The sequence below is a fragment of the Melospiza georgiana genome, chromosome 7 (assembly GCF_028018845.1).
Source record: "Melospiza georgiana isolate bMelGeo1 chromosome 7, bMelGeo1.pri, whole genome shotgun sequence".
Lineage (NCBI taxonomy): Eukaryota > Metazoa > Chordata > Aves > Passeriformes > Passerellidae > Melospiza > Melospiza georgiana.
This window is the reverse complement of record NC_080436.1, coordinates 28,436,946-28,508,625: the sequence shown is the minus strand read 5'-3', so window position 1 is coordinate 28,508,625 and position 71,680 is coordinate 28,436,946. Positions and strand designations below refer to the sequence as shown.

The 71,680-nt window shown below is 45.6% G+C and overlaps 1 protein-coding gene across 3 annotated transcripts; it reads right to left on the bottom strand.

The window, feature by feature from the left end:
• Positions 1–19,947: 19,947 nt before the first annotated feature.
• MRAS (muscle RAS oncogene homolog) lies at positions 19,948–57,310 on the bottom strand. Of its 3 annotated transcripts, XM_058027774.1 has the most exons (7): positions 57,243–57,310; positions 56,830–57,009; positions 36,221–36,434; positions 28,454–28,607; positions 25,253–25,352; positions 23,880–23,959; positions 19,948–20,879 (listed from the first exon to the last, which is right to left on the bottom strand). In XM_058027774.1, the coding sequence occupies exons 3-7, from the start codon at positions 36,411–36,413 to the stop codon at positions 20,780–20,782; spliced, it is 627 nt and encodes a 208-aa protein (XP_057883757.1). In that variant the 5' UTR covers positions 36,414–36,434; positions 56,830–57,009; positions 57,243–57,310; the 3' UTR covers positions 19,948–20,779. The 3 variants fall into 3 exon arrangements, with proteins under 3 accessions (XP_057883757.1, XP_057883756.1, XP_057883758.1); XM_058027773.1 differs by lacking the exon at positions 57,243–57,310 and having other exon boundaries at positions 56,830–57,223; XM_058027775.1 differs by lacking the exon at positions 57,243–57,310 and having other exon boundaries at positions 36,221–36,431; positions 56,830–57,223.
• Positions 57,311–71,680: the final 14,370 nt, after the last annotated feature.

Genomic DNA, 71,680 nt, shown 5'->3' with positions numbered 1-71,680 from the left:
AACAAAATAAAGTGAAATAAAATAAAATAATCACTAAAGTGGCACAAAGGGGCAGTTAATAGCCCTCCTGTATTTTAAACTCTGGAAATATGGAAGACAACTGATTTAGACCTCTGTTGTTCTGTCCCCATTAGCTGCAAATATCAGCAAAACTGATGAAGACAGCAGTGGGAAAGCAGCTTTGTGTGTATCAGTAATTGGTTCTGAATTGCTTGACAATTCCAATAGCTTTCAGCTGACTTGGACAAAGGGCCAAGTTATGGACACTACAGCAACAATGAAGTGAGATAAGGCAGTATGAAAAGGTGACAAATATATTATAAACCTTCTGAATGAAGAAAATCCTACCTTCATTTTCACAACCTTTTTCAGATATCAAGCAGGTGCCCACAGCAGGGGAGAGGGGTCTGAGAAGCCCTGGTAGCACTCAGGAATGCCTTCCAGGAGCCTCGGACAGGATTTCAGAGAGAGTTTGCCTAAAAGCAGCTGGCACATTGCTTGCTTTTGGGCTTTGAGGCCGGGTAGAGGCTAATGAGGCAATGGAAACACAGGTCCATCACCACTGAAATGAGTCTTCTACAAGAAGCAAACCCACTGAGAGTTTGTGTCCATGCTCCTGCACTGTCCTCTGCAATATTCCATCTCTTTGTTGCTGCTCCCTGGAGCATCCCAAAGAGCACATCCTGTTCCTCACACCTCTCTGTGATATTTTCTCCATGTTTTTCTCTCCCTTTTCTCATTTGTTTTTTTCTTTCACTCCATGATACAACTTCTAAGCCAACTTCCCAGCTGCCTCCTTGCCCTCCATAATGTATTTTTCCTCTTGCCATGTCAAAAGGCATTATGGGATTTGGCTGAGCTGAAGCTACACAGTGCTAGCTGGCAATCAGCCATCAGCAAGCAGAGGGATGGCCCTTAGTTTTCCCTCATTTATTGAGGCATTAATAACTTTATCTTCTCTCCAGCCACAGATTTCTACATTGAACTGGTAGAAACTTCTCTTGGAAGCCTCCATTTGTCTGCCTAATGTGTTTATATGGACAAGAAATTCAGATTATCACAGGCAGACAGAGGGACTGCAAGGATACAATTGTCTTAGGAAGCTATGTTAAAAAGCTAGAATGTTATATTTATGTATGACTGGAAAAAATACAGAAATCTATAATAAATTAAAGTAGACTTTTACTAGCTTCAAAAGAAAGATTTCTGGGGAGCTGACAGGTTGCAAATAGCTTTATATGCATTGTCTGATGTCTGGCAGGTGCCCCTAGAGAAACAAAGTCCATATTTCTACATGCTCTGTTCACTCTTTGGGAAACACTTCTTCCTCAGACTGACATTTTGGTTACATTCATTCCCTGAGGCATTTCACAGGAAAACACAGGAACGTATTTGATTGTTCAGGAGGTGCTGAACTTTACATAGATGAAACTTGGAAACACAAAGAGCTCACACCTGGGAGCTCCAACTGCTCTGAAAGAAGCAACACTGCTGGGCTCAATTATTTAGAAATGTAAATTTGGGATGGCAGTAATACCAAAACAGGGAGAGAAGATAGCACTGCTGGATTACACTAACCTTGGCTGCAAAGTGTACTGGAGCTTCACAGTAAAGTGCTAAAAATGAAGGTTAGAGATGACTTTTGTGACAAAAGCCTGCATGAGGAAGGCCACCCTTCTTTGGCTCTATGAAGCCAAACTCCGAGAGTGCCATTGGGAAAACGTCCTAATGAATGTGAAATGCAAATGTTATAGGAAACCCAGGGCATTTCCAAGGTCCCAGTCCCAACAATGACAATGAAAGAATCAGTCACACATTTTGAATCATGCCTTGGTTTAACTGGTTGAGCTGGAGCAGAGTGTGAGGGAAGTGCAGATGCAGATACTTGACTTCTTGTTAGCCCTGCAGAGGCATGGGTCTGAAGGAGAGAGGATCCAAATAACAACATTTCACAGGTGAGAAAATGTGCCCAGTCAGCCTCTACCCCATGCTTGGCATTGCCAAACTACAGAAGAGCACCAGGCAAACAATGTCTTGTGCTGCCAACAGAAAAGACAAATACACTGTGCCCTGTGAAATGCAGTCATGGGAGAGCTACAGCGACACAAGGAGCCAAAATCCCAAACCTGCCATCCTGGAGCAGCCCCAGAGATGTTTCTGTTGTGGGTGCAGTGGGGAGTGGCCCCAAGGGGGCTCAGTGCTGCTGATGAGAGGCAGCTCTTTGGTCAGAGGAAGGTGGAGCTCCCAGGGGAGATGCACCCTGCAGTCCCCAGAGGAGAAGGAGCAGCTGGACAAGCTGGCCAGCTTTGTCCAGAAGATGGGCCATGACCCAGGAAAGGTGCTGGATCATCATCACCCTGCACTTGCTTAAATGATCACTTGGGTTTCACCTGCTTCAGGCAAAGCTGCAGCCTGAAAAAGGCACAGCCTGCTGGCCAGCATGAAAGGTTTTATTTGAGCCCAGTTTGTCCCAGTGAGCAGCAAATGCTGAGCCTTTGGCCCCGTCACCTGCATTTAACCTCAGACCTGGAGGGAATGGGAAGGCATAACACAGCACCATGAATTTACAGAAACTGGGGACAGAGGAGGGAGTCTCAAATGTAAAATCAAGATATGGCAAGTCTGTGTAAAAGACACATTTCTCACTTGCACACGCACACACACAGAGACACACACATCCATATGGTCCCTCTCATTGCATCTTCCAATACATTCTCCTCCCCAGTAAAATCTCACCACCCTTCTCCCCAGCCAGAGAGTGCAAATGGGTTTGTGAACCTTTGTACATCATTTACAGCTGCTGTAAATCTGGAGCAATGTACACTATCAGATGTGCAGGTTTCATTTATAAAGCAGGATTTATGGTTTCACCTCTTAGATCTGCAGATGGGTTTTATTGTGATTTATACCTGTGTCATGAAGGACCATATAAAAGAATTACCTGATATTATCGAGGGACCTATTCTTTTTGGCCCTTATCTTTCTTCTGAGAGCAGAGACTACTTAATCACTGTTAGCTATATACTGAGTACAGTGTCCTTTGTGAATTATCCATATCCCTGTTTCTAGTATTATTAGCTTGTGATGTTAGGACTAACCCAATGAAATAGTCACAACAGATGCTGAATTGCAGCTATATATACAATTTATAAATGGCTCTTTGGTGACTGTGTCGGTAAATTTAATTACAGTCTTTTTAAAAAAGACATTACATCAACATTAACTGAATGCCAGCCTCCAACTGAGGTATGAAAAAGGCTCTTTGAGTCCTCTGAGTAAAATATTTAGGTTTCTAATATTATTGTCAGAGGCTACGCCTCAATAGCATAAATCATAGGGAAGATTTCCCATTTCTGAGAAAGGTGGAGGCCAGATTTCTGAAAGCATTCAGCCATCTAAGCATCACTGACTTTTAAGGGCATTGTAACACTCCAGGGGATCTTGCCTGAAGAAGGAGAGTGACACCTAGTAGAGTTTCACAACATCCCATTTATTAGGCTCCCATGGTTTTTACCAGGCCTGGACACCAAGGGTATCTCGTCCAAATGCCACTTAGGTTTTCCCATATTGCTTCCAGTGCTAACACACCCCCAGAAATCACACTGATAACTTGTTTTTCTTTGAAAGCTACTAATTCAGAGATGTTATGGTGTCTTACACTCACTAGAATCACCTTTGATGGCCTGGGTCTAACAGCATTAAAAGGATAACCTATGCCCCTTAGGTGGGTTTAAAACATCTGCAGCAATTGCCAGGAGATGCTGCAGTATTTCAACAGATCTGTTTACTCTCAGTTATGCTAACAGTCAGGTGAAGACCCAAAACATGAAACTCCAGCACTGTATCCTATTCTCTAAGTGCTCCTTGGCCATATAGGCCTGATAGTCCTTTTGTCTACTTTTGATCCAGGAGAGATGGGAAATTTCTCCACTCAAAAACTCCTGTAAGCCTGGAGCAAGGCACTGTCTTGATGAGAGGTCTTTGAATCTCCTCTGAATCCTGCTTCTTGCCGATCCCAGCATTAGGAAACCACACAAAATGTGGCATTGCTGCTGCCTTTCTAGCAACTGCAGCTATGTGTTGTAAGAGAAGGGCCCAGGTGTGTCTGTGGCCCCAGCTGCACAAACAGCTCCTGACAGGGACTGGGCTTGTGCCCAGTCTTGGTCTCAAGCACCACAGACCTCCCATAAGGGCAAATCTCACATCTAATCACACATTCATCTAGATGAGAGGATAATTGGAGCAATAGCCCTCTTCTCCCTTCCATTTCTACCTCAGCACTAAGAAATGCTCCCTGGGAAGAGGCTGGGACAGTCAAAGGAGCAATCCCTCAGAAAGCACCAGGCTCTGAGGTGCCACTGATGAAACTCCTCCATGTGCTCTCTGTTGGCCCTGACTGGTGAGAGCAGCAGCTCTTTGCTGTGCTGCCCCATTTCAGGGAAAGCTTTCAAGTGATTTCAAGGAGCATTTTCCTCCCTTTGTCCCCCAGGATGTTTGTGAGAGCAGTGAGATAAAGATTGTAGGGAGCACCTTCTTATCCCAGGCTCCCTAAAGCTTTTTGCCTTGCTGGGAAAGAACTTACCAGGCATTCATCCCTGCTCTTGCCTTGCCTGCCATGATGGTGGCTTCTTCTTCACCCATGCAGGAAAAGCCCCAGATTTCTGGAAACAAAGTTGGGAATTTGGATCAATCTAATCTCTACAAGAGATTGTAGAGAGGATGTCAGTGTCTGATGGAATGGTTCATTTAAATGAACTCAGCTTCAGGAAATGACTCTCATGATTTGAGTCCTGAGGACTTTTTAACATCCACGTGAAAGTATGCGATGTGCCAAGACTTTGATCTCAAGAGCTGGCACAGAACCCACAGATGGTGAAACATCAGGCACTGGGCTTTCCTTGCTGTGGCCCATGAGTGGATGCCGCCTCTAGGAAGCGCTTGTAGGAGCTCAAGGTGGTCTAAGCTGCTCCCCTTTGTCTGAGGTATTCTTAGTGCAAGCCTACCAGGCTGAGCTGTGCAAGGAACTGGGGAAAGAAATGCTAAATTTCTGGATCCCAAAGAGCTGCTGATTCACATGACATTCCTGAACAGCTCAGCCTGGATGGGGTGGGAGCACTTTTGAGACCCAGAGATCAAAATGACTGTAAACATCTGGAGAGCTTTAAACCTTTGCAGTTCATACACACTGAAAGTCTGGCAAGGGCTGCATTCAGCATCACAGTATTAGATTTAGGCATCCCACTTCAGCTTTAAATCCTTAAGTAGCTCTAATTCCTAACACTCAAATTTCCTGCAAGAATTTTCTTATTCTGTGTGCAACTTCCCACTGACTGTTCCGTTTACTTTCAGGTTGACAGCCTAAAGCACCCCAGTTTAGATACTTAGCTGCTAAGTAATATCTATTTTTCATCAAAGCAAGTAGAAAACTTAAATAAGGTATATGATTCTTACCAAAAATTCAGCTTCCAGCAGTTATTGTTGCATCCATTTAAAAAAAAAAGTGTAGTCAAAAGTCTTTTAAAAGTGCAGAAACTAATTTCTTCTTCAGATTCAAACAGCAATTTTAGAACTACATGACCCATGTTTTGTGCTTTCTATTATATCTCCCTATTTTTTCTCACACACAAAAATTTAAAAGCCAAAGTCTTAGCCCCAGAGGAGCATTCCACATAGCACAAGCACATGAAAACAAGAGACGGTGATGCTTGGTGTTTTGTAGCTTCCTAAATGGGCCTAGAAACATTTACAGCCTTAGCTAATCACATTACATTTGCTTAATTAATGGGAAGAGCCTATGCTCTCAAGCTGACAGGCTTTGATAGATGAATACAGCTGCCCTGGCTTTCAGCAGCATGTGTGACTGCTTAATGGGAAGAGGGTGGGGGGCAGCGGGGGGGGCAAAGCGATGCAATAACTGCTCTGTGTGCAAACTATTGGTGCTCACTCTGCACCTGAGATGGAGAGGTAGCTCCAGTCCCCGTTTGGGTTAGCTGTACCTGAGACCCCCATCCCTGCCTGAGGAGGCAGCCCATTCCCTGGCACAGCCTAGACCCACCAGCATGTCCTGGGTCACCAATCCTGAGGCTGCTCCTACCCAATTTGCTGTTTCAGGCAGCTTGGGACAACCTTACTGTGAGAAAGAGATTTCTGTAAATGACAGCTGGAGGGTGGGGAGAACATCAGTGATTTCCTAAGCAGAGAAAGAGAAATCGTGCTCTAGGTGGCACAGGAAATCACCTGCCTTTTCCAGAACTTCTCCTGTATTAAATCAGAAAACCAGCCTTGTCTCCTGAATTATCTACCCCATTCCTTTCCAAGTGACTCCTCGTGTGCTTGCGTTGCAGTACATGAGCCTGAAACACATGATTTAAGCAGCTGCCAGGCCAACTGCTCAGATGATAATTGAGCCAGTTGTACACAGTTTTGTACATTATACCCCATTGCATCCAACTCTTACTCACCCTGTTGCCAACTGCTTCTTGTCTATTTTCTCCAGGAAACAGACTTTATCAGTGTAATTTGCAGAAAACCCTCCCAGTCCCAGCTGGAAAGTAACATTCTCTCCCATCTCCCTTCCACCGCTTTCTTCAGGGCGCTAAGTTGCTCAGCAGGGCCAATTAGGAATTCAAACCAGGTAGAAAGTGAATATAGAGTAGTGATAAGAGTCAGTGGCATGATTGATGATGCTTATACATATGCTTCTGGCTTGAAAAGCAGTGTCTGGGTTGATTCCAGGAGTTGGGTCTAATTTCAAAAGGATTTTCTTACAGAAAAAAAAAAAAAAAAGGGTTAGCAGCACATGCTACAGAAAGCAACTTCCACAGATTATTCCATTCCTAAAATATCAACCAATTACTAAGAGCAAAGCATGAGAGAACTAACAAGAGCTTTTACTCATACTGATCCTCCTGCACATTTACAGAAATAGGGCTGAGACTGTTTTTTCCTGTGGGTTTCCCAGCATTCAGAGTTGAAGTGGTCTAAGGTTTTAAATTTACTTTGTTACATATGTTAGGAATAAAGGCTTAAAATTTTAAAAACCTGAATAGCTATTAATCACAGTAAAAAAGCAAACACCGAATTTCCCACTGGATTTAAATGAATCTGTGCAATTTTTGGAGACAACAAGAGATTTTTGTACATCAGCCTCTGATTTTTACTGACATTTGCTTGCAGTGCCTGTGGGTCTGTGTTTGTGCACAGCTTTGACATAGTTAAACCAAAAAAACCCTCATTCCCTGCCTGTCCTTCCTCATCAGTCAATGGCTCTTCAGTAGTGTCCTGGCACATCCCCTTCTGCCAGCCATGGCAGGAAGGGAACAGAAATCCTATGGAAAGATGTTGACCCAGATTTACCCTGGAAGCTGCCAAGCCCAGCAGCAACAGAAAATAAATGCTGGGCGAACGTCGAGGAAGTGTGGGGACCTGCCAGCTCCTCAGTGGCACAGGCAGTGAGCTAGTGGGTATCTGGGAATGTGCCAGGCAGGCTGCTGGGCATCCGGACATCCTGGGAAAGGCAGAGGGACGCTGTGTTCCATGAGCAGCAAGCCCAGGGCATTGGGATGCATCAGCCTCCTTCTGTATGTGCAGAGGCTATTGAGAGCAATCTAGCTTGGGATGCTTTGAAGCATGGTTCTGGACCCAAAGGAGTGGTTAGGGCTGTACAGGCTGTGGAGCACTGGGAGAGCCCCAGAGGGCCAGTGCACAGGCATTGGAAAAGTGGTTAAAGACGGACAACGGAGCTGGAGGTCTCCACTGCTACCTGGTGCTGTGGTGTGTATTTGCACAACCCAAGCTGAGGCATTTTGGATTATGGTCTCCAGAGCCCCTGTACATTCCCTGGAGAATGAATGGCAGACTTTCCTGCAGCATGATCTGCGGCAGAGCCTGCGTTACAAGGGAGAGGAGCTCATCTCACCCAGCAACTGCAGAGGGAGCTGTGCTAGTTTAGACTCTTCCTTTGCACCCCTAAGCCAAACACAGAGTTAAATGCTGTGACCAGCATTTCTGTCCAAGAGGGAAAAGCCATAGTGTTGATGTGTTTAAGCAGATATCTGGATGGGACAGGACATCCTTTGTCCTAGATATAAGACCTGTAACCCTCACTAGACTGTATCCTTGTGCTGCAACAAGGACCACTTCCCTCTGGGTCACACCAGGCAGGACTGCTGTTCCTGACCTTGTTCTAGCTCTTGCCAGAAGGGTAAAACATGGTTTTCATATAGTCAGGTGTCTGAATCATCCTGGAATCTGACTGGCACTTATTACCCTCATTCTGTGTGTGCTGCAACTGGTCCATGGCTCAGATGTGGGAGTTTCACCCTGCTGAGAAATGTTAACCACTGTAAGACATCCCACCTCTCTAAAGGTATTTGCTCCTTTGGTGACCTCTACTTCTTTGCCTTTTAAATGGGACTATCCTTAGCATCAGTAGACCTCTTCAAGTAGGTTTAGAGTTTTCAGGGTGCTGCCTGTTCTTTTATTTTGTAGTCACTGAGCCACAGTCAGATGGATAATCACCAATGCTTCGTTTAAGGCATTGTTGCATGTGGCAATTCATTAACAAGCCCCAGGGAAAAAGAATGAGGTTTTTATTTTAAAAGCTCTAATCTCTGGGACATGCACAATATTCTCTCCCAACCCAGATTTGTCACAGTTGCTGCTATGAAGTGCCATTCTCTGCTGTAAGCCATCTTCAATGTATTGTCATTATAATTCACTACAGATTTTTTTTCTTCAAGTGACACTCAAGGAGGATTGGAGGATGACAGCACATGGCAGAGTAAATATAGTTAGGGAAACATAGGAAGAGCTGACTTTTCCCAGAGAGGCTGTGGCTGTCAGGCAGGAGTTTCTTTTTTGTGTCTGAAATAGGATTAAGCCAAAAGGCTCATGGGTTTACTGCCGTTCGTGCTCTGGTTCTTTGTAAAAACAAGTAAAACTCTGTCTATTTTCAATACACTAGATTAAGATCTGAGCTCACATTTTGCAGGGTTTGGGCATCAGAGTAAGTCCCTGGCAGGGCCCAGTGTGCACAAATGGATTTGAGAGGCTGGGGAGAGCTGCCCTGGGCTTTCTGGTGTGGTTATCAATGCCTACTTTGGCCCTTTCCAGGCTGCTGCATTGTATGAAGAGGAGTCGTCTCCAAATATGGTTTTGGGGTTTAAACAATCTCCCTCTGCCACTTACATTTCAGGCAAGAAGCATTAAGTTCTTCTGTGTAATTACTGCCTGCCCTCCATGTGAAAGGCCCCTCTAACTCATCCAGCTGACTGAGACCCCTCCTGCCTTCAGAAGAAGCCGCTGCTCTGGTGCCACCTCACAGGCACAGCCCTGAGCAGAACTGCAGTTTAGATACAACATTCAAAAGGCTTCAGCAAGGAAGAAACATTAAATGCCAGTAAGTCAAGCAAATGGAGAATCTGGCAAAACTACAACAGAATACTCCAAAGTACTCCAGAAATGTGATGCAATGAAGAAAGGCTCTTATACTCACCATGATGGATAACATGGATAGAAGATGGAAAGGTAACAGCTGAAGGAGTAAAAGCAACAGTAAGAGAAAGGCTGACCAGGAGAAGGAAAGTATGAAAGGAAAATGATCTGAGTGCTGATTTGTGGAGGCTCTTCTCTGCTTGAAAGTATTCTGCAGCAGCAATGCCAAGCAGTAATGCATGCATTGGTGAGCACTCTGGATTATGTTATAATGGCCTTCCCTAAATCTCTTAAGGGTAGCTGAGTGTATATTTAACTGTAAAGATTTTATGAGGATAGCAGGTTGGGTGGACTATAGCCCCTGTGCAAACCAAGCTTCTTGCTGTAGTCAGCAGATACTACTTGTCCTGACACTGCTGTGGTCTTAGAGATTAAATACATCTTTGTTCAGTTTTGGATGGCACAAATACAGAAAACTCTTGTTATAGGCTCCTCTGCATGTCACTGTCATATGTGTGTGGTCTGGTATTGCTGAGCCAGTGAAGACAGGCTCCCTGAGTGAGCAGGGCACTGTGCACAGCAAACAGAAAGGTGATTCTCGAAGCAAAAGAAATAACAAGATTCAGAGTACAGGCAACTAATAATAGCAAAACCCTCTTCTGTTTAAGAAAACTCACACCCATAAATAGACAAATGATAAATTTACCTGCATAAGTGTCTGTCTGGTTTTCAGGAAGATGTTGCCAGATGAAGACAGTAATAAATCTTGTAGCAGAATTAAATGTTTTATGGAGAGGTCATTTCTTAATTGAAATTGTCCAGAAAGAAGAATGGCCATGAGTTAAGGTGTAATTGCAGGGCCACATGCCTTTTGTATGAATAAAGAAGCTGGTCACAGCTTTTCTGTCAAAATGATTACTGACTTGAAAATTATTGGTGAAGTTGGCATTTTTTTGTGGAGTGTGTCTCCTAATACATAAGCATTCTCCATTTCTGTGGCTAGAAGCCTAAACCAGTCTTAGACACTTATTTCCCTTATGATGTCTAACTGAATCATATCTGATTTATATTTTGTGTTGCTAGTTGAAAAGTCAATATTTTTTCTGCATTTCTCTCCATTGCTCTTGCCTGCCCACTGCTTATGAAGGGAGAAGCTGAGAAATAAAGGAGCTACAGAATGGAGCCTCCCAGTACCTCTGAATGGACAATGTGCTTTAGCAGTGACTGAGGGCTCCTTTGAAACCAACAATAAAAGCATCTTTTCTGTCGAGGAGTACAAGGCTCACAGAGGCAAGAGACTTTAATGACACCATTATCTTTCAGGCAATTAGGACTCACTGGCACAATCCAGCACTGGTAGAGGCACTGTTTTGATTGCACTGCAATGGCTCAGTGAAATGTAGACTGCTGAGACTTAGCAACACCATAAATCGCTTTTAATCTCAAACCACCATGGATCAAAATGTACTAACACAGGCATAATCAGAATTCACAGGCATATTTTCTCTTTTAAAAACATATGTCTGGGAAGAGAGGCCTCCCCTCCTCCTGTCAGCTCCCCACACACACGGGCTGTGTGATGCTGATCCTCACGCTCCTCTCCCGACATGTTCGCCGCAGAGACGGGTCTGAGCCTGCCAGCTGTGGGCATATTTGTTGTCCCTTGTGGATTATATTTTAATGACATACCCTAAGCCTCTTAAACTTGAACAAATGTGCATTTAACTGTCTGTGCATTTGTGCCAGTTTATAAGGTAGAGGGTCAGCCAGCTTATCCCCCAGCTTCTCTGTGAGGGTGCTGTCCAAGAATTTTAATGGAGCTTTCAAAAGCCTCCCGTTATGCAAGGTGCCTTAATGGAGAGTCCTCCTGCCTCTGAAAGTTCTTTCTTGTTGCTAGACACAATGAAAGGCAAGCCATAATCTCTGTGGAGAGTGCCCAGATTTTTTCCTGTCGCTGTGTGTAGCTGGGATGCAAAGCACAGCTTGCTCCGCTCCCCTGCCACAACCAGGGGGATTCATTTCATTAGTTTGGAAAGCTATTTTAGAGCAAAGGGAGGTTATGTAGGTCATCAATTCATCCCTGCTGCCTTGAAAAAAGAATTCATTATGAAATTTCACTTTAATTAATGCAATGCACCAGCTTGTAATAGTATTTCATCAGGACATCTGGTAAAAGCACATTAGCTACAGTTTAATGTTAAGACATAATTGAACAGAACTCCTCTTGGAGCTTGGCTTTTGCAATATGTTTTACTTCTGCTTCTCCTGCAAGCTGCCAAATAAAGGAATTGTGGGGCTCCCTCATCAGAGGGTGATGGATCCTGACCCAAAGCCTGTTTGACATAACAGAAAGGCTCCAGTTAACATTTGCAGACTCTGAAATGTGTCCCTGAGGAACAGACCCAGCATCCATCCTGTATTTACATTCCAGATACTGCTGGTACCTCCACCGATCTATAATCCCAAATTATATAAAGTAACAGCCTTGGTATTTTGTTCCAGTTCTGTTTGAAAGGCTGTGATCAAATGGGCTTTATAAACCATTTTCTATTGGCTTAACTTAGAACCTTTTCCTGTTCTAATTATATGTCTGCATAATTGTTTGTTTTAATACTTATTTGATTATCTGCTCAAATTAGTGTCAGTGCAGCAGCTTTCCAAATGCCGCATTAAATATTCACATCCAAATGGGATTTCTTTCTGCCCTTTGTTTTGAAGGGATCTGGACTATAAATGTGAACTCTCAAAAGATTACAGTTATTTAGTAAGTACTAGGTCATGATTATTTAAATCTAACTAACAGGCTAAAGAGTACTTGGAAGATTATTATATTTTGAAAAAGTTTGTGAAGTGTTTGAAATCTGTTTGATTTGAGGCTGCTGTCTGCACTTCTCCTTTTCTTTTTTTGGGTAAGTGTTTGAATAGCCAATAACAGTAATAAAAAACATCCGCCACCAGCACAAGTGCACACACTGTAGTTTCTCTGTTACACTCTCTCCTTTCAGCAATTTTTAACCATTGTGTCTGGGACAGTTTTACTCCCAGGCCTCACTGACAAGGGACACAAAGACTAAGATGTTAGGGAAGCTTTCTTTGTCTGCTGTTTAGTTGCTCTTTGGGTTATTTTCTGCACCAATAGGCAAGAGAGGGAGGCAGAACTGATCTGGAAAAGCTTAATGTGCCCTTACTGAAGACCCCAGTGCATTCCCAGTGGTGCTGAGCACTCCTGCTGCCAGCACCTGCACTGCACACCCTTGAAGGGATCCTGGGCTGCATTGACTTCCCTGCTCATGCCAGATGCCACCCATGTGCGTGTCTTTGCTGCTGAACATTTTTCCAAGGGCAGGTGACTGACAGAGCCTGGGCTGGGACAAGGCCAGTCCACCTGGCAGGTAAGGTCATCTCTCATCACAGATGCTCTCCTGAGGTTTAATCTATATATAAGCCACCACTTAATTCTGATACCACCTGAAAACATAGACAAATTGTTCCTGCCCTCAGCTGGTCAATGCAGATAATTCATTTCTTGTAAAGCCAAATTGCCCCAAAGAGATGCTAAGATCCTCTTAATGATAGAGGCACGCAGCAGACACAGGCCCAGGCCCACACAATCAAATTCAAGGCACTTACCTCTCTCCAGGGAGCAGCAGCAGCTCTGTCCCACCTTTTCAGAGCTTGTGGTAAAAGGCTTTTGCAGACAAGAGGCTGCTGGGCAGCAACAAAATGTTGTGCTGTGCCCAGACTGACTTTCCAGTGATTTTTCAGTGCTACAAGTTCCACAATAGGCACAGTAAGGGGAAATCCAACTTGGAGTATTGGTAGACCTGACTAAGCCTGCAGTTCGGTATTAGTTGGCAATAAAACATAAACAAATAGGCAGCAGCCTGGAGCATTGGTCAGGCTGGTGCTAACTCCTGTCTCAAGAAGCAGAGGTAGTTTTTCCACACAGACATCAGTGCCATTATTTACATGGCCAGGTCTGGTGGCCCTCTGGTTTCTGGGAGGGACAGTCACTGGCATTAGATAGTGCCATTTCTTTGTTGTTGTCTTAGGACAACATTACCACAGGACCTGTCATTTTAAAATTAAGCACTAGCCTCCAACCCTTGGAAACCTAAACCAGCAACTTATCTGTGGGCTCACACAGCTTCCACGTGGTGCTCACAGGTTTGATTTCCTCAGGCAGCCTGTCCCTGATCCAGTCACTGGTATTGAGGGCTCCATGGGACAAGCAGGAGTCAAACTTTTGTTCTCTAAGAAAAACAAAAGCAGTCATAAAAATAAGTCCAAAGGCATTTTACAGAGGGTATTTTTTTTCCCTAAATAAAGTAGAACTTGTGACCTTTTCCATTCTTCGTTTATCTCTATGATGTGATAAGATGAATCCTAAATTAGGAAGGAAATAGATTGCTTAGGGGGAAAAATCATTTGAAAATACTGAGAAAATGCCACTTATGATAGCAGCCTATATCTAGTAGGTATTTACAGATTTTATCAGGGGCTGAAGCTCTTGAGATAGCTAGCCTTAGACTTCTTCTTTTTGCACTTAATATTTATCTTCAGCTAAGTCCATGTTAATTATAGTTTCACAGCTTGAAGCAAACTGGTCACAAGTCCCAGCAGTATTTGAAGTTTGGGCATCTCACTAGCCCCTTGTCTACATTTCAGATGTCTCTGCTCTTGTTTCTTCAGCCTATGGAACAGGATCTGCTGCTTCTAAGAGTCCTGACTGCAAGAGGTTGGATTGTTTCTTGAATGCTTTAAGATCCTGAAGTGAAAAATCATTAGTTCTCTACTTTCATTAGTTCTACTTCTCTATTCTCTATTCTTTTATCATAGCAGGTGTCACATGAATTTTCCCAGAACAATTTTTATGTGCTAAAGTAAAACCAACAAAAACCTAGCTGAGTGCCACCTTTGCCTTTAAGTGTTTTATGCTGGTGATGTGACTGCTTTGCTTTCCCTGTCTCCTGCTGTACCTCCCCTTCCCCACAAAGCACCTTCTGCCAAAGGCTGCGCAGACACCCCCAGCACCACTCCTACCCTGCTGCCCAAAGGGTGCTGGGGGAGACAAAGAGACTTCACCAAGCCAAGCAAGGAAACCATGGGAACAAATCTTTGTGACCAGCTCTGTGGGAAACTCCATGCCAGAAACCAGCACCAGCTTTTATGAAAGTTTGGAGACTGGGATGAGACGAGGCAAGGCAGGAAGCTCCCAGGGGAGGGTGAGTAGCACCCTGTCCCCAGCTCACATCTTTGTGCTTTGTTCGACCTCAACAATTGTGTGAGCAAAGCCCGGAGCATCAGCCTTAACTTTGAATTTCCTGCTTGCTGTCAGCTCCATCCCAGAGACTGTTGTTTGAAACACAGCTCTTATTATGGAGCTGGCAGAAAAGAGCTCCCTGCTTTGTGGGGACATGGGCTGTTGAGCTGCAGAGAGGCATGCCCAGTATCTGCCTGGGTCTGGGCTGGCTGGGCCTAACTTGTGCAGTGAGAGGAGCTGCTGTCACAGCAGCCACAGGATAACCACCTCTGTGTGTGGCAGCCCAGGAGCAGCTCGTGACTCGTTCAGCTGGGCTGACTTCTCAGCAGAGATTGTCTTAATCACAAGCTGTACAATGTCTCTTGCCCAGATTTGCAGAGGATTTGGCTTTACAGAACAGGGTCCTGTTTCACAAAGCTCCTTCCTTCACCTCTTACTCCTGCTCTCTTATTGACCAAATCCTGGATGTTGCCTGAGTCCCTCTCTTGGGCTCCTGGATCTGACCAAATACCCAGTGTGAGCTCTCAGACAATGCTGTACATGTTCTGGTCTGCATGAGAGGGACCGGGGAGGAGGGATGGAAACCAGAGGAGGAGTAATGTTTGTGGCAAGTCAGACTGCTGTGTTTGGCTTGGCATGATGCTGCTGATCCCCCAGGATTTGGCAAAGGGATCCCCGAATTCAAAAGAATTAAAAAGCTGTCCCAGAACTGCCAGGATTAGGGGATTTTGGCTGTCTCTCCACACTCAGCACTGCTGAACATCCCCCTCCTGTCATTAGCAGTAACCCCTGCACTCAGCCACCTGGCAGGTCCCACTGCTGGGTGTGAGCCTTCCTTCCCTGGTCCCCCCCTTTGGCACAGCAGGGACACAGTGCCTACATGTTCCTCCTGCCTCAGGAAGTCTTGACCTGCCTGACCTGTGGCCACTCATAAGTGACTTCTTGGAGCTGGAGAGAAGCAGCAGTGATTTACCACAGTGGTGGGAAACCCCCTCAGACCAGAGCCTACCTCTGTGCTGTAACTCCTCCTGCCTCCCCATCATGGGATCCAGCACATGCAGGCATCTCTCTCCCTGCTCTCCTGCTGCAAGCAAGTCCTGTGTCATCCCAGAAACCATCTATGAGATCATCTATGAAATATTTCTTTCCCTTGCATGCAAGAGAAAAGGAAGCAAAAGGCCTGCATAATATTGATGGAATCCCTGATAGCCAAATATTGAATTATTTACAGCCTAATTGTGCAACTGATACTCATGAGATTGCCTAGGCTGCAAAATGCAATTCATACATTTCAAAAAATTGGTGACTTCTACTTCAGACTTTGTCCAGATGCATCATCACCTAAAACACAGGTGACATCACTTTGCAGGAGAAGTACTAGGGTGTCCACAGACTCCTGAAATATCCACTGACTCAAAGCACCTTCTGGCTGCCCAAGGTACACATGTGGAGCCATTTGAGATGCTCAGGTGAATCCTTGCCTGGCTGGTGGCTGCTGCTCCAGAAGGGCCCAGATTTCCCATAGGTCTTGTGTTACAGCTGAAACTCACAGGTAAATGCCCTGGATAGCCCAGGCACCTTCAGATGGCATTAAATACATAAATACAGAACACTCAATTGAGCCTGTGTGACTGCTGGAGACCTCCCAGCACAGGGAGCAGTGACCAAGAACAGCAACACTTCCCATACCACAGCATCCTTCCTCTCCTTTGCACTGTGACTGCTGTGCACTGTAATTCAGTCCTTAATAAATGCACTGAAGCTCCTCCTTCCTGCTCAGCCTGCAGCAGATAGAGAAGGCTGGCCACTGACCCCAGCTCACAGAAAGCAGATTTCCAGACAGCTCTTCTGTCCATTCCAAGGTACACAGGTTGATGTGGCAGTTGTCACAGGCCTTGGCTATTTCCCTAATGCCAAACTTCTCTCAAGCCCTCTCTCCCTCATTAATAAACATCTGAACTCTGACATCTGGAGTAGACCATAAATTGTGTCTCTTACAGTATTTTCTGTGTTCCCCATTATATTCTACTCTTAGCAGAGCTTTGAGGGGAATCACCTTCTTCTCAAGCACTTCAGCAGCATTTAAGGAGCATCCCTTGAAATCACTGGAGCTGAACAAGCCTCTGGGCAGTCCATTTTGGGCCTGAGGATGGAAACAAGCTAAAACAAAAAAATCTGACCCAGCATTACAATGCTGTCCTCTCTGTGCCCAATAATGCTTATTTCCTCTCCAGATGAGACATACCATGTATGTCTAAATCCCTCAGCCTGTCCTAATTTGCAAATTCTAGTACAGCTGTAGGTTAAAAGAGCCAGCCAAAATTAATTATTGCAGATTAAGGAACTGAGCAACAAATGGCAATAGCCTCTTGTTAAACTGAAACATCTGATCCAAACCAAGCAATTTCAGCCCCTTGTTAAATACTTGCTTCTCTTGTTCACCATCTCCAGTGTTTTGCAGCTGAGCACCATCATCTGAACATTGTTGATTTATATGTACCCAGGCTATCACAGAGCAGCTTTGCCAGTGACAGCCCTGGCCTTGGCTGAGGCAGCCAAGACAGCAGGTTTGTAGGTGGCCACCACCTGCAGGCCTCCTCAGCTGTGGGGTGGTGGTGTTTGGATTTGCTGTCATCAGGCTTTTGTGTCATTTAGAGTTGGCAGGCAGAGAGGGACAATTAAACTCTGCCCATGCCAAAGGAATATGTATTTATTTCAACCAGGTACTTCTCCTTTTCTTCCTTCCCAACTCTCTTTTGAGAGACATGAGGTCAACAGACAAACAGGGACTTGGCTTGTACAATAAATGTCCTGCACCTCAGAAATTGGTAAGAAAACAAAGCCAGTGGCTGCTTTATAGGCAGGACCAGAGAGAGGAAACAGCAACATGATTTACCTGATGGCAGTGGTACAGATGCTATGGGATCCCGGGTCAGGGAGGTGATGACACCTTTGCAAAGCCAAAACTTAGGTGGCTTAATACTTTTGGTTTGTTGTTCTACAATTATTCGGTGTCTAAAATAGAAAAAGGTGGTTATTCAGTTATTAAATACCAATGAATCTGTAAGGTTTTACCCCCTTTTTATTTTGTATGAAACTGTGTGTTGAAAGCAAGGTCAGGTCTAACATCAGATGATGTTTGGTCACTTGGACCATCAGCTCTTTGGCAATGAGCCCCACGTGTGCCCTTACAGGATCCACCTCCAGACTGCCCCTGACCACAACAAAAATGTCCCTATCCACTGGATGCTCCATTGGAAAATATAAGTCACCCACAGCACAGTTGTTGTGTCACCAACTGGTGTCTCCCTACCAGGTCTGTAGGTGCTGTGCTCTCCCTTTCCCAATAGCCCTGAATATGACAGGGTGGGTTAGGTGGCAGAAGGCTTTGTATACCTTGCTATTTTCAGCACCCTGGAATTGTCAGAGATACAATCCTTGCTGGAAAACACTCCTTGCTACAAACAAGTTGATGAATGTACAATAAAACAGCCATGCTTTCCCCACTGGCCACTACTCCATTTTCTGTTGTTAATCTGCTCCTTTCCCCTCCTCCTCCTCTCCATTATTCTGCAATAGCTGTTGGTTGCTAAAGAAATTGAACAAACAATTAAGAAGCTTTAGAAAAAGCAGATAATTTCTCACATGCAGTGCTGAGTACACAGCAGATGTGACTCAAGAGACACACATGCTGTTTTCAGGCAAGCATTCCCAAGGGTTTAGATAAAAATAATAAGGATGGGGTGTTTCAGCAGAAATCAAGTTATTTTTAAGTGGAAGGGCACTAGGGGGCATTAAAAGAGTTCCTGAAATTGTCATCATCTTCTTCTATGTGGGATCCCATAGCATTAGTAGTGTATAATTAAAACTATTAAGCCAGCAGTCAGGCTAGACAGGGATTCTGGTGGGGAAGTGGTTACAGGGGTGATGGTGAAATGGGGTGGTTGCAAAGATCATCAGACAATTTCTGATTTACTGGAGGTTTTCAAAGCAGAACAAATGAAATGCCTACAGGGAGATCTTCTTCCAGAAGGCAGAGGCAAGGCTCAAGGACCAGAATTTGAAGTGGATGGCTTCAGTTGCTGCAGTTCTGTTCAGCCAGCACTGGGAGAAATGCTGCCATGGTCGGGAGCCACATCTCAGCTGACACAGCACGTTGCTGCTTTACTGAAGTGTATGGCCCACATCCAACCTAAGAGTCTGTGAGAGACACTTCCTTCCAATATCCCTCTGCTTAATCCATCCCCAGAATCTGTCACCACACCAAAGGGGACAGAGGCAGCATTACCCCAAGCAGCTTGCTGAGCCAGCCACAGGCCTTTGCCGTCTTCTGGCTGTGATGAAGACCGGACAAATTAAGGACATGTTTCCATTATCCTCATTCACCTGAAAAATAATCAGCAGCCAACTCACTTCTAAAAAGTGGCCTGGCAAAAGGTGAAGAAATGAAATCTGGTGGCAAATAGACAAGCATGGACAACTAAGTTTGTGATGATCATCATCTTGGATGGGTATCTTCAATATCCAATACCAGGATTTTCTGTGCTCAGACACATAAATCTCAGGCATTCATACTCTGCCAATATTTTAAATCATGCCCACAAAGCATATTTGAATAGGATTCAAGCTGATGAAAAGCAAGTTGCTACTTTTAAACAGATTTGGTGACCACGTGAATGGAGCCAATGGATTCAATCCAGCACATGACATACCATTAAAGACAAATTTGCTACTGCAGCTCTTACTGCCAGGAAAGGTGTGAAAGAACACGTGGCCCCTCCAGGATGTGCACAGCCATATTTCTGGTGCTACAGATGGCAGTCTGAATGCTTGCAGGGTTTTTGCCTTGTCTTTTCATAAGGCAAATGTAGTCCTTGCTGTTTTCAGGGAGACATTTTAGATACAGTCAGCTTATGAAGAGACCCATCCCACTTGAATCATTTTAAAAACACCTCTTCCTTTCAAGTCACCAACTTGGCAAAGGAGGGAGAAGAAGAAACATTGAGCCAAACTCCATAAACACATTTTGTTTCCTGTGTGTGTGAGATGAGCCTGGGAAAAGCAAAACAATTAATCTACCCACGAGTGGCTTTGCAGGGAAAGGTTAAGGAATAATAGAGTGATTTAGATCACACCACTTTACATGCATTTATGAGGGAGAAATTCAACACCCAAATAACAAATTCAGTTCAGATTTTCCTTCCTTTCTCCCTTCCCCTCCACCCCCCTCCCCCAAAAATGAAATACCCTTCCATTTGTAAATTACTTTAATTTAAATACTTTCAGGTTAACAAAATGCCTTAAGTTTGACATGTCCAAAGTTACAAAACAGAAACAAAACCTCTTGACAAAGGGTAAGAAAAAAAAATATATAATCCAAGCCCAAACCTCCTTTCCTAAACTGGAGTTTATGGTCTGTGAGCTGGCAACCCTCCAGAGTCTGACACAATGTCTGGAGCACCCAGAGCAGCTGGAATTAATTTTCTTCCTCCAAATCTATGCACTTTCATATGAAGCTGTGTTTTGGCACTGCTGCCCAAGAGAGAGTCCAGTGCAAAAAATCTAAGCCTGGCCGTTGTTTCTTTGCAACCCAACACTTGCTGAGCAAACAACAAAAAGGAAGAAGAGGACAAAAAAAATTAAGAGAAAGAAAAACCCTTTCCCTTCCCCCACATACACAGACAACTGTACCAAACAGGGGGGCTATTCAATGCTGTTCAGAAATGGGTCACAAAGAGAAATGTTTGCAGATAAAACCAACACTTTTTTTTAACTTCTACCTTGTTTTTTTTGTTTTGTTTTTATAAACATCATGGAGCCCCTGGAAGGTGCTGGGGATGTTTGAGAGTTGAGGTCCTGCTGATCCCTTCTGCCTCCCATTGGCACAGCTCCCACGCTGGCCCCGGCGTGCAGCCCCTCTCCAGGGTCCGGCCCCTCTGAGCGCCCGCTCCGGGTCTGAGCTGCCACAGGGAGCCCACGGGGCCCTGAGGGCATCAGCATCGGGCTGCAGCTCCTCACCCGGGCTGCTGGGGGGTCAGGAGGGGAGGAGGGAGGCATCCAAGGCACTCCCAGGGTGTCCTGTCACAAAATCACACACTGGAGTTTGTGGGAGCCCGTGGCTCTGTCCCCTCGCCATTTGGTCTTTTTCTTCTTCTTCTGGCTTTTCTCTGGGATCTGTTGCCTGTTTTGGGAGACAGAGAAGGAAGCAGGCAGGTGAGACATAAAGCTGGGCTGGATCCAGAGCCCTGGGCAGCCTGTAGAGCAGCATCTTGGTCTGCATGTGCATATTTGCATACATGTCTCCATATACCCTTCCAGCACTGCATGGCTTTTCATGCCACACTGCTGGGCCTGGCCTGTATTCTTCAGGAAGGAGGAAAGAAGCCATTAAGGGTAATGGCAGGGATGCATGTCCTGCCAGGGCACTACGCCTCCAGCTGCCCATGGTGAACTGCTGCCTCCTCCCCTGCCACGGGGGCTGCTCTGGGAAACAGGGATGCTCCAAGAGATGTAATGTCATCCATTACACTGCTGACACTCCATAGGGAAGAGGATGAGAGAGATACAGAGAGCACAGAGAAATACACTCTTCTGCCTTTCAGCTGGCATTGCCCTTAGCCAGCTGCACTGATGCAGACTTGGTGATGGAGGGGAGCTAAAACATAATAAACCACGAACTGCGTTTGCTGCTGAAGGGGCTCTGGCTTCCTCTGATGTTGTGAAGAGCACTGGTGCACAGAGAATGAGCTGACCCCAGACAGATGTCCCTGGCTGTTTGAAGTCACAGCCACCAGGAACACACAGCTGAGAGCCCTCCTGCAGCGTGCCCTGGAGCTGTGAGCAGCCTCTGAAGCATTCTGTTCATGGCTTCTCCCTGTCCAGGAAGGTGAGGCACTGCCCAAATGCCTGTTTGCAGCTGCACCCAGCTGCCCAGCTACTCTGCCAGCCCAGCAGTGCAAATCCAACCAAGGCTCTGTAACTCAAACACCTGACAGGCAGCTTGTAGATGTAGATTTTAGTGAAAGATAAAACATACAGACCCCAGCAGCTTCCATAGATTCAAACCTGAGAGTCTGAACAGTTCAAAAGCAGCCTCTTTGTCATGTAATATACCAGGCATTAAAGCAAGTAATCCAGACCAGGATGAGACATCACTGGGGCATAAATCACTATGATTTTAGCTGGTGTTTCTCTTACAGCCTCAGCTTCCAAATTCTTGCAACCACCTGAAAAACTCAGCCTTGACTAGTAAGACTTCTTCTCAGTGAATATGAAGGCTGGAGGTATGAAAACCATAAAACTTTAAAGCTCAAAACTACAAAGATGCAATTCAGAAAATTCTTTAAATCTGGATAAACACTAAGTGACCACAAGCTGTTCATACTCTTCTGGATCTGTTTTAGAGATCCAGAAACCACACCCTGGGCCTGCTCAAGGCTTCTGCTGTGACAGTTTCTGTGTGTGCACGGCTGCAGCATAAAAGGGGCATCAGGAAATTTAAAACATCTCTTGAATGGACTCAATCACCCCACTCCTTTCTGGATTACTTCCAGACAACAGGTTCTTGCATGAAGCTAAATAAACTGGGAATCAGCCAAGTGCAAGGAGCACCAACAGTGCAATGCTGAACAAGCATCCTCACCCTGGGAGCTCACAAGGGATCCGAGGAAGCCCTTCATTTGCAAAGCACTCTGTCAATGATAGTTATCAGGGAGCTGAAATTTACGTTTTATTTGAAAAAGCTTACTTGAAAACCAGAAAAACAATACTTGATGGGTGATGCGACCCTTGACTGTGGACAGTTTGTAATGTCCAAAAACCTAGCAAAGCTGTTTGTGGCCAATGTCCAGCCAGATCACACAGCATCTTCCTGCTCTCTGACTTAACCCGAGTTCCAGCTCTTGTGAACATTGCTGGTGCCCTTGACATCACAGGCTGGCAAGGACTGACATTAGCTACTCAGGAAACTGAGGTGTACCACTTATTTTTGAGGTTATGGAGTGCATTTTCAGGGCTTGAAATTAGTAATGCCTCATTACAATACTCCTTTCAGCCTGCTTGGAGCTGTGTTACGTGGAGAAAGCAAACAAAGCCTTTCCATCTTATTTTGGCTGCTTTCCTTTCCTGCAGAGCAGAGTAGATGGTGGTAAGAGCTTGCTGCAACACAAAAGTCATATCCAGCCAGCTAATACTGAGTTAGAGAACAGTTGGGAAAGAGCTTGGGACACTTCCAACTCAGTTCTCCAAAGACTTTCTGCCCTCTGCTTTTGAGACGTGTGGGAAGAGTGGGCAGTACCATCTGGTTTTGATGGAGGCTGGCTTGAGGCTCTGCTAGGATATTCACAAGTACAGATATGCTGTGAATAAATGCCTTGTGGTTTAATTGCCGGGCGAGGCACTTTGACTGCGCGGCAGGGAGGAGCACGATTTCAGCTCAGCGCCCTCCCAAAACATGAAAAATGAGGGCCCAGAAAATCTGGCAGACAACTAGTGCCAGAAAAACAAATCCTCTCAGAGAGAACTGAGGTTATCAGCGAGATGCTGGGATGTGTGTGCAGCTCTTTTCCTGCAGGGGAGCCGGGCTCTGGGAAGGCAGTCCCTCCCTGCTGGCAGCCGGAGCAGGGTTTCGCCCGGAGAGCGCATTTGCCAAAACGAGCAAAGGCAGCTCATGCCAGAACTGGGAACAAACCTCTGCAGTCTGAGGAAACCTGGGGCTTAGCCATTAGGTCATGCAGTTTCTCATACAAAATGGCTTAATTTTTTCCATCTAGTGAGCAGAAAATGTTAGAAGTCACCTACAGCATTAGAATTTTGTAGAATTTTTTGCCGGTCCTTTTTAACTTCTGGCAAGGCAAGACCCTGAGAGGACAAAACTATGAAAACCCAAATTACTGGTCCAGAGCTTTCAATGCCAGCCTTTTAGAGCTGATCATTGTAGTAGGTTTTGCACTGTTCATTGAACAAAAAATTTTCATTTCAGCTACTTCTTACTGGGCATGGTACTGATGTCCTGCATAGGTAGCTAAGTGCTAGTAACAGACCTAAGCAGATACAGGACAAGGAAGTTAATAAACACCAGAAATATCCCACCCCCAAGAAAACCTGGCTCCCGACTCTCTGAGCCATGACTCCTGCACGTCCCATCCATGGGCAGTAAGGAAGGGAGGAGTTTGCAGCTTACCTTATAACCCTCACAAGATCATGGAAGGCCTTGTCCACATTCAGAGGTGGGTCCTTGGCACTGGTTTCTATATAAGGAATCTGGAGGAGAGAAGTGTATCATGAAAGAGATCAGTGAGAATACCAGTTTCAAAATGAAAAGCCTGAAGGCTGAAGAAACGGGCTGCTAATACCACGGAAACACAGGTAAACAAAATGTTGCCATGACACTGCTATCAACACCCTCACACTTGCAGCAAGGTCAGCGACTGCTTACAAAAGGTCTGGAATAAGCACCAGGCTAAACAGCTGCTATTGAGGTCTGGGTTTGGGGGAGAATAATCCCAGACTTTATGTTGTCAGATGTTCTCTCCCCCTGAGCTGTGCTCACAGACATGAAAATAGCCGAAGATTGTTGAAAGACCAGCACTTGCCAAAAATTCTTGCTTGCCACATTTTATTGGGACTACTGCATGAATATTTCATGACTACAATTCCCCTTCAGTGTAAAATGATCTTCCCCTTCAAAGTCTGACAGCCAGATGGGGCCTCCTAGAGTGCTTGTCCAGCACACCGGCAGATTTATAAAACTGCCTCTGATAAGGTATTTTCATGCATGGCCTTTTCCAAGGCGTGTGTATACAGATGGATACAACATGCTGTGCTGCAGTTTAGGTGTCCTGGCTCTGACAGAAACCAGATTCCGTGGGGAGGGGGAGTGAACCTGCCCTGCCAAACTCCCCTCGAGATTTGCTTAGAAACCACCACACACTTGTCCTTTAGGCACAGCAAGCTGCCAAGAGGTCTCAGGCTTGCTTGCCTTTAACCTTTCCTTCAGTTCCACCTCCTAAGGGAGTTGCTGTCTCCCTCTGGGTGTTCAGGGCTGCTGGCATTTCGAGGTGATTAGTGGAGCAGCATGTGATCTGCACCCATCTAAGACCAATTTCTCGGGCTAAACTAACAGCATGAATAATGCAGAGCTGAGATGGTGGGCCAGATTTATATAGGCTTAACAACCCTGTTAACTTCATTATCTTTAACAAGCTCAGGCACCTGGATATACCTTCTAATGCCTGACTCTGCCTTTTCACTCCAGGGAAGTGAACTTTCTTCTCTCATCCTGAACACTTCTCAGCACTTTCAGACACCTTGTACAGAAGTCTCAGTGATGGCCACAGCTCTCCTAGAGCCTGGTGCACAGCAGAGGTTCTGGTTTCAGTGATGAATTGGCCCTACTGGAAGGAAACTGCAGAACTGCTACTTTGTAGTAGTCAAAGATGTATTTACAAATGTTTCATTGTAAGCTTTAATGCAGCTCCTAATGAGCACAGCTTTCGATTCTGAATGCCTGTAATAGGACTTTCAATAAGCCATTAAATAATCCTGCAAACTTACGTTATGTTTTGTTGCCATTTCTCTCCCCTGTTCTCTTGTAATTTTCCGTAAGTGCATTAGATCAACTTTGTTTGCCACCAAAATCATTGGAAAAGACTCCCTGGAAAAAATCAAAACCACCACCCAATTATTACCACACTACAACAAAAATCACTTTTTGATGCTGACATAACCTAACATATTCAGCTACAGACATACCACATATGTGTAAAGAAATAAAAAGAAAACCCCCAGGCTGTGCTATACATATGCTCATACTGTAAAAATTTACTTGACAAGTTGCATGCATGCACACATTCCTTGTTATTTGTAGGGACTTCAGGAACTTATTGTCACAATTTCTGCAATGCCTGATGATAACTAAGCCTGAAGATCCAACTAGGTGAGGAAAGATCTAGAGAATTAGCCAGAAAATCAACTGAGACATAAAGACAGATCTTGGACAGGAGACTGGGACTCTTTTGTATTAGTTAAGGCATCTCAGTAACTGCATATCTTGGCAAGATACTGAGGGATGATGGAAGAATTGGAGTAATTTCATTCCTGGTCATCTACTGAGAGCAACTGTGGGGGAAGAAAGATGGACTCTAGGAGCTGGTGCTTATAGGGGCATCAAATGGTGAAGCAAATGAGTGGGAGCAGAGATGTCCATCAGCTGTTACCCCAAGACAAACTGGGCTTGGCAGTGGTAGCTGGAAGGAACCAAAGAGATTTGTTAAGCTTCCAGTGCTATTACCTACCATCTTCTGTTTCTAATCCCAGAAAAAAATACCAGACCCATCTCCCTCTGTAATAATACTCAATATTTCCTTAACTACCAGGCATGTAAGTGCCTGCCTTCAGCCACCACCTGAGAAGAGATCCATTTATCCACAGCATGTCCTGTGCAAGGCTCTCCTCCTCTCCCCCAGCAGAAAGCCCCACTGTTCCAGTGATAAACAGAACCAAGGTTGGGAGCCATGGGAGGTGTTGGCAGTGCCACACTCTCTCCTCTGGCTTCATGAAGCAGAAAAATCAGCTGCTGCAGGGCCTCTTGGCCACTGCTGGGAGGGAGGAGGTCTCTTCTGATCACTGACACTTACTGCAGTATTGTTGTCCTATATTTAAGTCCTCCTAAATGATCCCAGTGTTCTCTGCTGTAACAGAGCTGATTTTACTGGGGTAAGGAGCAGCTGGCCATACTCATTTCTGTATAAAACACTTCCCTGGTAACTCTGGATTTTTAAACAGCGTTTCTGGGTCATTTTTCATCGAGATGATAAGAGCTCCATCTTCCTTCTGGCATGTTGCCCCATTGCTCTGGCTGGAAAAATACCGTACTGCACTCTGCATTTTAAATGAGTCTTAGAGTTATTCATTCTGATAATGTGACTGTGATTTAATGTTAATACCTGAGCATTGATATATCTTGACTCTGATCCTTCTGGAGCAAAATATTTGCTTGTCTGGATTATTTGATTGCTTTTTGGCTTGCGGCACATTGATTAGAAAGGGATTACTTTTGGATGGTATCTCATTTTCCTTGTTTACATCAGGCATAAAACTCTATGGGGACTTTGTTCCTATTGCAAGCTCTACAACTGCTAGTTGGACAAAGCTGCTACAGTTGGAAATTTTACTATAATGAAAGTTGCGGAAAGAAAATGGGAGGAAGGCTTTGAACAGCCCTGCTAACACAGCAGCCTGCAATTCTTTTGGATCTTAAGTTGCCAAAACCGCTTGCCAGACTGAAAACCAGGGTGATGCTCCGCTCCCAGCTCCTGGTGGGTTTAGCAGGAGGATTTTTTACTCACGTTGCTCCCACTGCTGTGATTTTCTGCCCCAGCTCAGGTTTGGGTGAAGCATTAATATGCTCCTCACGCTCGGAGTGGCGCTGAGCGGGGAGCACAAACAACCTCGCCAGCCCGTTTCACTTCCTGCCTCACACGCTGCTGCAGCACTGCACAGCGTGTATGGAGGGCAAAAGTTTCAGTCCAGAGCAAACAGTGAACACCACATCTTCTTTTCACCAAGTTAAATTAGATAAAATCAGCATCAGATTGGGGCAGGTTACAGGAAATTCTGTCCCGTCTCCTTCAGCTTTTAGAAACAGATTTACTTTGCCCCAAGCTAAGCCAGCAGTGCTGAGGCTGCTGTGATCTGAGAGGCTGACTGAGGGACTGACATTCTTCTTCATTTCAATGAAATCAAAGGGTGGTTTTTCCTTTACTTTTCACTCTTGTGGGTTACACTTTGGATGCTTTACTGGAAGAGCTGTCAGCTGTGAACCTCACATGATAGGAGTCCACCCTTCCTGTGGGGAAGTTATTCAGAGCTGTGAAAGGAAGCCAGCAACGAGGCCCAAACCCTCTGGTGACTTTTCTTGATGACTTCCATAATTAAAAGTCATTATGAACGGAAGAACTAAGTGATTCAAAGCTGCAGACATATAAGGGCTCAATTCACACCCCACCCAGTGAGAATGGATCCATTGCCTCTCGAACCAGGATGGGAAGAGGGAGTTATCTTGTAGATAAAGCAGCAGCTTCCCCTCACTGTGCCAGGACACATTTATTTACCATGATTAAATTCCCAGTGGTACCTTCTCCCCTGCACATGCAAGGAGGAGAGAGGTGACCTCTCCCCAGGCACAGACAGATGTTTTATTCTGTGAAATTGTTCACTGCAGAGCACAGTGCATTAACTACATTACATCCCTGGTAAGAAATACAGTTCCTTCCAGCATGAACTTTTTCCCCTTGAAGACACTTGCTCACACCCCCAAATAATGCAGGGCCTTTGAAGGTGTGTTTGGCACAAGCCAGGGACAGGAAGATGGTACCAGGACACGCAAAATAATTAGGGCTGAAATGCTTGCTGACTCCCTGCTGGTGATCCCAAAGTGCCTGCACTGTGCACAGACCAATCTTCCTCCTCTTCAGAGCTGAGCTGGTTACCTTCAAAGGTATCTGATCTCTCTTTATCACACTGCTCTGGCAGAAATTTTTCCCTTCCAGACATCTTTTCACTCCATTGTAACACCACTGACCCTTTCCACACTGAAAGTGCTTCATGCTTATCAGAAGTAAACCACTTCTTATTCACCACACTGAGGTCCACAAATGCCACCTAAGGATTTGTCTCAGGATATGCAGAAGGCAGAAGCTGGGGTCAGATGTGCAGCCATGCCCCCAGGATGGTGGGGACCCCCATGGCACCCACCTGTCCTTGACTCTGAGGATCAGCTGGTGGAACCGGTCCACGTGCTCAAAGCTGGCCTTGTCTGTCACCGAGTAGACGATGAGGAAACCGTCTCCAGTCCTCATGTACTGCTCCCGCATTGCACTGAACTCCTCCTGGCCTGCAGTATCCAGAACTAGGACAGAAAAGACAAAGGTTTTTAATTATTGTGGGGGACCTGTAGCTGCTGGCACCACTATGTGTCCTGTGGCCTTTCTGCCTCTGCTGGGCTTCCTCAAAGACTGCAAAGATGTGATGAAATCAAGTTGGATTGACAAGGGGGCTTCTGTCCCAGACCTCACTCATCCTTGTATGCCTAAGTTGGGAGCAGGGGAAGAGGACACTGTGGATTTAATTTCCCTTTTCCAGTACCAAATACAGATCACTGAATCTGGAGAGTTGCTCCTCTGGCAAGATATGGCTCAAAGTATTTCACAGCCCTCTCAACTTTTCCCTCTCCCAGAAAAGAAAACCCAAGACTGGAAGGTTAGCTAAAAGCCAGCTGAAATGTCAGGGATAACCTACAAAATGCATGATGAAGCAGGGCTGTGAGACCCAAAGTAATAGGTACAAGCATTTTCCTTTTCTCAATACCTGGATATTGTTTCTAGACCATTTTATCTTTTCAGAGTGAGCCTTGGGGAACTCTCCTTAAATATTTAGTCTCAAATGATGTGCTGATACTAAGGAGGTAACTTACACAGATGGAAAAGCTTTAAGTACCTGGCACATCCAATACAGTGATCACATTTCTGTGAATAAATCAATGCTCAAATCCCCTAAAACACCTCAGTTGTGACAGCCACTCAGATGCTGTTCCCCACTAGATTAAACTTGATGGAATCATAACTCACTGGTTCTCCATGGATCTGTCTTGCAGGGGGTCCCATCACTTGTGGAACAAGCAATCCCAGCCTTCTGGGTAAACACCACATACACACATCAGTGCTAGTTCCTGAGCCCCAGCTTTGTGCACAGCCAGGATTTTGTCTGGCAGGAGGAGGGTACCAGAGGAGTTCATCAGTTTAGGCTATGCCAGTACCAACATGGGGTGCACTCAGAGTGCATCAGCTGCTCAGAAGTACTAATCCTAATACATCATTGCACCCCAGAGGCAAACATGGGACCTTCATGATGACTGAGAGCATTTTCACATCCCAGTCAACTGGGCTGGGTGGGAAAACTGTTTTGCCTCTGCTGTACAGCTGTGGTGTAAACATCTAAACATCTGCTGCCCACAAGCGATGGGGAAAGCCCAGGGTAGCCGTGGATGGAGACAGTGGCAAGAGCATACTGCTGACAGAGCAGCAGGGCTTGATACAGGTTTGTCTGGTCTGAACCAATCCACAGACCCAGCAAGGTGTTCCCTGTAGGGGAAGTGCTCAGGCTGCCCCAGTTTCCAGATGGGACCATGATAAAGACCACTTTGCTGCATCAGCACAGGTGGACACGCTGCATGTCACAGCACACCTCAGGAGCCAGCCACACACCTCCACTGCATGTCTGGAGGAGAGACAACTACACTGGAAGACCTGGAGACCTTCCTTGGTGCTAGCAGGCCCTTTAAAGCCTTCAGCCTCATTTGTTCTCCTGCTTTAACTGGTGTTGAATGTCTGCTTTCATGAACTCTTAAGATAAAAAGAGCTTCCAGGCTCTTGCAGAGACCCTGAGATTTAGGCTTATTTGCCAAGATTGCTGGAAAGTCACCTGAGTCTCTTCATAGCCTTTTATCCTGCTCCTCCCCTCTAAATCTAGGAAACAAGGGTCTCAGCTCAAAGGCACTTCAGCTATTCTTAAGGACTGTACAAAAAAAAAAAAAAAAAAAAGAAAAAAAAAAGGAAATAGAAAACCCAAAGAGATTGCATGTGCTGGTAAATTTCTATGCCCTGGACAGAATTGCTACCATGGAATAAGACCAGGGCTCTGGAGCTGGGACAGAAGAGGAAATTAATCTCTCCTACCTGCCCAACCTGTACAGAGAGGCTGGGCTGCCCTCATCTGACTCCTGCAGCAGCTAGACACGGTGTCAGGGCAGGGCTGAGCACACAAACCCAACTTGTGGGAGAGTGGGAGAGCTCCCTGCCGAGAGCTGAGCCCTCCTGCCCTCCCTCCCCCTGAGACAGGGCAGGTGCCCCAGCACAAGCTGTGGGCAGGAAGGTGGAGATGGATGTGCTGTATCCTGCATGGTAATTTGCTTAGGGACTTCCCCTTGCTCTGGCACATTTGCAAACTTCTCATGAAACACATAAGAAGCATCCAGCTGTGCCTTTGCACCCATCAACCCATCCCCAGCTGCTGCCCCTCCCAAGCTCTGCACCCCTGGGAGAGGGGGCAAGCCCTGGTGGGGGCTGTGGGGATACCCCAGTGCATGGGGCTCTCCTACCTTGCCTGGACCTTGGCCATCACACTAAACACAGGCAGAGCTGCTGTGTCAGCAGCTGCTATTTAAAGGGAATTCACTTGCAGCATTGATAAAAAGGTGAGCAAGTCCAGGCAGCATTTAAAATGGCAATCTGAAAGTGTAAGTAAAAGACACAGAGCAGTGAAGGTTAAGGTTATTAATACAAAGTTAAGCATTGTGTAGATGGCCACACAAAGTCCTTGTCTTAACTTTTGTCTTAACTTTAAATGTGCTCTTCATTAAGGCAAACCCCCAGCCTAACACTTCTGTGCTTTGTGAATTGTAAACAACAGAGGAGAGGGATCTGGATCCTTTGTAGGCAGGGAAGGACCCCATCCTGAAAAGCATCAGCACCAAAAAAGGGCCAGATGTAAGTGGCTTTGCTTGTGGTGTCTTGTGGCATAAAAGCTTCAAGACAACTGCTACCAGTAGAAATGGGAAAGAGCAAGGAGAAACTTGGGAAGGGGTAGCTCAGAAGGTGATTTTCTTCCCAAAGGGATGAGAAGATTTAGCATATTAGCCAGCATTCACCTTCTTTTAAAATTGCTGTTTCTACAGACAGGATGGCAGAAGACAGAAAGAACTACGAGTAGAGAACTGTGAGCTGGTACACTTTGAACCACCAGTTGCCCCACTGGCAGCACATAAATGCCAGCATGGAAACAAGGACCAAAGCACAAGTGGGTTTCTCCTACCTCATTCTTCCAAGAACTGAAATCAGACTCATAGGCTGTACATAGTCAGGGACTTCCAACAGAAAACTTAGTGAATTTCTCACAAATTTGACCAAAGAAGCAAGGAGGAACAATTATGAAAACATTTGGGTAAGCTGAAGTAGAGAGAAGCCAAGGATGATGTATGATGTAGGAACAGACATCCAAAGAGGGCAAAGCCATTTAGAGCTATCATGAGACCAGCTGGAGACTAAACTAAGAGCAATTAGGCTGTGAGAGCCCAGCAGGGAGGTCTCCTGCTCTGCAGGTAAGAGGTTGCTGAGTGAAGAGATGGTCTTTCGACTTTCCAGTGGATGTGACCCCCAGCTGCTGTGATGAACTCCTTGCTAATTGAATCCTGCCCCTTTAGAGCTCTCCATACCATTTTTCTGTGAATCCTGATGGGTTATGCAAGAGTGCAGCTGCCTAGAGAGCACTTCTGAGCAGGTACAGGAGCCCAGGAATATACAGGAATTTGTGGTCCAAAATAGAAGCCCTTGGTGCTTCAAGGTGTACATGTGGCAATGTCTCTGCAGCTGACAGTGCTCCAAGTGGCCATCCAGAGACAAAGGCTTGGTGAACCTAAACCAAGGGTGGAGACACACTGTGAACTCTAAGCCAGCAATGGCATGGCTTTTTCTGGAGCCTAGGCTGGATGCAGTTCAAACACAGCATTCCCAGCCTTCGAGGAGCTCAGATCTGGTTGTGCAGACGAGCTCTTCTCTTTCCATATCTAGGCAAAATGTCCCCCTACATCTTTACCTTGCCAGGCAGCTGGGTGTATAGGTCACCTCAAGAGAGTTTCTCCACTGTCCATGGGAGAGGGGAGGGGATAAAGATGAACTGACAAGCATGTCAACCCATTTTCTGTCCTTCAGCCTTTGGGTTTCACTGTCCTGCAGCTTGGTACCTAAGCTCATGGGAAAATGTAGCTTGAATTGCCAAGTCAAACTAACAAGCCTCAGGCTGAGGAAAGCCACCTCCACGGTCTCTGTCTGCCATCAGCAGCACCATGGGAGAGGACACTCCTATCAGCCACTGCCTTCAGCTGAGGAACTGGCATTCTGGGCACTGCATGGATGGGGTACTGGGGTCACAGCTCCTATTCTGTGTCCCCACACCCCAAGTCAACTTGAAAAGGTATGAGGTGCCCTTGCCATGTGCAAAGCAAGGCAGATGCTTCACTTGTCACTCTGATGCTTCTGCTCCTTCTCAGACACAGCCATGCTGCCCCTGGCATGACAGCTTTCCTCAGCAAAAAAACACATGATAGGAAAACACTGGGGCTTTTATGAGCCCTTCTTCTGTGCCCTAGCTAAATACACAGATGTTATAACATGGAAAACCCAAGTACTTGAATTCTTGCCCTTCCTTTAAGCAAAAAGAAGACAGGCTTCCACATCAATAAACAGAAAAAAGATGCATGCCCTTAAAGAAGCCCTTTCTCTAACAAAGGGCAAGTATTCAAAGCCTTGTGTTTTCCATGTTGCAACATCAAAATTTTCCTGGCAGGAAAAAAATCCAACCCAAGACAAAAACCCCTCTTTCATTGTTGCAAAATCCCAGCAATTAAAGGAGGGCAAATACTGGATACACAAATAAAATAATGGAAGTACAAATTTAACTTGAATTTTAATGCTCTCAGTGATGCTACTCTAAATTAACAAAAAAAAAAAAAAAAGAAGAAAGCAAGCCACAAACCAACCCTTCCGCCTGCAAATCTGAAGTGACCTTTGATCTCCCTCTGGCCTCGTGGCTGAGTTGATCTCAAGTTTCCCAGAAGAAAAGCAGGGACTTCCAACAGAAAACTTCCTGTGTGCCCAGGGATGACCAGCAGCAAAAACCCTCCACAAAAAGGGATGCAAGGGATAGACAGGTGGGAAGGGCAGACAGAGTGTGGGGGAAGGAATGGAGCCTGGTGTGAGTGCACAGGGGTGCACACCAGGCTGTGCAGGTCCAGCCCAGCACAAGGGCACCCCAGGACTGGGAGGAGGTCTTGGGAAGAGAACTGGAAGGGAAACTGAACCTCAGGAGCAGAGAGACAACTTCTAGGCTGTGAGAGTTTCATCAAAATCGTACCAGGGAAAGGAAAGGGAAGAGAAGGGAGACCACAGCTTCCTTTCACCAACACAATTCTTGTTTGGCTTGTACCAATTGGCACAGCCCTACTGACAGCTAAGAGTTCAGCCTAATTCCCAACCAGAGCAAGCCATGTGCCTGTGGTCATCTCTTCATCTCCCTTTGCTTGCCACCTTTTTATCTCTGTATGATGTATGAGCCATAAGGAATTCTGAACCATAGGGAACTTTTTGCCATATTAAGGTATTCCACTTTTGGCTTCATGCCCAGATTAATAATTCCAGACTGGCATTTGGCAGCCACACCAAAAGAAATCTTCTGCTACTTGCTAAATTAGCCTGCACACAGAAAGGAGTGTGCAAAATTAATCACAGCAATGCAACTGGAGCAAGAGCTAATCAAAGCAGATTAACCCTGGCCCCACTTAATTCTGACCTCATGTCTCTACAGCACCTATGTGCATTTCACTGAACACAGCACTGTGCTGATTTCAGCACAACCAGCAGGGAATAAACCAAGATGACATATGCAGAGAAAATTGGAGGTTGGTCCTAAAGCCTCATTAGAGTGGCAGCAACCAAAAAATGGGCTAGCCACAAATTGCCTGTGCATCTTTGATTCAGGTTAAGTGCCCTCTTCCACTCTACAACACTTCCAAACACTGCATTGATGGTCTTCTAAAGCTGGCATAAGGTCAACAACAAAGTGGGTTTGTGTAGTGTGGAACATGAACACAACAAACACAGGCCCCACAATCTTCTGGGAGGCAGGGAACTATCACAGACAACTGTTGGTGAGAAAAATAGAGACATGCCCAAGCCAAAGAACAAACAGGTAAAGGAAGATTTTGAATGTAGCTTTTGCTCCAAGATTTAAAACAGAACCCTATTCCATTTAAGTCTACTTTCAAAGAGAGATTTCAGCTAAAGAAAAAAGTGCAAGTCAAACATTACATCATGCAGGCAGTTAGTGCTCTTGAATAAATGTGGGTGAAGGTCTTCATGGAGGGAAGCCAAATGCTTTATGCAAGCTGGCTAGCAGAAGGGTTTTTTTACAACATAATGCTGGTGCAGTTACAAAATGCTTGAGATGCTTTACACAGAACTGCTCAGGCAACAGCCTGGAAAAGGATGGGCTGTTTCCCTTTTTTTTTTTAAAGTTGTTGGATGTCTATGTATTTCTTTTTTTTTTTTAATAATAACTGTTTCTGAAAATTTCAAAATTTATAGAGCCCTTCATACTATATTCTTATTTAGTTGTTCATGTTCCAAAACTAGTTCCTATTTTGGGGGTGGGCAGCTGCTTCTGCCCACCAAGCACTGCATGAAACCTCAGCTTGTAAAGGCTTTGGTCATGAAGAACAACTGGAAAGTCTAGGATTTTTCATGATGCATCCTGACCCTACCTATCATGTTTGTCCCTAATTTTATCCCATAAGTGATTCATGCAGCCACAGCAGAGCAGCTGTCCCAGGATATGGTGACCTTGGAGAATGGCCCAGATCCAAAGCCTGTGACAGAGAGCTGAGGCAAATGACACAAGTGTTAGTCAGTCCTGGTGCCCTGTTTCTTTTGGGCAGATGGAGAAGGGTCACATCCTTTTTTCAGACAAGAATATTGTCTTTCTTCCAAAATTGTGATTGTTCAAAATCTCAAGTGGTAGGAAAGAGAAGCAGCTGCAGTTTCACTTCTCTGGCTGTGAAGCATCTGTGGGCACACAAGCCCTGGAAGTCAGGGATTCCCAAAATGCCATTCAAGGTCACAGCTGAATTCTGTTCAGCCCAAGTACAGCCATTAAGCCCATCCGAGCAAAAGAAATGCTTTCATTAAAACAAAGGGTTAAGTTTCTGCTCCTTGGAAAACAGTTTCTTTCATCACTCCCACTCAGATCAGGTTCAGTTAGGTTTTTTGTTGAAGTTCTGTTTGTTTGTTTTGTATAAACAACAATTCCAAGTATTCAGTAAAAGATGCCTTTTCTACTTTTCAATAATTTGCAAAACCAAGGCTGTTTCAGCTAACATCAACAGGTACAGCAGCTGGTGTATGTAGGCTGTTACCCTACCCACATTGAAATGGGACAGGTAATTAAACACGAAAACATCATCCTGAATGACTGAGTTTAAGAGCTGTAAAAATTCTTCACTGTCAGTAGACAACAGTTTTGATTAAATATTCCTTCTGGTTATAACCACTCACTCAGTTACCCACTCACAGTTATTTCCCAGGGGATAAGTTCAGCCTCAATGAAGTACCATTAGCAATAGCCACCTGGCAGGGCTGTAATTCACTGGCTGCAGAAGCCTACTCCAAATGTCAATGAGGATCTGTAGGTTTTCACAGGCCTGCAAGAAACACTTCTGTGCAGAACTGGAACCAAAGCAACTGGAAGCAGAAGCTTTGCTGGAGACCAGCTGCAGACCATGCACTGCAGCTCCAGATCCTGCCAGCCCCAGCAGAGCAGGTGGGACAGAGACACAACATGCTGTGGGAGACTGAGGTCTATTTGCAATTGTGCTCAGCTAGAAGGGAAAGGGGATAATGAGAGCAGCTTGCTTACCATCAAGAATTGCCCACTGCCCATCTATTTCCGTGTGCTTCAGGTAGGAGTCTTCAATAGTTGGGTCGTAGTCTGGCACAAAAATCTTCTGGAAAAACTGAATAGTGAGAGCACTCTTGCCCACACCACCATCTCCAACAACCACCAGCTTGTACGTGGGCAGGTTTTCGCTGGGAACGGCGCTTGTAGCCATGCTGCCAGTGTGCTGCACCTGCTGGAGAGAGAGATCATCTCCAGTCACTCAGCAGCAATATGCACTAGGCAGCTTTTACCTGCTGCCTAAGAAGTGAGAACGAAGGCAGCTCGGCATCCAAAATCCTTCTGGAAAGGAGCAGCAGCACCAACCCTTCCCAACAGCTCTACAGCAACTCACACCCAGCGCTTACAAGTGCAGACATCTCCACCACTGTGCCTTGTTTGTCTGCAGGCATTGCTAATTGTCACCAAATGCACATGCAACACCTATGCCATTGAATACCTTTCCTACAGGGGTGGGTCGTGCACAGCAAGGACAAAAATCACCCTGGCTCAGTGCACTTATCAAGCTCCTAACAGTCTCCTGTTGCCAGTGACCAAATCCCATTGATGAGTCAGAGTTGAGCTATTCCTCACTGCTTAACCCAAGGTATAGCAAACATTAAATGGTATGTTACATCCTAGGGCCAGATCTGCAGGCAGAGCTGCTGGTGATGGATGAAACTGGAGGTAAAGGTCCAAGCCTGGTTCTGCCAGCAGACAAAAATGCACTTAGCTGCTTTCTTCTCTCTCACTTTCAAGTTTGAGAAATAAAACCAAGAAGGCAGCAGGCCAGGAATAACAGGTGGTTTTTGTTTTGCCTTTTTTTCAAACCCTCAACCCTGCTGTGGCAGGAAGGCTGGTGCCTGTGGCTGTGACACAGCCTAGAGAACAGCTTCCCAGCAGCATGGTCACACTGCTTCCCTCACCTCAGAGCTACCTCCTAAAAGAAAAATGAAAAAAAAATTTCCCTGGCTGAAACCGGGCAACAGCACAGGTTTGTGGAGAAGGGAGAAGAGGCAGCCATTGCTGACTGGCCCATTTCAACACTCAGCAGCAGAAACTGCTCATTTAAGGAGAAGGCAGACAGGAGGTTCTGTGCATGTAAGTGCCCTCCACCCACCCTTGGGCAGCAGTGATACTGACTCAGATCTCAGAGGAAACAGGTGGCCACCTCCCAGATCTGAATGACCGTTGCATTTTCTGGGAGGTCTTTCACACACTTAAAGAGAAAAAAATCCATCATAATGATAAGGCTGAAGACAAGGCAGTTGATTTTCCTGGTATTGGTTTTCTTGAAAATACTGTTCAGTGCAGCAGCAGCTGTGGTGACACTTTCTGCAGGCACCTGCTCCCAGACGTTCTGGTTTTGCTGGTGCCCTTTGGGCTGCAGGCACTGGCTGGGGTCAGCACTGAGGTGGGACCAAGACTGCTCTGAGGGGACCTCCATAAACTGTTGGCTCCCAACCTGTATCCCCACCAAGCAACACAAGCTTTTGGAGGCTATCCCAATAACCCCAGGGATTTCTTTTTCATTAAAAAGACAACTTTTTCATTCTCAAATACCACAAGCAAGTCTGATGTGCTCTGTGCCACAGAAGCTGACTGTGTTCTTGTGAAAACACAAAAACATAATCCTCTAATCTAGTTTCTGATTTCTCTAGTCCCTTTCTCCATAATCATTACTTCAGTTTAACCCAAAATATTGAATCTTAAAAGCACTTTTGATCTGGTGATCAAAAGTGTTCTTTCAGTACACTGGAGACCCCATACCACCTCTAAAAAGAAAAGCCCATAAGGAAACAGAGGACGAGGTTTCTGAGTCTAAGAACAGCAAAGGCCTCTTGTCCAAATAAAGACCAGCCACATTTTCAGAGCAAGAAGCATGATCAAGTTTGCTTGTTTCTAAACCACCTTTGGAGGAAATTATTGAGAATAGCAAGAATTTCCACTGCAAGCAACATCTGCTGGATAGGGAGAAGACCAAACCAGCTGAGGTTTCAAACAGTCTCACTGCATTTCCTCACAACAACCCCAAGGAAGTTTCTTAGCCCTATTTTTATGTAAGCCACTTTCTCATATTTATGAGACCACACATCAATACACAGCAGGCTGGGCTACTGAAAAACCAATGAATTTCAACTAAATGTCTTATTTTTGCTTGAAATACCAAGTTTTATTTTTGTGTAATCCTTCTGGGGTCAGATGATCCTTACAGGCTTTTTGAGACACAGACCCTGGCTAAAGCTCTGCCTCTCCTTCCAACACAGTTAATGACAATTTTTTGCTTTGCCCATGGCCAAGATTTCACCCCATCCTTCTTTACACAGCAGAGCAGCTCCAGCCAGGCAGAATGAAAGACTGATTGTTACTGACATGGCAGGGGACAGTCTGTGGATGTGAAAAACATACTCCGTTTGTGCACGATTTTTGACCTCCTCACAAAACCACAAGCTGCTGCTTGGCAACAAGCATTACATTTTTACTGACATTTTGTGCCAGCCCTTTAACCCACTCCTAAGAAGCCTCAAGCTTATCTTGCATGAAATGCTCCCCAAAGTGCTAGGATAATGTTTAGCCCATTGTACAAACTGTGTCTCTGCCCAGCATGCTTATCGGCCGAATCGGGGCATTTGCTTCCCGTTGTTTCCAGAAGTTTGGTCATGCCAGTCTGAACCACCAGACTGACTCTTACATAGCCTGGGGAAAACAGCAAGAACTGAACTGAAAAAAAACAACTAGGAAAAAAAAAAAAGTCAAGAACCGTAGGCTGGCCTGTTGAGCACAATTCCCTGTATTTTAGGTGATGCTAGAAAAACAGATGAAAACTTCAGAGTGTCAAAAGGCAGCAAGTTTACATGTTTCTGCAGGATTGTTTCTGCTGCTCATGGAAACACTCCTCTTTCTACTGAGATGGCAGGTCCTGTGCTCCAGCCAAGCATGCACATAAAGAAAACCTTCAGAAACTCAAGCACTTCTATCCCTCTGCCCCTCCATCTGCCCTGATAACCAAAGCACGAAGACAACTCATGCCTTGACAAGATTATGAACTTAACCAGCTCATGATTCAAACCTTTAAAACAACATATATCATTTCCTGGAAAAGACCAAACACTCCCAAAGGTGCACAGAGCTACAGGCAAGTGCAAAAGACTTGGGCTAATTTTCATGTGTTTTTGGCAAGAGTACTGACACAGTCCTCCTCAGATGGGAGCAAGAATAAGCGTGTTTGCTGTAGATCTGACTGAGAAAAGCGAAGCACAAATGTTTTTATCTATTGTCTGAATACAAAGCAGCATGTGGTAATACACTAATAAGGTCTGATGATAATCATCTTACAATTTATATAGTTGTTTATTTTGAGGGAGCCAAGAGAGGGATCCATACCCTACGCTGGCAAATGCTGTCAGGGCTCTGGTTTAGTCACTGGAAGGAGGCTGATTTATACAGCCATTTATACAACCATCTTCACACACACTGGCAAGACTGGTGGCCTGACAGCACAAGCCAGTAACGCTGAGACAGTCAGAAGTGTGGCTGCTTCTGGGGTAGGTGGATGGGAAGAAAAAAGAAACATTGGTCCAAGGGTGTCACTGAAACTGAGCCTCCTCAGCAAAAAGTATTTTCTTTTAGGAGGCAGAATAAACTGTATAAAACACCAGTTACCTGTCTGGACATGGAGGTGGAGTGGAAGGGCTGAGCTATCCCCTTAGAGCAGCCAAGTAACATAAAAACACCAAATTCATCTTAGTTTGTATGACTGGCCCACAAAATGTAGGTGGTGTATCTAATCCCCACCCTCATTACAAAACTTGCCCTGAATGCAAGTGGGTCCAAGCACAGCTTCTGAGCAGAATTGTGGCCACATAAGACAATAATAAAAAATAAAATGGACCCCAGATAGTTGATATTTGATGTGCTGGCACCCCTTTCCCTGGTTTCTGCTCTGCTATCCTGAAGGCTGAGCTCCCAGGGTGAGGCCTTTACAGAAGGTCATCAAGCTCAGAACGAAGCCCTGGATTTGTAGGGCAGGTTAGTGCAATTAAAGACACAAGCTCCCTCACTGAGAAGGCCAGCACGACAGTGATTTACAGTCTCCATGGCAACATGCAACATAAATTGCTTAATTCTGTTATGAAACCTCCAAGAAAAGCTACAGCAGGGCCTGTGTGGGAACCACCAAGCTCCCTCCTCCTCTGCTACAGCTCTCCAAAGCAGACAACTTCAGGGAGCTGATGTCCACTTCAGCAACAGGCCATGATTTAGCACACACTAATGTATGGGCACGGATGCTGATGATTCCATCAGCCCACGGCCAAGGAAATTTTCCTATCATCAGCTTGTTTTGGTCCATGGCTCCTCACCCATGGCCTGACAGAGCTCTGCATACCTGAGGAGGCTAATCTCACCTGAGGAAGACTATCAGCCACCCAGGCTGCCAACTCCTCCTACGGTGTCAATTAAGAACTCTTCCTCTGCCCACAGCTCACTCGATTACACCCTTTTACCCAGCCACTTTGTAAGCATTAGCAGCTCCATGCAGTGCCTGCAGGGCTGAAACTCTGCAAAATCTGAACACTTCCCTCTCTGTTCCTCCTGCAGACTGCTGGCTGCAGCCACACAACCACCACGACACACCCAGAGACGCCAGCCAGGTACCAAAATAGTTCAGCCTGATGTGTTGCAGGCAATCCCTTGGGCTGGGAACTACTAAGAATCCTTGAAAGACAGGACATGCCCTTTTAGGAGGCTGCTACTTCCCTTGAGTCATGCTGATCAGGACTGAATGAACTTCAGGAATTTCTCCCTCAAGCAGGCATGACCATGTCCCAAACCATCAAGAGCCCAAGGAATTGTAGGTGTATGAGAGAAACCTGCCAATTACTATTAAATAAAGATGAGTAACTCCTAGCCAAGTTTTCTCCAGTCTGTCAGATTTCCTTCCCAGTCAATGCCTCTGAAAGGACACACTGAACAAAAGCTGGACTGTGTTCCAGTCTTCTGTGGGAAGTCAGCATGGAACAGATGTGTCATGTGGGAAGCCAGAGTCTGATGCCTTTTGTAGCTCTGGCATTAGGTTTTTCAAAACACAAATGAAATTTCAAGTCTCTGAGGTTTTCTAAGAAGGCAGATTCTAACAGGTGCTCCCAACTCCCATCAGCTTCCGGATCTGATGGAGCCCAGCACCTGGTAAGACCTGCACAGGAAATTACAGGCATTTCCTTTTGGAGTAGTGATCAAAGCAATATCAGATTGCTACTAAAGGGAGAAAAAAAAAAAAAAAAAAGCCTTGAACCAACTGTCGTTTAAAAATAAAATCCTTTACCAAGCAATGAAGAGCTGCAATTGGCTGGGCTTTGAATGTGGGGGGAGGTAACTGTGGGTCCTGGAAGTGGCCTCATCAATTCTCCTCCTGTGCAAAAAGATGCTGTACCCCAAGTGTTATGTTCCCTGAACTGCTCACTGGCTTCCTGTGCCAGCCAGACCTTTTCTCCCTTTCAACCCAAAATTGCATCACCTCCCCCAGCACACAGATGCTGCTCAGATTTACTGTAAGAGAAAGAAAACGCACCGGGGGAGTAATGAAGCACTTGAGATTCACACAAAAGGCAGCTAAAGACAGGAGCTGCCTGATGAATACTTGGTAGTTATTTCAGGAAACACAGAATTATAGCCTGAACAAATAATAATAATAAAAAGCCACGTCACTGGAAGTGGCTTAGGTAGTAGGCAGCCCCCCACCTTCCCCCTCTGCAAATCCCTAAGTGATGTCAGGAGGAGCCCTTGCTGTAGAACTGAGCAGCTTTCCCTGCTCAGCCTGGATTCAGGGACTCACTCGCTTTTACTGGGAAGCACGTGCTTGTCAGTGTCCCAATCTGTATGTAAAGTGCAGCACAGCATGAGTCAATCACACTGACAAATGTCATCCAAAACCAACTCTGCTTCCCTCTCCCAACTCCTCCTCCACCTCCCACAACAACTCCATTAATCTTCAGCCTGTTTCCCTCAGTGACGTAGTGCCCTTTTCAAAATATGTAAGAAGAGTTCTGCCACTGACAAACCAACAGTCAGGTGCAGATGCCAGATTTCTCTTTTTTTAAAATTATTATTATTAAAAGCAATACTTCAGTCAGATTTGGATCACTGGTAGTTACAGCTCTGCCACTACCAGTTCTGTAGGAGAATACAGTTATGCGACCAGAAAGCAGCTACACAAGATCCTTTATCTCTAAGATCTCAAATAAAACTGTATTGTTGCCAGTTCAGGGGTGTCCACTGATCCAAGCCTTTTGCCAAGGTATGAAATAAGAGCATCCTATTCAGTAACTGGGGCTTGGCTCAGCTACTCTTACCTCCATTACTTGTGTGCTTAAATCCACCATACTTTTCCTTACTCATTTATTTCCAAAACCCTCAGGAGACACCAGGGGATGACAGATTCCTGTATTACTATTGCAAATTCTTTGCTAGTGAGGCCAGGAAGGCCTCTCCTATGTTATCATGGAACCACTGAAGCTGACCTAAACATACTGTAGCAAAAAAGCAGATTGCCAAGATGTTCCCCTGCCCTGCCCAGGCAGAGATAACACAGCAAGAACAAATTTAGTGGAGGAAGCGGCTTCGAATTCCAATAGCTGCCCTTCCTGCTCGCACAATCCCTGGAAATGGGCAGCTTCCCTCCTAAACATCCCAGCCTGCTGACACACCAATAGAAAAGACCCCAAATTCATTGCCCTGGCTGGTTTTGCTGCTCAGTGAGGTTTCTGAGGCAATAGCCCAGTGCTTTAGCAGTGTCCTGTTTGCAGCCCAGATGTTCTGCAGCCTGCATGTGGCCCTGACACTGGCAATGCAACCAGATGTGCATGGCACAGCCCTCCTGGCCTCAACCAGCATCACTCTGGGCAGGTGGAAGTGGTCCAGGCAACAAATTCCTATGTTGCATCACGGAGCTGTGAGGGGATCCTAAGCAGCACCAGGACTGCCCAGCATGGACCTCCTCACTGCTCCACTCTGCCTTTCCCACATCAGTCCCAAAGCCCCTGCCAAAACAAGGAGTGCATCCACCCCTCTGCCCAGCTCCTTGAAGGGTCACTGCCCTGCAGCCTCATGGGCACCATGCTATCCACACATGGCTGCTCCAAGGCACAGACTTCATGGCACCTATGGATGCTTTGGAGATGATTAATGGATAGAAAGGCCACCTCATTCCAGTCACCCTTCTGCAAATCAATCAATGCATTTGGCTCCACATTTGTCTTCCAGTCAGGCTCAATTCAGTATTTAATGCTTTTACATCTCCAGTGTTGCTACCGGATGTCTTTCAGGATGTAAATGGCTTTTTAAAGACTCCCTTCCCTCCTGGCAAACACACTTTGCATCTCTTAGACAGCTGCAAAGAGATGAAGGCTGTGAAGTTCCCTGGTAATAGCATTTCCACTAGGGAATGGGTGAATCCTACCTAGTCCAAGAGACAAATGAAGGAAGGTGAGGAGAGTAGGGATCCCCAGGCTTTTTACAAAATCTGTCCTCTGCCTACAAGTCTGTTCCAAAACTTGACTCATGTCTATGTCCTTCCTAGGCAAAAAGACTATTGCACATAACATATGGAAAAAAGAAACATTGCCTGTTCACTTTGCATCACAAGGTTCCCAGAAATTATCTGTGAGCTGTGGGGCAGCACTGATATTTCTTCAATAGTTCTACACCCCAAGGCACAGGGCAGGCTTGAAAGGCTCTCTATAAATTTTCCCAGGGTCTTGGATCAAGGACAGCCCCCTTGGTTCCCCACAACACATCTAATACTCACAAGTACAGAATAACAGAGAGTATGCTGGTCTGTAATGCTGGAGATTTAGTAGAGCTTCACCAGCATGGACTTGAGAAGAGGAAGGAACAGCTGCCTCCCAAATTTACCCAAATAGGCACATGGCCTATTTTACTTAGAATCTAATGACGCTAAATCCCAGAACTGTGTGGAAGGCTATTCCAGGCATTTCCCAGGTCCATGTCATTACTCTGTCACTTGGAAGACTCCAAGATCTCATCACTGGGCCAGGACCCATAACAGTAATTTTTTCCAGGCTCGTTACAGTGTCTGCCAAGAGCATAAGCCTCTTATTTACGAACAGCCTGCTGGGGAGGTGACTCCATACTTGGCAAATCCAACTGCTTCTCTCAAAGAGGAGGGTGGGCAGAACTCAGGGCTGGGTACAGGGATGAGGAGTGGGATGAGGGGTGGATGCACAGGCCCCTCCTCTGCCTCACACATGGTGATGCAGGGTTTTGCAAAGCCACAGCATTCCACTGAACCTGCCTGAGGACAGGTGCATGTACTGCCAGCATCCCAGCCATGTGCCAGGTCAGCCCTGCTGCCTCTTCTCAGCCCCTCTCTTTGGAAAACCCCTTGGCTGTCCCTGTTCAGCTCTTTCCCTGCTTTCTCCTGTGCCAGCCTGGACAAGCCATCCTGGTGGCAAACAGACACCTTGACACTCAAACCAGTGGGCAACTGGCCAAACCACCCCTGAGGAACAGAGTTCACCCTTGCATGACTCAACTACACTCTGCTATCAAGTGCCTTCACCCTGCCAGCACTGGAGAGAAGCATCCCATGAGAATAGCCCTCAAAAGAGAGGTACCAGGGCCCCAGCTGGTGCTCTCAGTATCTGCACTTTGTTGTTGAATACCCAAGTTACATCTCCAGTGTCGAGACTGGATGAATCCATAGAGCAGCAGCTGAAAAATCAACACATCTTTGAAAGCACCCTGTAAGTCATCTGACCCAATTTTACACCCCCTGTGGCCACCCATCACCCCCCAGTTTCAGCAGAGATCTATCTGCATCAGGATACCCTAATTCTGGTTCCTTCTACACTCAGCCTAAATTCTCTGCCTTGACTCCTAAGTCATTCAACTTGCAGCCATGTGGGAGGGTATATATGTACAGTCATTAACACTTCCATTATGCCCCGTGGTTTGGCAGGTGGTGCTGCATTATGGATTTAAACAGCACCAGCAAGTGAATCTACAGCACTTCACTGGATTAGCATGTGATGGGAAATCATACCTCAAAAGTGTTCTGCATTCTCATGAAGCAGCTCTGATGAACAAGGCAACAGCAGGGCTCCAGCCACCACTACACTGTGCAATCACATCAGAAATTCACCCACAACTTCAGGGAAAGATAAACCCCCTCAAAACTCAATTACCATTGCATAGAGGAAAAAAAAAAAAAAGAAAACGAAAAGAAGAAAGGAACAGCAGATTCTCTTGCCAGTTAAAGGAAAAGAGAGGCACACCCTCTTCTGCCACAAAGCATCTTTCACACGCACCAAACAATAACATCTGCTTTTGCCCTATAAACTGTTTTCACATGGGAGAAGCATACCACACTTGTTTATACTCATTGCAGCAGTCAGCTTTCAAGGTACTCAGTGCTCCATGCCCAACATGATGCCTCCTTCTGTCCTATTATCAGGCTGACACTGACAGATTTGCAGAAATTGCACAGTCAGATTCCCTGAGGGGATGCTGTCCTAGAGGAATGAGAAGATGTGCTGGGCTACAGAGCAATACAGGTAGTGAACACACCTCTGAGTCTTGGCAACAGGGCCAGTAAGGACCTTGGATGGGACAAGAGGATAAAGCATCAGTTAAACACTGGTATCACCACGCTGCTTGTCATTTTCTGGGGCTGGACCACACTCACCTTTCCCTCACTGTGAGTGGTACTACACTGCCACTGGACACTGCAGCTGTAGCTGAGTGGTACAGAGCTCCTAGCAGTGTACAGAACTTTGCTTTACCTGAGCAGTGGGAAGGGTCACTTCACAGCTAAGGCCACGCATGAACCAAATAAAGCAAAGCAACTAGACAAAGTTTCTCTGTCTAGGTAAGGTAAATCAAGAACTACCTTGAAACAAGAATCCCTGGTCCTTCATTAGCTCTTCCAAATCATTGCTTTGGTTCAAGTACTCAGCTCTCCTTCTCCTGCTTAAACCAGAAGAATCTGAGCAAGGAAACATGTTCAATCTCCTGAAGACTTTGGCTGAGAAATTCCAAAGAAATGTTTAGGTTCTGCCATAAGACCCATTTATAATTTCCATCCACCACACAGCTCTGAAGTATAGCTACCCTGCTGCAAAGTTGTAACCAAGTCAAGACACCATGGTCTCTTCTCAAAACCAGTGGGATGCAGCATTATGTTGCTCCAGCCTTAGGGTAGATCTCATAAGCCATTCCTATGCATGTACAGTGCCACTATTTTTAAACACCAAGCAAAGAGATTATGGATTAGCCTTAGTCTTGGCAATCCATGTAAATCTCTGATTTGCATCATATTTTACATACCAGACTCACAGAAACAGCAAAAAATTTGGATTTGGCCCTTCCTTCTTTGTACTCCAAGGGACACAGACCCTAACACAGAGTTATCCTCTTATACTTCAGCACCTTCAATGACAATTCAGACTTCAAATTTTAAATAAAACACAGCTATAGATATTGGTTTTTTATATCGACCTAGTGAATGATAATATAACACGAGGTGATTTAATCTTGACACACGTCTGCATATAAAAATATCTCTATTAAAATCACAGATAGAGACAGCATGGCTGGCAGCCACTTGAAAAAAATAAAATAAATAAAGCCCCAAAGCATTAAGGCCTTGTAAGGGACAAGATTACTTTCATCCTGCCACAGCATGTTTCAATTTAACCACTGCATCTCTCAGCACTTTTGGTTCATATTCTTTTACCACACCGAGACACAAGTTTGGTATACGCCCAGCCTTAGGAAGGGGAAATGGTATTTTGGGTCACCAGTTCCACCCACCCATCCACTCAACAAGGCTTTTGAAGTGCACCAGTCCCAAACAGGAGCCAGAATACATTAGCCTGGGGTCAGGAGGGCTTGGAGAGCCTGAGGCCGGGAGATATTTCAGGAGTTTTTTGGGTCTAAGTGGCTTTGTCAGCAAGTCCCTTGCCTCCTGCTGCCCATGAGAACACCCTGCCCAGGGCTGCTGGCATGTCTGCCCCAACCATGGACCCTAGCAGGCATTTCCTCAGCCTTTTTGTCACTGCCTTGAAGGTGGCAGGCCTCCAATCACTGCCTAAGTTCAGCAGCTCTTCACTGCTCTGGCTGAGACAGCTCCTCTTTGTCCCTTCTCACCTCCCAGCTATGCCAGTTCATCTTCGTGAGTCTTCCCAAGCCCACATGAACTGTGGCTCCTGTTACTTTGCTCTATTCTCTTTTACTCCAAATCAGAGAGAGAGAGCTGCTCCCAGAGTTTTGTGCAGTGGAAGGATTTATTCTTATGCTGCACAAAACCAAACAGATGCTTCGACACAGGATATGCCTGAAAACACAATTTTTCTGCTTTGCTTCGACAGCCTAGCATTTATTTCCATATTCTTGTGAGGCTGGTATGTAAACAACAGAGAGTAACTTGCTGTGCTCAGGAGACCTTAAAATAAGAGTCCTGTTTCTCTGTCCTCCTGGATCCAGTAAGTCATCCTCCTGAGGTTCAAAGAGTTTCTGGAACTCATAATTCAAAAATCCATGGAATAAAAACAGGGTTGCTGGATATCTTTACCAACAGAAAAGTAGGTTGAAACTGTTCTGTTATTTAATAATTCAAATCCCAGTTGCCTAATTAAACAGGCTTGCTACATTGCAAAAAGAATAAGGAATTACATATTCTCTTAGCTAACTTGGCCGATTAACATGAAAGCCTTTTCATGCTCCACAGGCGTTTGGTCCAAGGAAAACTTTTGAAAACAGACTTAATACTCCACAAGTAAATCTCATGTAACAAAACCCTTGCTGCTCACAGGACTAGGGTGATGCAGCAGCTTGTCAGCATCCTTGTGCCTCCTGGAGCTATTTTGCAGGATGCACAGAAGAAGCAATGCCAGCAGAGCATCTCAACAGAGCATACAGTATCTCTTTGGGCCTGCCCAGAGCTCAAGAAAAGCAAATGGTCTGCACAGTTCCTCATGCCTGACATAGTCCCTGTTTGCAGATTAGATCTGAAAGCATCCACAGCATGTGGAGGAAACAGAAGTCCCTCTCAAAGCACTCTGCCCTTGAGCTACAGAATATTTTCTTAGAGACGTACTGCTGCAAGTACTTATTCAAGTCCACCTTGTCCTCCAGCTGATCACAACCTCTGGATGCTCGAATTCCAAGCTATGATTCTTCCCCAGCTACCACCAAGGTCTCTTCAGGTGAAGTGCACAGAGTGGACTCAGGCAATACCTGCCTTGTTGTCCAAGGGCAGCTGTGTCAGATGCAGGCAGGTACCTTAACAACGAGATCATGCACTATTCTGAGAGCTACAAGAGCAGTGTTTGACCTTGCACTGCTGCACAAAAACAATTCACAACAGCTGAGGGTTTTTCCAGAGCACTGGGGCATGTCTCCTCCTGCTCCAAGGTTAGTTAGGGATTCTTGTCCCTACAAAACACCAGCAGCCACAAACCAGCCTCAGTCTGCAACTGCAGTCAGCAGCAAGCACTGCTGAGCCAAAGGGATTCCTTCAGTGATCTCCCTGCTCCCAGTTCATCACCCTGCAGCACAAGCTCTGTGGATGCCCTTAGGTCTCTTTCTGGGATCGAGTGCTTGGGTATTGAATAACAACTTCCAAAGAGTCCTGCTTTATAGACATGTGTTCCCCACCCAGCAAGTGCTGCACTTAGGCTGGTGACACCAATACTTCCATAGCAAGTATTACACAAGACATCAGCTACATATTTTCTGAAGATCACAATCTCTACTGAACTGCCAGCTGTCTATGCAGACCACTCAAGAGCTATCTGAGTATGCTAAGGACAGATGACAGACCCGATAATAGTGTCTCAATGTGACCAAGAGATTAAATTCCATCTGCATCCTGTTATTTTGTCATTTGGTATCCCTTCAGAGCGAGTGTTTCAACAGCCAACTGGTAGAGGACTTGTACCACAAGATCACAAGTTTACAGGAAAAAAATCCTTTAAATGCTTTCTTTAAGTCACCAGGTACCTGAAGGCATGCTACAGTGGTGCTTTAGTTGTTCTTTAAGTGGGAAGGCCAGTTCAAGAAAAAAGTGGCTGTGATTCCCACTACACTGAAGTCCATTAACATCCTTTTAATCTGAAATGGGTGGGTGTTTGGTCCAGCTATTGCCTATCATCTGTTGCTCACCATGAGGCTTAGTGCTTCCAGCAGTGCAAAGAGCAGATTCCTATTCAAAAGCCTTTCAACTCCTCTTATATTTGCAAGATGAACAAGTATTTATTTCCATAAACCAGAGCATGCCTTGCACTGGAAAACAAAAGAGGTTGCAATAGTGCACCACTCAAAACTACATCCAAGGAAGATTAAACACATTCACTTTCATACTGATATGACCAATTCTTAAAAAAACCCCAAAAAAACATCATAAGAAAACAAAATTTAAAAGTCCAATAAAGCTGAAGATTTCACTTTAATAATTATTTTTTGCTCACTTCAAAACCTTCTCCTTCCAATAAGTGGATTACACAGAGGATCTGCAGAGCCTCTTGCTGTTGCCAAATCTGCATTTTTTGGACACATGGCGCTGTCAGGGTTTGTTCACAGAGTCCCTCTCCATACTCCATTGCTGGCTCACCCACCACTGAAATCCTGCTCCCAGTCCTTCCCATAGCTGTGACAGGAGCTGAGGCATGCTGGCAAGCAGACATCTGCAAAGCTGAACCCACTGGCGCTCTCAATCACATCGCAATTTCATTAAAGAACTTTTAAAAAAAACAAACTCCAACATTTGCACTTCATGATTAAGTGGAAGCCAACTGAATTAGTGTCAAGGCATGCCATAAGTGAAAGCATCCGAACCCTGGCATCCCTGTGACCCTGGCCAGCTCTGAAAGGAAAGCTCCAGCAGCTTGTACCACAGCAGACCCTGACACTACACCTCCTTGGGAGTGCAGGAGAAGCTGAGACATGCCAGGCTCTGCCTGCTCCCACTCAGGGCACAGGTATCCATATCTATGGTGCTGCAGGCATGGCCTGGGAGGCACAGCAACATTCCTGCCCTGGCAGCAAGCCAGGAGTGACTTCCCAGTGGCAGAGTAATAACCACTGGGAGCAAGTCAAGCTCCTGCTGGAGCCCAGGGAAGCCGGCAGGACGGAGCGCTCCCGGGTTTCCCAAGAGGAATATTTCACTGTAACCCACACACAGTACATGACATGGGCCCCGAGCAAGGCACTGCATGACTTACAGCTGACTTCAGCAGGCTTTAGTTTGATCCATAAATCCTCTAGACACTTCACAAGAATGTTGCTCAACTCCCACTGCCTTCAGCCTCACAAGAGGTAGACATAAATACTTAGCATTAGCATAGCTCCCCATGACTCATTTTTTCTCCTTTTTAAATATAGCATCCTAAAAATGTGGATACATTCTGAGCAATAAAACTCATTGTTACTGTTCATCGTGCAACCATAACAAAAATTCCTCCTGCCAGCTTTGGACAACTTCCTCCACCAAACTCCAAGCACTGGTGACCCTCACGTGGCTGAGATGGAGCAGTGGAAGCTCTGCTCCATCAGGGAACCCAGGCAGCACAGGGACTCAGCACTGTGGCAGCAGATGTGGAGCTGGGCAGGAAGCTCCATCATCAACCCAGCTACTCATATCAACTTTATTAAGAGGAGCAGAGCTGCTCTGGGCACAGGAAGAGCAGGGATTTGCCAGAGAGGAACACAGTTTCAGTAGCCGAGGAGCAGCCTGTGCCAGCCTTGGGGAAGCCACTCACTGAAGAAGTGGTGGTGGAGGCATCTCTAGCTGGGGGATGCTCCCCACTCTTCACCTTCCCCAGGCACACATCACCTCCCTCTGTCACCAGGCCTGAGCTTTCTTCCTTAGAAAAGCCAAACACACATTGCCTAGCCAAGCAAATGCCACAAGCTGCATCAGAAGCACCAAGGAAGAATCAGATGGGAAAAGCATGGACCAGAGCTTGTTGATTTTCATGAGAATCATGACTGAGCACCCTCCTGCCTGTCCCGCTGCAGACTTTCTTGTGTGATCAATCCCTCATGCTGTGTTTTGCTTTACTGAATACTTCAGTTCCCTAGCTGTACAAATGAGATAAATAGCAGGTCCCTATCTCACAGGTATGCTACAAAATAAATAGATTTTGCATTACAAGTGTTACAGGAATGCTTTAAAACTTGCACAAGTATCAAGACTAATCCATCACTGCTCATAAAGAACCCTAGGACTGATAGCAAATTAAAATCTTACTTGCACAAACATTAGAGTATGCAAGATTGTTTTCTTAGTTTATCTGCTTCTGCTGATAACCATGTTTGCCCCAGTGCTTGAACTGCTCTAGTCACAAGCTGTTTGAGTTAAGTGCACCAAATCCTGGCTAGAGAAATACATGCTTTGCTCTGTCTACAACAACAGCTGAGACATCATTCATCCTCTCAGCTGTCCTAAAGGCATAGCTGAAAATGCATGCCCACATCCATCCTGCTGTCAGGTAACTGAAAAGTACACTTTTACCTCTTGGACCTCTCTAGTAAGATTAACCATGAGAATTTATTTACCACAGTATTTTTCTAATTGTCTCTCCAACACTCTTATTTAATATCTGAAATAAGTGGAGTGGAAGAGCCACAACTCTCATCCTAGAAACTGTCATTTTAAAGACAAGATAAACAGAAGCCTTTGCTTAAAACTTCCAGGAGTGTGTGTAGCTTAAAAAGCTAATTGCTTTTTAAAATAATGACTAAGACTCTGAGGAATCTAACTCCCAAAGTCACACAGGTAGTTTTGAATATGTTACCCTTTCAGAGTAATTATGCCATCAAAGTTCCAGTCAAGAGCTGATGAGCGTTACTAATATAGGCTGATGAGAGAGCCTGAAAGACCTTCTTGGTTTATTTACACTTCAGTAAATCAGAAAGCACACCAAGACTTATTTTCACATACAAGAGTAACAGACCTGACCACAGGGATATTTAAGGAGGTTAACCCACAGCCCAGGAAGCAGGTTTACTGTAAACTGGCTGCAAGCTGATGCTGTTGTACTTGTTTTCACTGGAGATGATAGAAACTTGGAGCAGCTGTTTGGACTTCAGTGGACTAGTACCAGTCACACATAAAACAGTGGTCTGGCTCATTATCTGAATCATTACAGGTCATCTTGCAAAATAGTCCCCAGGCAGTCCTCAGTGACATTTATCTCTAGACCAAGAACTAGGCAGATGCAGTCAAGAGCTGGGATGAAGAAAGAATAAACCATTTTTACCAGCTGGCATAAAGTTATATATTTGGTACAACATTCTTTGCAGAGCAGACTTTCTCAAAGAGAAGGCAAGGCAAGCATTGTGTTATTTGGGAGAAGGTGAAAGAGTGCAGGAACTTTTTAAATTGATCTATAGTAGAAAAAAGTACAAGAAAGTAGTTAAAGATTTTACTCTTGAGCCCATCAATGTCAAACAAATTCCAAGGTTAACAAAATTTAGCCAAAAATTAATATGTAAATTGTACAAGCACTGAACATTTCTGCTGGTCAGTTCTGGCCAGAAGAGAAGTAGCAAGAAGGGGAATCCCATCCAAGACTGTCTCAGATACTTAGATGCCTTCTGAAGTATCTCAGCTGTATTTATGCTCCCAACACACCCACAAAGAAATAACTTCTACTTCCCCATTTTAGAAAGAAAACTGGACTTAGTGAAAGGCAGGTTCACTGGCACCTGTAAGAGTTGCTGACCTCAGCCTACCTACCTTTGGCCAGGTTGTGACAGAGAAAGTACTTGGGGGCAGTTTCCCATCCCTTCACCTAGCTCCAGGTGTTGGGCTGGTGTCTCAGATGGAGCCTTTGTGCCTGTGCAGCACAAAGCACCACTCACTGGAAAAGCAGTGTCTGAGGCAGTAAAATTGCAGGAGAGGTCAGTAACAAGTACTGTAAGTAGAGAAAATTACTCAAAAATATTGTTAACCTCCCCAACCCTGTCCCTACCCCTTCCCTCAATCGTTATTTCAGGAGACATATTTTTGTACAATTATTTCATTTTCTAATGCCAAACTGGCTGCCTGCTCTATCTCTATGCAAGATTTCCATATATATTACTCCTCCACTGACATTTTCTCACACATACACATGTACAGATCAGCAATTGCTCCACTACATTCTCAAACAGAGAATAAAAGAGTCATAAATCTCAAAAAAACCAAGTATGCCAAAAAATTCAGCATCTGAAGTTACAGCTGCTCATTTATCCTCTCTGTTCAGAAAGAGCTAGTCTTGGCTTATTGCAGATATTTTTGAAGTGGACAGTGTTGCTCTAGATTTACTTTGGATACAGACACTCAGGATGTGACCCACTGGAGCACTGGAACTTTGTTTCCCTGCAGAGCAAAACACAGCCAGTGAAATTCAAGTAGAACAGGAAGGCTATTCTTCCCTCCCCAGTAAGCATCTTCTCCCAAGCACCCCTGTAAGCAACAACAGGAGAAAGAAGCAACAGCTCCACCAAGGAGTGGGCTCATGTTCCTCCCATCTGCCAGTCCCACGCTCATTCTGTTTTCACTTGGACCAAATCCTCCCAAGCCTTCTGCTTTATACCTCGTTAACTTCGGGTGCTTCATACAACAAAAATAATGTCATCCATCTTTGCAAGGTTACTTTCAAGGCACATTTCCATATCTTTTAACACCATTCTCTTCCTCAGCCCTACCTTGGAAGCTGGAAAACTAATACCTATTTTTCACATTGAATCTGTCCCCTGAATCCCAACCTACTTATTGATGACAGTAAAAGCTTATGCAAACACCTCCACCATGCAAAAACAGACCCCTCTTCATTCCTGGGGATTCATGTTAATGTTCTCCACCTCCAGAATCTGAAGTACTCCCTGCATTGAGAGCTGCCCATTCCTATGCTGAGGTGCAATCCCCCCTAACTCCCCCTGTGCACATAAGAGAGGTAAAGGGATGAGTGGTCATGGAGGAGTTACAATGCTGAGGCAAAAGCAGCTCCACAAAGTGTAGGGACACTGGCTGAAGGCCCTGCATGGCTCAAAAGGCTGAGCAAGTCTGAAGCAAGGAGCCACCAGAATTGACAGCTTAGCTGAAGCAGTGACAAACAAATAAACCAGGCAAAACCAAATTATTAAGAGTGGTCAAGCTGAAGTCTGGAGCCTAAAACTTTTACAGGGCATACTGATTCATCCTAATGAACTGACTCACCTGGAGCCAGTAGGGATCCAGGCTTGGCAGCTGTGGGTAGGAGCTCTTGGCTTGAATCCAGCTACAAAAAGGACTTCACACCCAAGGAAGGAAGATAAAAATGAAAGGGCAGAATGGAATAAAGCTTAACAGTTTTCCTCAAGGAGCTTTCTAGAATTGAGAGAAGGGAGTAGAGCTCCTGCTCAAATGTTGTCAGCCCAGAAACACCACTAGGAGCACATGGAGCAGCTAATGGGCCAGAGAGGACTTGGGTACAAGACACTGCAGTTAAAGAGGAGCCTAAGAAACCCCAGCACAATGACAATAATGAATCATCACACTCATTTTTCCTATATCCACCTGCCTTACATTGCCTTTGTCAATTACAACACCAGCTCGGTGAAGGACTCATCCTCCTCCTTCCATTCCCCAAATGCCGTTTTTCCACCAGATCCCAAAAAAAAAGGGTGGTGAGAAGAAAGAAAGTCCTCTCCAATCACCTTCTGATACAATGCTATTCCTCCCTAGTGTTAGCCTCAGTCCTAGGTTAAGGAAAGAACATCCAATGCAACACATACCAAGAAGAGCCCCCCAAAGAAGGCAAGTTTAGTTTCTGCAATTCTTAGCATTCTCTGCAAAAAACTTGGAGCTTATGAAAATACCCACCAAAAACTTCAATAAATAGACCTGCCTCTCAGATAATTTCTGAAAAGAGGTGCTGGGCCAGCTCTGACCCTGCTCTGCTTCAGGAGAGATGTTGGTGGGGTGTTTGGCCCTCTACAATCTGGGTATACACTCTTATCATATTGGATATCTCCTGGAATGGAGGAGCAAAATCAAAGAAAGACAAATTGATGCAGCTACGAAGCTATTCATACCTATTTTCTACATCTGTTATTATTTTTAAGGAGATACTGTCAGCTTGGTATTTTCTGCTCAAATATCCAGAAAGAAATCTTAGCTCTCTTAGGCAGTCTGAAGCTCTACTACAGAAAGTTTTTCTTTAAAGCTGTTACTTCGTGCAATTTCCTTGCCACACCCCTTGTTCTTTCTCTTATCTTTCTTCTTGCCTGTCTTAAATTAACAGACCCCGGTTTTGCAAATCCATTTCAACAGATTCAGAGCAAGAGACAAGTACCTTTCATAAAGAAAAATAACAGTTTTAGGCATTTGAAATGCATCTCTTTTATGCAAAAAGAGCCTGAGCTAACCAGGTAATTTCAGAGTGAAACCTTAGAAAGCACATCTATAGCTGATATAACTATAAAGTTGATTCACTTTTCTTAATATCAACTTTTGTATGAACAACTGTTTCCAGGTAAGACGTACATAAACATTTCCAGTCAATAGCATCCTTTTAAGCCTGCTGACAAAATCCGAACTTAGATGATTTAAGCTACCTGAGGACTTGGTGGCTTAGATTTTTGTATTTCCGTGGCATTACTGGAGATCAGTGCCAGCTGACAGTGCTGAAGGGCTGCAGTTCCCTGTGCTGGGAAAAAGCCTCACGCCGGGGTCAAGGCTCCCCTGTGCGCTTTGCTCTTCCCAGAGAAGCCCTGTCTGCACTCGGACCTGCTGGTGTGAAGTCCCAATTTGTTGCACGACAAGGAGAGTCACTGGAGCAGAGGAGTGCAGGATGCTTGAGAGTGATCCACTCGAGGTCTAACACTTAACTTGCTCCTCAGCTTGCAGCCAGCGTGGCTTTAGCTTAAGTTTCTCTCTGTCTAGGAAGCAGAGCTTTATACATTGTTTCTAGGGCTCTTGAGCCATTGATTAAAGTAAATAAACAAACAAAAAACCTACAAATTTTCTTTCTAATCCTCAGCAATCCCAATCACAAGGTCTTAAAAATCCTTGTCCTATCTGTGGTTCAGTTTGTTTTCTTACAGCAGAAAGTATAAAAGCAAAGTAAAAGTAAAGTAAAACCAGGAAAAAAAAAATCAAACCAAAAAACCAAAACTAACCAAACCCAAACCCGTACCTCCTCCTTTCTCTGTAAGTGAAGATAGCATCTCTGTCCTTCTAAAAGTTATGGAAGCTTATTCAAAGTACTCAGTGATCCAAGAGCAATTTTAATGCAAGATAAGAATCCTCGGCATACCCAGATCACATCCAAACACACCCGGGTAGGAAAGTAAAATAACACCGTGACTCTGAATCTGTGGCGGGGGAAACAACCCCTGACACAAGCTTACTTACAAAGATCTTCCATTACACCGCCTAAGTCAGAGCGAGCCCGCTCCCCAGCGCTCGCCCCGGAGCCGGCACGGACCGCACGGCGCTCCGACCATAGCGCCACACATTGCCTTTCCCCGGCTCTCGGCGGAGCACGGACCCCGAGCCCCCCGCAGCCCGCCCGCCACACAGAGCTCCCCCGTACCGCCCGTACCGTCCGTCCCTCGCCCGGCGTCCGGCGCTGCCGCCAGCGGCGGCTCCGCGGCGACAGTCGGCGACAGCGCTTCGCTCCCGACACCGAGCTGCGGCCAGGGAAAGCGGCGGTGCCCGGGGCGCGCTGCTCCCGACGGCGGGGCTCATGCCAGCGTGGGGCGCCGCATTTCAGCAGGAATCGCTGTGGGGAGAGGAAAGAGGCAGAGGGGGAAGCCCCGCCACGGTTACCGCCGGGTGTCACGGCGGTCCCGCCCCTCCCGCGGGCTTGTCACGCGTGGAGCGCCGAAAGTGCGCGGCGCTGTCCCGCGGAGGACGGGCAGAACGCACCCGGGTTATTGTCTGTTTGGCCGTGTCCCCCCGCCCCGCTCACAGAACGGAGCGGCGCCGCTCCGAGCCCACTCCCCGCCCGCTCACCCGGGCTGCGGGGCCGCGCCCTCAGCGCCCGCCCTGAGGCGGCCCGGCAGCGCTCTGGCCCCGGCGGCCGCAGCAGCGCAGCCCGCGCCCGCCATCCCTTATATCGCCGCGGCGGCTGCTATAAATAGCCCGGCCCCGCCGCCAGGGGCCGGGCCGGGCGCCGCTGAGGGGGATTCGCGGCGGAGCGGGGACCCGCCGTCACCTGCGGCTCGGCGGCTCGGCCGCGATGGCCGCTCGGGCCGCGCGTGGGGGCCGCTGTCCGGCGGGCGCGGCGGCGGCGCGGCTCCCGGGGGCCCGGGCCCGCCGACCCCCGGCGCGGCAATGGGCCCGTCCGCCGCCGCCGCGCGTTAAGGTGGAGCGGAGCGGAGCGGAGCGGGGCGGCAGCGGCGGCGGCACCTTAAACCGCTCGGGCCGCTCTCCCCGCCCGGCACCCCGGGCCCCACGGGGCTGTGGCTGAAGGGGAGCGGACCGACCCTCCGGCCGCCGGGCTTGTGCAGCCGCCAGCGGAGGAGGAGGAGGGGGAGAGTAAAGAGCCGGTTCTGTCTGACGGACGGGGCAGCGGCCGGAGGGCACGGACTGCCACAAACACCGTTCACGCCGCATGAACGCGGCACACACCGAGCCTTTGAGACCCAGCTACTGTGCGCACACAGCACCCTTTCTCCCTCTCCCCCATATATATATATATCTGTAGATATATTCATACTTAATACGAAGAAGCTTCATCGGCTTTAATCCCAATAAGAGAATTAGTGTTTAATACACCAGTGCTCATCCTATATAGCACTCGGGGGAGACATAGGCAGTGCTTACTTTTCTTAACCTCTCGTTTGTGCCCTTGGCTGACACTGGGAGGCAGAACAAAAGCAGCACTTCCCATGCCACCTGCGGGCTCCTTTGCCACCTCAGACCTTGCACCTGACACCAGCAAAAGCTCTGCTCCCACTCCTACACACTTAGTGACACATGCTGCCCTCACAGAGGATGCTAGGGATGGCTGTGTGACAATAATCCATAGCAGGAAGGATGTGTCCTACCACAGGAGCACTTTGGGCACAACCCTGGGTGGTGCTCAGGTACAGACTGAGTGCCCACAGCATCTCAGAGGGTACATTTAGTCACCTGCAGATTTACCATGCTAGGTCAGGGCTTACCTCCCTGGTGGTGTGCAAAGCAGAGGTACAGGAACTCAAAATGATTCTTAAACCCAAGTGAACAATCCCAGCTCTCCTCCTGTGCTAAATTAGCATTCTGTTCACTCCAGTAGTCCCCAGAAAGATCTACCCAAGGAGTCTGGCACAGCGCTGTGGCATGCACAGAACAAGACAGCCTCCTTGCTATCTTTCCACACGTGTAAGAAGCAGAGAGAAGTGTACTGCCATTTTACAAACAAGATATGTATCTGCCTCAAAACCTGCACTGGTCCAGCAGCATGGAAGAGGTGAGAGGGAGCAGACCAGGAGAACCCCACAGGTTTCCGAACCAAACCGTGGGACAGATTTGTTTTGTTCACATGAATTGACAGCTGGGTTTGTAAGATTTGCATTTGTCAAAAGGAGTCACATGTTTACACCTGAATTTGATGTGAAACAGCTTCTCTTTTGGTTACAAATTTTCCCTCTAGGACAAAACAGTCTCCTCATCTTCCCAGTGCAGTGATGGAGGTGACTGGCTACGAGGAATCTGGTTTTTGCTATCAGCACATCTTGCCACCAGGGAGGGCAGAACTGGCAAAGCTGCACACAGCAGGTCATTTATACATGCTCAGAGGTGTGGAAATGCTGTCACTAAATGCTGGGGACACAGCAGTCCTGGGACTGATAGGCCAAAGTCTTCAGGTTTAGATCTTTAAATCAGAGCATCCAGCTTTCTATTTGGGCATCTTAAACAAATCACCCTTCAGAGCTGCACACTTTTGCTTCTGTGGAGATAGCTGCATTTGCCAACCAAGCCCAATATTCAGACACCTAAACCTGAAAATCTCTGATGCATTTCATACCAAAGTCAGTAACACTTGACAGGAAAAGTCTGTGGCCCGGCTTCTGTATGTCAGGTATCTGTATGTCAGGTTGTTGCTCAGCTCTCAGTAGCCTTCCTACCATAAGAAATACTAAAATTATGGATGGAGGAAAGCCAAAAAGGCCTCTTTCAATTCCATCCAGTATCTGGAGCAGCATTAAATTTCTTGTGTGCGTATTAGTTAACAACATTGCTAAAGGGGAATTGCTGCTGTGGTTGAGCGCTTATACAATACAACTCCTTTTAAAGTGCAGTTTTGTATCCTGCTGAGTTACCCCAAGGAGCCCTCAAACAAAGCATCATGTTCAGTTTGACAGCAGAGGCAGTGGCATCAAGAGCCTCCCCTTGACCAGCCCTCCCTGGGGGGATGTGAGTGCAGGATGGGTGACACTTCAAACCTTGGAACGAAATAGAAAGCTAAAAGAAAAGAGTACCTTAAAATTTCAGCCAACGCTTCCCCCATACAGATTTCAGCACATGACATTTCCAGTCTGTTTCAGCTTCAGTGACTAGATTAAAATGACCCTGCAACCTCTGAACTCCTCAAGTCAGATTATACTTCGGGCTAGCTCTCACTAAATCAGAGGATGCATTATGTATGTAGCATAGTATTTCACTATTAGGTCTAATGAATGTGGCTGTTTATTGTCCCATATTAAAGCTGAGTGGGTTAGTGCAGCATGAGCCTCTTGGCTTGTTTTGTTGGCAGCTGCCTTTTGGGCTGCTGGGGACACTTCCCTTGCCCAGGCTCTGCAGCAGGAGGTTGCAAACACAAGGCTTTGCACAGCACCACAGCAAGACAGAGACTATTTGCACAAAATTAAAAAAAAAATTAAAAAAAAAAAAAAGGAAAAAAGTTTTCCTTTCAGGAACAGTGCAATGCGTAAGATTTTTGTCAGTACAAGTTCCTGCTGGTGCCATATAGCCAGGGATAAGAGGTCACTTCAGGGAAGTCAGGGGATGGAGATGGGGTTTGAGGGGATGCAGTGGCCCTCCCAAGAACTAACCCAAAGTGCTGCTGGCATCACTGTCTGGGGGACAGGCAGGTTGTGCTGGAGCAGGGAGCTGTACCTGCTGCACCCTGTGGAGATAAAAGCACCATCCTGCACCACATTGGATCAGAGCAGAGCCCTGTGGGCTTGAGCCTCTGTGTTGAATTTGGAGAAAAGCACAAAGAGACCACAGCCTGAGCTCTGTCAGATGGCACAATCTCAAACGAGCTGCAAAGGAAAACATTGAGGTGTTCCTACACTGCCAGTTGACTCCAAACCTGCATGAAGCCAGTGCAGTAGCTTTGCTGCCACTGTGAGTCCAGTTGGTCAGAGGAAACAGGTCACACCTTCAGGCTATGGATGAACAATATTGCTCTGCTTCTATGGACTAGGAACAATGAAGCCACAACAACTGAGATTGATTTCACCAGATTTCCCTGGTGCTTGGCACAGACCATGGTGAAGCTGCTTAGCAGTAGAGGACATCTAGTGATATTCCCATGCAACTACATAAACTACATCAACTGATAAAATTTCTCTTGTGACTTCCTCAGAGTCAGCATGGCTGGAGATGGGACATGGAGTGGCTGTGACAGCTGCAGGAGGGCTGGGACAGGCTGAGCATGAGCACCCTCTATAAATGGGTCACAAAGAACAAACCTCCTGGGAGGCTTAGGGAATATACAGTGAGGGCACAGGTAGGAAGCTCAGGGGAGCTGGTGGTGCTGCATCTTTTAAGGAGACATTACTGGGGGATGCAGAGCTTTTATTCCTACAGCAAAGACCATGTAAACTGGGATACAGAGATTAAAATCAGCCGTTTTCTTTCAGGAGTCTTTGCTCTTATCTCAATTTGCCTTTCATGTGACTCATCCTGAGCACATGCTGCAAACATCAGCCTCAAGATCAAGATTTTTTTTCTCTACTACAAGAGATCAGCCCTTTCTCCATGCCGCTTTACAGCCTGCTGCTCTTTGTTCTAGGAAGGATACAAAGGATACTTCCCTCCTCCAGGTTATTTATAACAGGGGATTCTCTAGAAATGTTTTTCCAGACATACTCCAGGCCTAGGATCAGGAATTTGGCTGTGAAACAAAGAGACTGCCAATTTGGTTTCTAAAAAAGCAAGGATTGGCAGAGCTTTATAAAAGAACACACTTCCCTAAGGAAATAGACTCATTTTATCTGACACTTCCTTTGAATGGAATTATTGCCATTAAGATCACCATTAATTTAGGAGTAAGGGCTTCACATCTTGTACTTACTTCCGTGTCAGATGCGCTCAGTTTACAAGTGTTGAGGAAAGGCGAGACTTTTATTGCTCCTAATAAAACACAAGGAAAGTTTCTGCTGGCCAGATTAGATCCTTGGAAATAGCTGTGCAAAGCTACAATACCTACTCAGAATGCAAAGGGTGATGTTGAAAGGCGTCAGTGACACGGATGAAAGAACAGAGGAAAAGGCTGCCTTAGCACCTGCAACAACTGTTGATTTTGTGCCCTTCATGCATTTGTGTTATTTATCAATGGACTATATTTAGAAATCATAAGACCAGAGCGTGGAGCAGCCCCAGGTCTCTGCTCTGCTCTCCAGAAGGCAGCTGGTGGCTAGCAGAGACTGGCACAGCTCTGAGAGATCCACAGTAGCTGCTCATACAAGGCAGGAGTAATTTCTGCAGCACACTGAGTCATTGTAGGAAGGAGACTGAATCTTACCCAATTTCTGAAAGCAGAAGAGCTCTAAGCTCTCTTGTGATGAAACAAAAGCTGGCAGAGCACATGTTGTTATGTGGCAGGCAGGGAGGCCACTTGAGACACATTCAGGAGGTCTTCATGTGAGCAGCAGTGAAGGACACTTCAGAGGCTGAAAGCTGCTGGTGTTGAGCAGCGAAGGCACAGTGCAGCTGCTTCAGTACCAGAGAGCCACAAATTAACGTGAGATGTGAGTTTCAAGGCAGAGGAGATGAGGAAATCAATGACCCAGACAGAAGAAGAGATAGTACCAGATGAAGCCCAATGACGACATTTGCAGGCAATTTGTTCACGGTGCTGGGTGAGCTGCTTGGGGAGAGATGGAACAGATTAGAGATGACTGCATATACTTTGCCCAAGAGCAAGACTGTGAGATTCACAGTAGCAAGGCCTTGGTGGCTGTGTTGCCTCCATGCAGAAATATTAATAACTGCTTCTCTTAACTATCAGAGCATTAGCTCCAGCTGATTTTACTTTTGTGCATGTAAAAAAGCAATTACTTTTCCTCTTGGGGATTTCATCAATGTTGGACAATTATGTGTTCACTCACAAATACAGTTTGGTGAAAAAGGCAGGCTCTCAGGAGAATTTGACTGGACACATGTCAATCATAACTCTAGCAAAATTGAGCTATGAAAATAATGTTCTAAGGAATGTAGTAAATTCCATTTTACTGGGAGAAAAGTGACACAGGTGTCTTATGTTGCACTGGCAGTTCCAGGGCATTAACCTGCAGAAATCTGACCTTGAACAGGAAGAAAAACTAGCTAATCTGTCTAATGAATAGATTTGATTGTTGCTCAGGTTTCTGGCTGGACATTCACCACACATCAGGAGCTCAGGAACAGAATTAAGCTCAGGGGAAAGACAAACGGTCATGCAGACTGGCTGTGTGCTGCAAGGCATGAAGACAGGGCATGGCAAGTGGAAAGTGAAGTAACTTTCAGCAGTTTCCACTTTAATGGTCTCAGTTGCACACATAGAAGTGAGTTTACCTTCTGGGACTGCTTGAGCTTGGGGCAGGTCTGTTCATCACCACATGTGAAACGCAGCAGCGTGGTGTGCTCTGGAACACACTGCGTCCTGGCCCGTGACTCCAAGTACAAAGCAGGGAACACACATATAAGTGTCTGAGACATGTTGTACTCGGAGAGCTGAAACATCTGCAATTGGTCGTGGCTCTGTCCTGCTGCTCTCTAGAACCTCCCTACAAGTTATTTTTTATTCCTAAGCTCATTTCAGTCATCCAGTGATCTTATGCATCTTTTGCGCTGCTTCCCTATGGTTAAAACATAGGACAGAGGATCCCCCAAGAGAAGACACAAGACAGGCTTAGCAAGGAGACTGAGAAAGACAAGCCCAGGATTTCCCAGATCTCTGTCCTTGCACCTGGAGCTTATTTCTGCTTGTGCTGCAGGCAGACCATAACTGTATGCACAAGTGCTGTGTGTGGGTGACTCCCTGCCCACGTGCTCTGGAATTGCTTTCTCTAATCTGCCCTGCCAGTTACTGAGGGCAATACCTTAATAAAGCAGTTGAACTTGTAGTGGCTGTCAGACCTACACTGGGACAGGGAACCTGCTCTTGTCCCTGCTCGCTTGTATACAGAGCAGAGTGCTGTAAACAGAGCTATAAATACTCCTGTGCCCACTGAATGCTCGAGGTCAGAGCAGATCAGCATAGCAATTCCTTCTGGCTTTGAAAATAAGCTATGAATCAATGCATTCATTGCAGGCTGAGTATCCCTGGAATGAGGCTGATAGTGCTGCTCTAAAACATTGGCATTCTGGGCAAGAGCACAGCAGAGAAAAAAATACATGGTATTGAACCACGCAAAGGGCACTAAAACCTACCTTTGGCAAGAAGTAATTCATCAGGACATTTGGATGCCAAATTTGGAAATACCTGGTGCCTCAAGGAAATATTTATAGCCCTCCACAAATCAGTGATTTTTATTTATAAATTATATGTTTATAACCCTTTGAATGGCATTTTTATTACATTTTGGATCTCCCTGCTGTGTCTCAGCTTCCATGCTCTCCACATGAAACTCACTTTATCAGCTTGTAGTTGAGGGAGCAGGACAGGTGAGAAGATGGGAATTGACCTGGAGGTGGAAAGCCAAACCTCAGCCCTAGGCACATCAGTTACCACCCTGCAAGCCCAGAGAACATACTCAGGAAGGCAGGACACATCCTACTCAATATTGCCAAGAGCAAAACCTAATGCTCTTCAAAGTCCTTCAGGCTCAAACTCCTTACACTGGAAAAAGGTTTTAGGTCCAGAACCCAGCTTTAGATTCATCCAGCTTAAGCCAAGCATGAGAATGAAGGTCCAGCCTTGCTACATCCTTTATGGGAAATCCCTGTAGTTACAGCTAGAAGTGATGCTCCCTCTGAACCCACCTTGGATGTCACCTGCAAGGGAGGCAGTTCTCTGATTTCTGAAAGACATTTTTATGTGGAAGGAACAACCACATTAAAAAATCTCCAGTAAATTCTTGATGCAACTGGCCCAAAGACTATGGTCACCATGGGAGCTGGTGAAAGGTCTGGAGCACAAGTCCTATGAGAAGCATTTGAGGGAGCTAGGGGTGTTTAGCCTGCAGAAAAGGAGGCTCAGGGGTGACCTTATTGCCCTCTATAACTCCCTGAGAGAGCTTGTAGCCAGGGGAGGGTCAGTCTGTTCTCCCAGGCAGCCAGGGACAGGATGGGAGAAAATGCCCTCAAGTTGTACCAAGGAAGGTTAAGATTGGATGTTAGAAAAAAATGATTCACTGTTAGGGTGGTCAGGCCTTGGTCAGGCTGGCCACGAAGTGGTGGAGTCATCAGCCCTGGAAGTATTTAACAGAGGTTTAGATGGGGCACTTAGGAACATGGTTTAGTGGTGGCCTTAGCAGTGTTGGGTCAATGGTTGGACTTGATGATCTTAGAGAGCTCTTCCAGTGTAAACCCTTCTATGATTTTTGTGGAAAAACATTTCAGAGAGACTCTCCCTTGAATTCTCTTTCTGATTAATATTGCTCTTCTCCCCCTCCTTGCCAACTTAACAAACATTTCTGTGTCTAAATAGCGTTTTTGGTCCACTGCCTGTTGCAATCAAAAGAACCTTCTTATTGACTTCTGGGACAGTCAGGCCCAGCTATTAGTGAAACATAAAAGCATTGGAACCCCACACTACTGGGACTGCGTGTGTAAATGGCATTACTTGCCTCCTCCTGTGGTTGTTCGTGAGATCAGGACACAAAGTCTTGTCTTTTGGGAGCCCTCTTTCCTTCAGAAGCCTCTTTGCCTTTCTGTCTCATAATGACAGTGAGAAATCCTTAAGGGTTTTCTAACTCCCATTCCCCAGCAGAGAGCCCCAGCAGGCAAAGGCTTTGTCAGGCAGCATATTAATGAAACAGAAAACATGACCTGAATTTTTATAGCTTGTACTTAGCAGGTCATTTACTTGTCATGAAAAGGGACATTTTGCATTGGTTGCCAATAATAGCTTCAGAAAAGGAGCACTTAGCTCTCATGTTTAATTCCCATGAGGATGAAGGGTGAGAGGAAGAGCCCCCCAGCTGCTCCCTTACCCCCACCCCACGCTGGGATATTCAAACTATGCTGAGCACTCCTCTCAAATTCTGTTGCAGGAGCAGGGGTCTTGTGTGACCCTGGTGGGGAAGCCCACACACAGGGCCGGGCTGTGTCCCAGATCTCATCCTGGAAGGATTCCTTATCCTCACATCCCACGCAGCAGCAGCAGCAGCCCAGCTGAGCAGCTCCTTGCAGAACTGAGCTTGCCGATTTCCTGTCAGCCCAGCATGGTTCTGGCTGGTCAACTTATCTCTCCCAATCAGGGCTGGGTCACTACACCCAGGCAAAAAATTTGATGCAAAAGTGGGGTAATTTTCACAAGCTGTGGGGTGATTTTCACAAGCTGGAGGGTCAGGCTTTCCTCATTGTGCAAGGGGAACAGTGAGGCATGCAAATTCCCTCAGAGATAAGATGTTCTTAAGTGGGTTCTGAATCCAAACTAGCATATATATCAGCTACAAGATACATGAATTGGGCACAAGAACATTCTAGACCTGTGCCAAACTTGAATCATTAGCTGAACTGTTGATAAATGCCCTAATTCTCTTCAGAAGGGACAAAAAGACCCATTTCTCTCTTCTGCCCTCCCAGGTAACAAGTGACAGGACAGAGGAAATGGCCTCAAATTGCAACAGGGAGAGTTTAGATTGGATATTAGGAAAAAATTCTTCACTGGAGGGATTGCTAAGCATTGGAACAGGCTGCCCAAGGAATTGGTTGAATCACTGTCCCTGGAGGCATTTAAAAGATGTGTAGATGTGGCACCTGGGGACATGGTTTAGTGGTGGCCTTGGTAGTCCTGGGTTAATGGTTTGACTCAATGATCTTAAAGCTATTTTTCAATCTAAACAATTCTATGAGGACATAAGCTTCAAATAATAAAAAAGGTTGGCATGGATATCCTCACAGAGCCTTTGAACTCCTTTAGGGACAGCAGCAATGTCCAAGAGCTGACACTTTCTCAGTGATTTCACATACTGCATTTTGAGCTGTGCAATATTTTTTGTGTGTCATGGAGAAATCTTAAATCTGAGGCCAAAAATCTTTGTGGGTCCCACTCTTTAAATGGGGAAAACTTCAGACTTCCATAGAAAGCTCTAGGGACCTGGAAGTATTTGTAGCTTTGCTCTCCACTGAGTATCTCAGTGCTTTGTCTCAGCCTTGCCCTGCTTGATGCCCTCATTGCCATAAGCCTCTTCAGCACTTCCTTGATGTCTTCAATCAGCTGAGTCCCTTCCAAAGAAGAATACTAAAGATAAATGAAGGAAAAGAAACCAACACCATAATATTGTTTCTAGATCTGTAATGATACCCTATGTGTATATCCAACAGCTTCTCCCCATCCTTAGACCCTCTCTTTCTCACGAGAGTGTGAACATTTGTGTGTTGTGCAACAGGACAGGACTCCTGGGCAGGGTCACAGACTCCTGGAAAGGCTTGCTGGGAGGGGCTTGTGGAGGTCTGCAGTCCAGCCTCCTGCTCAACTAGAAGTTAATGCCACAGCAGACCAGCAGTGTGGGTTTGAGCCTGCACACAACAGTGGTGTGTTCATTTCCTGCACTCTTGTGTACGTGAGCTATGTGACTGTTGGTCAATGGCAACAGAACTGGGTCAGGATATTGCTCTGTTCATTCCTTCTGTTCCTAAGCTTACTTCTCAGTCCTGCTGTCATCTATACTATTAACAAACTAAGATAATTTTCTGCAGGGCAATGAAGCTAAAGGATGGTGGTCTCATGCCCTAATCAATTAGTAGCACTAAGCACTGATGAGTGGTTTATCACTGATTGTTGAATAGTCCTTCCCTCTGAAAGAGCCAGGTGTCTGGAAACCATCCTTGAAAAGAGGTGGACCCTGTCCTCGAGAGCTGAAGCAGACCAAGCCTTGGTGAGGACACATGGCTGCACGAGGCAGGAGCCAGGAGTACTGACACTGCTCTAACTCGTGTATTTCCACACTCTTTATCACATATTTATGTGCCTGAGGAACAAACCCACAAATCTGTCAGGTTATTCTGATTGATTCCTTTCACAATGAGCCATCAGATTGCCAAATATGCCCCTGTGCAGGGTCTCTAAGAACCTCTCTGTTCACCAGGCAGGATCACTGAATTACTGAATGCACTCAGTACAGGAGATTTAATAAGGGCACGAAAAAGCTACTGAGAAACAGAGATCATGACTGTGCTTCTGTTAAGCCAGTGTAATTTTAAAATAAAAATCTCTAAAGAAAAAATTTGAAGGGATTTATAAACAAGGGTAGCATGGCTCATCAGATTAATTACAGGACAGTGTGCATTTCAGATATTCATCTGGGTCTCGAAAGGATTTAATAAAATGAGATAGGAGTTACTAGCACAAGATTGAGATATTCATCTGGTTCATAACTTTGCTGAAGTCAGGCTACTTAGACTGTGGTTGTGTGATATTATGTGGTTACTGAGTTTTAAAATGCTGCAATAAAAAAGGAAAACCTCTGAGGAAAATGGGAAGTGGCACGGCAGACTGAAAACAAAATACTTGGACGAGTGCAGACTCAGACACAGAATAAAGGGATTTAAGGGACTGACATATCACGTGCACTTGAGTGATCAGAAAAAAGCTACAAATTAAAGTAAGCATTCCTTTATAACTTTTCTTTGGGAGTAAGGACAGAAAAGAAGCCTGACTCTCAATTGCACTGGGGTGGGGGGGGGGGGAACCCATCTGATTGTGTTTCCCTCTTAAGAAATTAAGCTAACAAGAGATTTAGATTTGAAAGGAAGAAAGACAATCCTCTTTACTTTCAGATTAAATACCTAACAATGCCACTTCTACCCATAGTGCTTAAAATCTAAGGAAGTGCTCAAATGTACACTAAATCCAGAGGAGTTAGGTCCTGGAGGATGAGACTGCACAGGCCTGCTGAACACCAGCAGTCAGGTTCCCCCTCCTCCTCCAAATCTCTCTCCTCCCACTTGCCTTTTCAGCTTTGATGTGAAATCACCATTTTTAGGATGTGTTCTTGGAAGCTGACAATCTGATTTTTGGGGAAATCCTCCCTCCATGATAAGCTGTTTCCATGGGGATTAAATATTTCATTTTCACTTTTGTGCTGGGAGCTTCTATAGAAGATTTACTTGCCAGTTTTCATGCTGCTAAAAAGATAAGGAAAATATCACCATGACAGAGGTCAATCTTTACTCGCTCTATGTAGAAGAAATGGCTGGGGTAAAGTATGGCATATCAAAGCTGCTTGATTCTGTATGAAAATTCCAAACATTTTCTCATTATGGAATAATTTCAATACATAAATGAATGAGAAATATCAAGAGATCAATCTGAATAGGAATAGGTTCAAGTTTCCCAGTCCCTATTAGCGTTCCAGAAGAGCCAGTAGGAAAAACAGCCCCCTAAACCAAATAAATCAGTCTGGGGAGTAATCTGTGAAAACAGATACTAATAACACACCTAACCAGGGATTTGTCATTTGCTTTTTGTTGTAGCTACGATGACTAGCCCCAACCTGAATTCTGCAAATATGCAAGATCTCCAGTGAAGCCACCAAGCATTAACCAGGGCAGGGAGAGTGAAGCCCATCAGTTGCACCTTTGATATCTGGTGTCACTCCAGCTGTGCCTGGGAAGGCTGAAGAGCCTGGGCCTTATCCTTTTACACTGACAGAAAGCCTCTGACCTGTATATAACTTTGCAGTGGGACTTTACTGTTAAAAAGTACATCTTTGATGCAGTTTTTCCTCTGCTTACTAGAATACAAGATCACTGATAAAAGCAATGTGTCCCATAGACTACTTAGTCATATCTCCTGACTGCAAACCAGATATTTGTCTGGTTCCATATCTGCTTATTTGCTCAAGCCTGAATTGAGAGTAAATTCTTATCTCTTGGGCACTTCCTTCACATGTTTCCTAACCTGGTCATTGAGGACAGTTGAGAGGTCTGTGGGGTAAAGTCTCCTTTGCTGTTGTCTGCTCAGATGGGCCATCTGAGAAATCTAATTAGCATCCTGCTCTCGGAGCAGTGTCCTGTTGGGAAGAATGGATCTAAACAGTTCAACAGCAGAGACGGAGCAGACACAAGCCAGCACAGTAAGAGCATGCAACTGAGCCCTTCAACAACCTGAAGCAGAACAGTTTTGGTGCAAGTGGTGCCGAAACATGTCATTCTTCGAGGGAACTCTGCAATGCAAGTGCTGTTCCTTGTCAATATCTGGATGAGCCCTACTTAAAAATGATGGTGCAGGACTCCATCAGACTATAATCATAATCTGAAGGATTTGTCATCATCCTGGAGCTGATCAAACAGTGGTCAGAAAAGTTTGGGTTCTTTCCTCCAGAAGTACCATTTTCTGTTGAGAAAGTGTGTTTGTGTGGGAACTTTTAAACCAGGTTTCATCAAGAATTGTCCTGCTTTCACTGGATACCTCTAGCACTTTTAACCTCAGCATTTTCCAGAGGTAAACACCCACGAAAGTTGACAACAACAACATCTAAAGAGATTATGAGATCCCCCTGTCTGTCTTTCTTCCCTCTTTTCCTCTTTCTCTGGCTCTCTTCCCTCTTTCACATTAACAATGGGAAAATATTGAAAGGTGCTTTCCAGAGAGCTGTGATGGTGAGTAACACACAAGGAGTATGGGACTTGAACAGAGAAAAGACTTGTTATCTTATCCCCTCCCTGTATCTGCCTCTCTGGAAGCACAGAGGTGTCTGTCCACCTTTCTGCAGTCAGATCACACCAGCTCTAAGGTAGTCAGTCAGATGCTGGGGTTGGACACTGAAGAGTAAAAAAGCACTGCATGAGCTAATTGCAGTGTTGAGGAGAAGGGAAGGGAAGATCCCGGCTTCCAGCTGTTTTGTTGTGTGTTGTCTCATTCATTTAATGATTTATAATTTGTTGCTGGTGAAGCAAACCAGAGCTGCTGGCCATTGCTGCCACATGAAGAGCAGTGGGGAAAAGCTCCCTCTGTGGTCTGACTGTGACACAGACCTTTCCACTGCTGCTTCTTGGGTCATTGAAGCCATTCAATAACTAACAAGAACATTTGCAACACTGCTTAAAGGCTGAATTTGACACTGCCTTTCCTTTTAAAGTAACTTTAAAGCCACTTCTTTGTATTTAGCAAGTATTACTACTCTGAAGAATTTGGTTCTCAAATTCAGCTTGTAAAATTAATCTCACCATTTCCCCCAATGCCTGTTACCAGCTGGAGTAAAATATCCACACTGTTTTCTTGATTAAAAGATTGTTGCAATCAGCAATGAATGAACAACTGTTCATGAGGGTAAAATTGAAATGAACCCTGATGTGAGCACATGAGCTGTTACAAATTTTTCCATGCTGAGCTTTCAAAATAATTATAGTAACCCTGCATAATTTGGCCTTGTTTTTATTGTATTCCACATCAAGCTAAAACCAATAACAGTTATTTTTAAAATAGCAGTAATTCCTTCGGTAGAACTCACCCAAATACACTCAGTTCCTGCAAGGAAAGTGCATTTTCTGTAAAGAAATATAGTGTGATTTTCAGGTGCACAGAAAATTGGCCCATGGATGCAGTTCTCTCTGGTGCCATGAATAAAAGGCTTTGCTGTCAGAGATTCACCTTGTTAAAGACAGTGGGTATTTCACACCTAATACATCAGTGACAGCCCAAACCTTTCAGTTGCTCTAGCTCTATATCTTGGAGAAAGAAATGCTTCTGATTTTTCAGTTTTTTCAGTTTTTTTCTTGATCTTGCAAAAAAACCCAGCTCTTCCATCCACTTCCCAAGAGCCTCAAGGTGGTTCCTAACAATTCACAAGCAAAAGGACCAAGTTAAAGGCCTGTGTCCTGGTATTTGTCAGGACAAAGAAAAGGAATCAAGAATTATATGGCAAAGGAGAATTATGCTGGATTTAAATAGACATAAAATATTGCCAGATACAATTGGTCAAGGTAATGTTCCATTGGACAAAAGTCAGAAGCCCTAGAAAATAATTAAGAGACTTTGGGCTGATGGGCATTGAGTTTGGGGAACAGGAATGGGAACTGAAGGAGATAATCCCCTTATTATGCCCATAAATTGTTGGTGGAATTATTGGGGAAAGTCAAACTCC

Excerpts from the sequence above, each read along its gene's own strand:
- MRAS (XM_058027774.1), bottom strand. The coding sequence starts at position 36,413 with ATGGCTACAAGCGCCGTTCCCAGCGAAAACCTGCCCACGTACAAGCTG. Across the intron at positions 28,608-36,220 it reads GCAGTGGGCAATTCTTGATG|TTCTGGATACTGCAGGCCAG; the intron begins GTAAGCAAGCTG and ends TTTCTGTCCTAG. Across the intron at positions 25,353-28,453 it reads ATCCTCAGAGTCAAGGACAG|GGAGTCTTTTCCAATGATTT; the intron begins GTGGGTGCCATG and ends GATTTTTTCCAG.